This window comes from Misgurnus anguillicaudatus, chromosome 3 (assembly GCF_027580225.2).
Source record: "Misgurnus anguillicaudatus chromosome 3, ASM2758022v2, whole genome shotgun sequence".
Classification (NCBI taxonomy): Eukaryota; Metazoa; Chordata; class Actinopteri; order Cypriniformes; family Cobitidae; genus Misgurnus; species Misgurnus anguillicaudatus.
Window position 1 is genome coordinate 27447486 of NC_073339.2, and position 72089 is coordinate 27519574.

The window sequence follows — 72089 nt, forward strand, 5'->3', positions numbered from 1 at the left end:
AGTGTGTGTTACCAAGTTTGACTGATATTATAGCATCTTGCATTGTAATGTAAATAATGAACACGTGAACGCAGCATCTGAATACAGGGAAATGCTGTATATGCAAGTGGATCGCCGTCATTTAAAATGAAGATCACATTTATGTATGAATTGAGATCGTGATTCTTTTTCAATTAATCGTGCAGCCCTAGTAGTAACTGCAGGAGGTTTGGCTTTATACTGTGTTTTCACAACAATGTTAGTGAGTAAATTTACTGAAATGGCCACCATAGGAGTGTGATGTGTAAAGCACGTAGAGGTTTGTCCTAGTTGTAAAAAAAACAATGACTTCTGAACTTCTTTGCCAAGCGCAAACTAGTACAGAAATCAATAAAATATCGGGGAGGGTCATGCATTTTCACAATCATTTTGGAGGGTCACAGAAAATTTTATTACATGCGAGGGAGGGTCATGTCTTTTTGTCAACAGATCTCAAAACTCTCAAATAAATAACGAACAGTCCCTTAGCAGAACAAGCAGATAGTGTTGTGGATACACAAATGCCAGTGCTAGATGGGCCATTTAATGATAACGGATACACAAAGGTCTCAGAATTGCAACAAACACAGACTACTGTACTGCAGCAAGAGGGTCAGCATGGGTTTTATGCCACACCACCCAAGTCTCAATCTGTCAATGCAGAGGACAGGCAGTACCCTACCATTTCGCAATTCACAGATGTACACTTTACACCCTCAGTCCATCATGAGACATACACTAAGTTACCTCAAGATGTGTATCACTCAAGTTCTGCAGCGTTTCCATGTAATGAGGAAAGGAGCGGAGACAGGCGTGTGACATTCGACTATTCTCCAATTCAGTCAGCTACACCCTCAAAAGCTGGGAAAGACTTTAGGAAACATATGGCTCACCGGAAATGGTAGAGAGCGCTGTATTTGGGAAACTGGAGAGCTTCCCAAAAACATCAAACAGAGACAATCACAGATTGCACAAGCTGGGAGATCTGCTCATGGAGATCCAAGCAGGATGACGATTTGATGGGTCTTTCCTATCTAGACACATCGCGGGGAGTGAATCGGATAATACAAAAATTACAAGAAAAGTGGCTCACAGTGGTATCTAAGTACAAAGAGGACTACAGAGGTTACTTTTCACCATTCAAATTCCTAGTAGACTTTGTGTGCCAGGAATCTAAAAAACGGAACGATCCAAGTTTCTTTCTCACAGCTGTACAGGAAGAATTGCACAAACCAAACAGACAGTTAAACAAATCAGTTTTCTCTAGAACCGTCGCCACACACAAGACTCCGGTCTCTCCTGAAAGTTTGTTAGCTGCCTGTGAACTCACAGTTAACCCAGCAAAACAATGCTTTTTACACATTAAGCCTCACCATCTGTCCAGATGTAGAGGACTCAGGATGAAACCTATGGAGAAGAGAAAGTCATTTCTTAAAAGGAACACATGGCAAAGAATTGTGATCAGGTTTTTAAGTGTTCAGAATGTGGCAGCATTACCCACATGGCAGCACTCCATCAAGGTCCAGCATTATGGATCAGAGAGCCACAATCCCTTAAATCAGAAGTAAGTGAGGACATAGCTGTGGAATCTGAGGTTTCCTCGGCTTGTACTGAGGTATGCGGAGATGGTCAACTTCCGCGTTCATGCTCCAAAGTTTGTCTTGTGAAAGTATTTCCTGAAAGCCACCGTGAGAAAGCAGTCAAAATGTATGTGATCAGAATTCTTCTATCTGTTCGGCATTATAGAGTGCGATGTAGCCTATACTCTCAAAACATGTGCAGGCACAGTCGAAACAAAAGAGGCAGACAAGCATGAGGCTTTCAAGTGGAATCCTTTGATGGAAGCTTAGTCTTACCCCTACCAGTGCTTCTTAAAGTGTAACGAAATTCCGGACAATCGTTCTGAAATCCCCACTCCAGAAGTGGTTAGTAACCACAGGCACCTAAAACATCTCGCAAGGTACATTCCAGAGCCAGATCATCACATTCCCATTCTTCTCCTGTTAGGCAGAGATATGATCAGAGTCTACAAAGCCCATAAGCAAGTGAACAGCCAGAGGTGTCAAGTAACGAAGTACAAATACTTCGTTACAATACTTAAGTAGATATTTTGGGTATCTATACTTTACTTGAGTAATTATTTTTCAGACGACTTTTTACTTCTACTCCTTACATTTTCACGCAATTATCTGTACTTTCTACTCCTTACATTTTAAAAATCGCCTCGTTACTTTTAATTTCGGCTTGTTTTCTTTTTTTACATTCCGGCTTGTCATCGTTAAAAAAAACCAAAACCTATCTTGATAAATTGCATCATCCGGATGAATGCGATGTGGTTGGATGAGAAGTATAAACATACACCATTCCGACACTCTATTGGTTTGTACGCACTCCCCGCCGTACGCAATCCCCGCCCCCCAGCTGACTGCAGATGATCAAAAGTTTGTTCGATAGCGCTGCAAAGATAAACATAAAAGAACCGCGAGAGCGATTAGAAAGCATGCGGAGCAGTTGGAGCAGTTTGCTCTCGCGATGCTTTGATATCATCCGCCATCCGTTTTGTACAGTAACAGAACGCGGCATTCTGCCTTCAAATGGAAAAGGACGAAATAAAACTCGCGGATCACTTTCAGGTCAGTTCACATTCACAAGCCTGTAAATATATAGCTGGCTGCTGACACCAACTCATCTGTGTGATTTAAATAGTATAACAATGTACCAATTTAAATCATGTAACTTCAGTTGTTCAACTTAAATGACATTGTGCTGCGTTGCGTTTTGAAGCATGGCAAAGATATCTATGCTAAAGACATCTGTTGTTTTGTAATAACTGCCCTAAATTTTATTTGCATTAACAAAACCTACTTAGCTATATGCTTGAGTGTTAAATCAACCAAACACATACCCATACATACCAACTTTTGCTTTTGTTAATAGACATCAGCTGTTTCCTTAAACCTGACTTTTAATTTACTTACAAGAAAGACAGTCTTCAAAATTACTTGGATTTATACTGACATGTAAGATCAGCTTTGTCACATTAGATTAAGCTGAAGTCCATTAGCTACACTGGTACAGATGCAGAAATATAGGCTTTAATATATAATTGCATATGTGTGTAATTGTAGATTGTATTAACTAAAGAGGGCACCACTGTAAAAGTTTGGCCAGCAGCAACCCTGCTCTGAATTTTGACTTTTTGCAAAATTTAATATTTGAATATTTATATATAATGCTCAGTAGTACACATATAAGGTTCTTTAATGCAGTGGTTATGAAACCATTTTTTTTGCGGCCTCCCTTGTGTACAGTGGATTCCTTCACAGCCCCCCCCCCCAAAAAAAAATGTATGGCATAAATCATTCTAAAACATAAATTTTGAGTTAAACAAAACATGTTAAATTATACAAATGTATTGATTTTGTTTAGTAGCCTTATTGTTCTGAGGTTTAATTACACAGAATTTATAATAAAGTAATGTATTTCATGAAATATTATAAAACTGGGGCCCCTGGCACCATCTCGCGGCCCCCAGTTTGAGAACCACTGCTTTAATGTACTTGTTTGCATTGTACTAAAATGCGTTCATTTTTAATGGGCATATACCGTATGCAGTTGAAACAGATAGCCTAGTGCAGGGGTAGGCAACTTGGAGTGCTTATGTCCTGAAGAGTTTAGCTCCAGTTATAATCAAAAGCCCCTTAAAAAGTCACATTAAACTACAGGTAGCCAAGTTTTTATAAGGGTTGTAGATAAATTTTGCAGGACATCGGCACTCCAGGACTGACATTGCATACCCCTGGCCCTAGTGCATCCCACATTTTTTAACATTAACATTTTAATATAACACTATAGTTATTATGGCCTTTAGAAACATGTTTTAGAGGAGATAGGGTAGTGCACAAAAGGCCCCTGTGGTGCGGCCTAGGCTTTTTTCCGTAATGACATTTTTTTCCTTACATTACTTTTACTTTTATACTTTAAGTAGTTTTGAAACCAGTACTTTTTCACTTTTACTTGAGTAAAAAGCTTGAGTTGATACTTCAACTTCTACAAAAGTCTTTTTAAACTCTAGTATCTATACTTTTACTTGAGTAATGAATATGAGTACTTTTGACACCACTGTGAACAGCTCACCAAATGCTCCCTTTTCGCAAAAGTTGGACTTAGAATGCGTTATCATTGGAAATATGTGCCACGGGAAAGTTCATAAGCCTACCTTCATCCAAACTCACCACACCAACATTATGGAAAATGGCCAGCCTACATATTTTCACCCGTGTCCTAACAATTACACTGTAAAGAAAAGATTCCAAAGTGTGTCACTCACCAAGTCCCTTATCAAGGAGGAAACTACAGCTTGGGATGTATTTCAAAGGACAAGAGACAATGAGAAAACAGTTGTGTCAATTGAGGACAGACCGTTACTGCAGATCATGGACAGAGAAGTCTATAAAGACGATGAAAATTCATGGGTTGCGCCACTCCCTTTCAGACAGCCGTGGCAGTATATCCCAAACAATCGTCCACAAGCTGTGGAACGCTTCAATTCACTTTACGATCTTTCAGAAGGAAGTCCAAGATGAAAAAAGACTTTGTAGCCTTTATGGAAAGGTTATTTCAAAATGACCACGCAGAAATAGCTTCTTCAGTTAGTCCCAATGAACAGTGTTGGTATCTACCTTCTTCTGGCATATAATATCCAAAAAAGCCATCCCAGATCCGAGTGGTCTTCGACTCGAGTGCTCAATGCAAAGGTGCATCACTGAACTTGTTCTCTTGACGGGTCCCGACCTCAACAAACGTCTCGTTGGCGTCCTCATATGTTTCGCAGAGAGCCTGTTGCCCTCACAGAAGATGTACAACAAATGTTCCACTGCTTCAAAGTTAGATTCCTCTGGTTTCGAGAAATTAACCCAGAGAATGAGATCACGGAATGCCGTATGAAGGAACACGTATTTGGGAACAGTCCCTCTCCGGCACTGGCCATCTGCTGTCTGCGTCAATCAGCTCAAGAAGGAGAAAAGGAATTCGGTCAAGACGCCCGACAGTTCTTGGAGCAAGACTTTTTTATGGATGACGGATTAACTTCCTTACCCTCCTCATATATGGCAATTGGCCTTCTAAAAAGGACACAGGACATGTTGGCTGGGTCTAATTTGAAGTGGCATAAATAAGCTTCAAACTGCAAGGAGGTTATGAGAGCTTTCCCATCCGAGGATTACGCAAACTTATTGAAAGAACTGGATTTAGGTGTCACCTCACTTCCTATGCAACAAAGTCTTGGCCTGCTTCTGAACCTGGACACAGACTGCTTCAACGTCCAATTCCAACAGGATAGAAGGCATTACATTAGGTGTGGACTACTGTCTGTAATTAACAGTTTGTACGATCCACTAGGATTTGTGGCCCCTCACAATTTAAAGCAAAGTACTGCTGAGAGAGCTAACTGAGAATGTCGCTGAGTGGGATGCAAGGTGTGAGAGGAATAGAAAGATTCTATGCAAGAACTGCAACATGTACAAGTCCCAAGAAGCTACGGGCCCACATAATTGTCAGGAGCTAAGTTCAAGGAGCTCTGTGTGTTTTCTGATGCTTCCTAGCAAGTAATCGCAGCAGTTGTTTACCTCAAAACAGTTGACTTGGATGGTAACTGTCACATGGGGTTCATTACAGGCAAATCAAGGCTAGCACCACAACCAGAGCTCACTATGCCTTGTCTGGAACTCTGCGCGGCTGTCTTAGCTGTGAACATAATGGAAAACATCACTGCGGAGATTGCTGTGAAATCTGATGAGATTACCTTCTTCACGGATAGTCAAGTTGTCCTTGGATATATCCATAATGAGAAACATAGATTTCATGTCTACGTAAGCAACCGTGTACAAAGAATCCGAAACAGCAGCAATCCAGAACAATGGCATTATGTGAGCTCTCGTCCAATACTGTGTTATGTGCCGCAGACTCAGGAGGGGCTGCGAGACTCAAAAGATGGCAGATTTGCCCACATGTGGGCTTAGATTTGTTTGGCCACTGGCCTGTATCTCACATTAAAAGAGGTGGAAACTCCTGTATACACCACTGATTTTCGGAAGTATCTACTAGTTCCACTCAGGGTAACACTGCATGAAAAGAGGTGTATCCGTACTTGGAAACTTCTGTAAACACCACTGATTTTCGGAAGTATCTACTAGTTCCACTGAGGGTAAACTTCTAATTCCACCAAGTTAGGAAACTCCTGTAATGATACCAATTCGGATGTATCTTGCTGAGGGGATATCCCCGTGGTATATGTAGCCGTTTGTTGCCATGGCAAGTAATCCCATTGAAGATTTTGTCAGGGGCCACTTTCACACCTACAGAGGTACTGGAATTTCACACCTTTGCACAATCCTAGTCTCCCCATTGGTGTTTAATCTCAACACTGATTGGTTGCTTTTAAAAACCCCTCCCAAAACTCTTGGGACACTAATTTGAAACTTTCCAGTTGAGATGATTTCATTGGTTACACTTTGTATTAAGCCCAACCCAAGCCCTCATAGCGTAGTGACTTGATTGGTTATTTGCCTGCTATGCAGATAGACTACACCCCCCCCACTATATACTACTATACAACCCCCAAAACCCTTAAAAAATAAACTTGAATTGAGTTTGAAATGTTTATTTAATAAAAAACTGAACTGTCACAATCACAAAATAATATTATACACAAATATTAAAAGTTGCATACATAAACAATACTATTTAACTCAAATATACAGACAGATAAAGCAATATAAGAGTAAAATATAACAAAATGTAAGAAACAATGAAAACTACGTTTAAAGCAGTACAATGTAATGTAGCAGTGGCGGCTCATGACTGCTCATCTGAGGGGCGCAAATTCAAAATATGTGTTCAAAGTGTTGTGTGTTGCTTGTGTTTTCAAAATGTGTTTGTTGCTTCATGTAAACCATGTGCATCACGTGTTTAGTCAAAACAGGTGATGCACATACACGCACTCGACACACAGAACACATATTTTGAAATTGTGAACCACACAAGTGACGGGCTATATACACATGTTGTGACGAACTTCACATCGATTGCTCACAAAATAAAAGAAGTCCACAGCCGCCACTGTAATGTAGTAAATGATCTAAATAAAATGAACAACAAATATTGATCTTGCTTTAAGAAATCAGTCCTACACTGCAACAAATGACTCTTACTTAGTATTTTTGTCTTGTTTTTAATATAAATATTATTTAGATTAAAATGCTTTTCCTTGATTAACAGAAATTAAGAAAATAAGTCTAGTTTTTTATAAAAAAAATAATAATAATACATTTGTGAATTTGAATGCTTAAAACAAGCAAAAATATCTGCCAATGGTGTGAAAAAAGAAATCATAAAATAAGTTTTTATTTTTTCTTAAAAACTTAATTCAAGCTAAATTTTCTGACCCCATTGTCAGATATTTTTGTTTGTTTTAGGCATAAATCTACTTAAATTGTATATTTTTGTCTTAAAACTAGACATTTTACTTATGTAATTTTGCTCATCAAGAAACTACATCTTGATTTAAGAATTTTTAGTTTTTCTACTGAAAACAAGATGAAAATACTAAGTTAGAAAGTGATTTTTTGCAGTGTAGATTCAATTGCAGAGCTCTGTCTTGGAATTATTCAAACATTTCTCACTGTACAACCTAAAAGTTAACTCAACTCAAACCATTTAAGGAAACCGGTTGCATTAAACTAGTGCTTCCCAATCCTGGTCCTCGAAGCCCCCCTCCCAGACAGTTTTAGATGTCTCCTTATTTATTTAAAACACCTAATTTAACTTATCCGCCTCCTTCCAAATTGGTAAACATGTCTCCCTAACAAGCTGATGAGGTAAATCAGGTGTGTTTTAATAAGGGAGGGGGGCCTCGAGGACCAGGATTGGGAAACACTGTATTAAACCATTTCAGTTTTAAAACACATAGGGACTGTTTACACTTGGTATTAAGATGTGTTTTCATCGATTGGATCACAAGTGGACGAGAGAGACACATCACGTTTACACCTGGTATTTAAATTCATCTCTTCTGTCCACATTCGACCGCTTCTGTCCTGAATACTGTGAGATGGTGGTCTGTGAGACGGTGGGCGAATCCCTCTGCTGTCATTCAAATGCGAGCGGGAGTAATTATGAGTTATATGGACGCAAACTAATTATGTCGGAGTACACTGCTGGTTTAGCACTGCAAGTAAACATGCTGCAATGTGTTTTGTATGTTTATATGTTATAAATTTATCTGAATTTTCAGCGCAATTGATGTAATAGTATCACTTTCACACGCTTTCAAAACGAAACTACAGAGACCAGCAGCTTTAGTTTTATCATTGAAAGGCCAAAAATAGCGCTGTTCACGCCAGAAGTCAGAAAAGACGTAATACTTGTGTTTAGTACCTCAGATTAGATAAATGGGGGCGAAGAAAAGGCGGTCACGTGTGGCTGTTCAAACACATTCAACCACATGTGCGTTTACACTACAAAAGCAATCCGATCGAAAGGGGTTTCGACTATCTCTGAATGTGGTTGAAAGTGGACGAGCTCAAAGCGTTTTGAACACCGTTTACACCTGGCATTAATGTCGTCCACTTGTGATCCGATCAATGAAAATGCATGTTAATGCCAAGTGTTAACAGCCTCATACATTTGAGTACTGTGAAACAAATTGAGTCATATGCAGATATGCAGTTCACACTACTTGAATATAAGTGCATAATTGCATATGACTCAAGTTCACAGCACTCAAACCCGAGTAGCAACGAACGCTAATGGGGATCACTGAACTCCACAAAATCATTTAAAGATGTGCAGAGTCGCGTTACTCATGTACATAAATACTTCAGATTTAAAGGGATAGTTCACCCAAAAATGAAAATAATGACTCACCCTCAGCTTTTTGTGTGTACCGTAAGCTTCATTTACAGTCCGAGGGAAACGCACGCTGTACGTTTGAAAAAAAAAACCACTTTGCAAACATGTCTGAGGATAACACGTCAGCCATGTCACTGCAGTCACAACAGAACCGGAAGAGAAGACAATGCTGAATAAAGTCACACATTCTAACTGACCCACTGATGTTGCATGGACTACTTTGATGATGTTTTTATTACCTTTCTGGACATTGATAGTAAACCGTACATAGATTTTCAATGAAGGGTCAGCAAGCTCTCGGACTAAATATAAAACATCTTAAACTGTGTTCCGAAGATGAACGGAGGTCTTACAAGTTTGGAACGACATGAGGGTGAGTCATTAATGACATCATTTTCATTTTTGGGCGAACTAAGGTGCTAATCACACCAAACGCGTTTTAAACGCTTGGAAACGCAAGGCGCGACGCACTGCCTTTTTTAAAAAGAGCAGCGCGACGCAAACACATTCAACCACATGTGCGTTTACACTACAAAAGCAATCCGATCGAAAGGGGTTTCGACTACCTCTGAATGTGGTTGAAAGTGGACGAGCTCAAAGCGTTTTAAACACCGTTTACACCTGGCATTAATGTCGTCCACTTGTGATCCGATCTATGAAAACGCATGTTAATGCCAAGTGTAAACAGCCTCATACATTTGAGTACTGTGAAACAAATTGAGTCATATGCAGATATGCAGTTCACACTACTTGAATATAAGTGCATAATTGCATATGACTCAAGCTCACAGCACCCAAATGCATGTGCCTCAAAACCCAAATGGCTCAAGGCAACCAGTTTCCTTAAATGGTTTGAGTTAAGTAACTGTTAGGTTTTACATTGTAAAGCATATACTTGTCAGCAAAGGTAACGTTGATGCACCCTCATCTGGACAGACATCTCTTTGGAGCCCTTTGGAAATATAAAAGTACATATAAATATTTGGCATAATACTAATACACATAAACATACACACAGACGACAAATCAAATGACATATAATTAAAGTTGTACATTTTAGAAAGTTTACATTAAACTGTACAAAGATACAACAACATATATGATCAAAGAACTTCATAAATGTACAGAATCTTACTTCATTTTCTGTGTTGATGTCCTCAGAGTCTCTGTGTCGTTCTGCAGCTCTATAATAGTAGGTTACTTCATTATAGTTGTCTATAAAACACAGAATAAAAAAATATAATCACATAAATCATAACACATCTATTTATTTTTTAACCTGTATAATTTAATAATTTCATTATTAAACTTACATCATTTTGGCCAGATTGCAGTCACACCAATTTCTTCAGTGTGTGGATCAGTCTGATGTTTTAGCTTTCACTGTTAAGTCATTATATTTCCTGTGAAACACAGAATTAAAAATCAAACTCACGTAAATCATAACACATCTATTTAATTTTTAACCTGTATAATTTAATAATTTAATTATTAAACTTACATCATTTTGGCCAGATTGCAGTCAGACCAATTTCTTCAGTGTTTGGATCAGTCTGATGTTTTAGCTTTCACTGTACATCATTATATTTCTCTGGCAAACACAGAATTAAAAATCAAATCACATACATCATAACACATCTATTTACTATTTAACTACTAATTAGTTAAAATATATTATGACTCCAAGCTTCTTTACAATAGCATATAGGTTATGTCAAAGTGAAGCTGGCTTTGTTACAAATCAAAAACCGGCTTGCAAAATAAGCAGCATCTACCAGAACTAAAGCAATGAGCTTTTAGTTTTAAACAACAGAAGATATAATTTAAAATAGCAGAGAAACACTTTCTAGCTGCTTACATTTACAACACATGAGTTACTGGTGTTTTGCTTTTAAGCAAATCACATCTCATCTTGGCTTCTTTAAAGTTTTGTTTTAAAAAATGTAAACATCGAATTAATTATTTTAACAGCCCGTTATGCATGTAACGTTTACTTCGCGTATTGTTAACCCTCGTGTTTACTGTTGTGTAAGTTACCGCGTATACTCTTAATGTTTTACTGTGTGTGATTTAAATTCAAACACTTTAAAGACAAAAATGACCTAGGTGAAAAAAAATCTATTAAAAATATACTTTAAAAAAGTGTACTAAGTATATTTTCTATATTTTGTACTATGTTCGTCAAATCCAAGTATAGTTAAGTGTACTCAATTATGTATTAACTTCAACTTAACATCTATTTGAGTGTACTTTAAAGAGTAACTAAACCCTTAACCAATTTTTTTTAGGTAATGATCTGTAAGAATGATGCTTTATTAGTGCTGTTCATTGATTTTAGAAAGTTTTTTGACATTTGGATATAAAGTGTTTCAATACTGCAATATATGGTGTAAAAACGTCTGAGTGCTGCCCTCTTCAGGTTAAACGGTGGCTACTGCAGTTGAATTTTCCTATTGGATGTTGAGTCCAAAAAATGACTCGTGACGTCAGCAGATTCAAGCTCACCACGCCCTTGTTACGATCTCACCACACACTTGGTACGAGCTTAGTTCGTCCCCTCTATCTCTGTTGGGATCTGCCCACTTTTCTTGCATTTTTCAAATATTGCCAGTGGGCGGAGTCAGGCTCTGATCAGGGGTTTAGTTACGCTTTAAGTGTAAATTGTATACTAAAATGGAACAACTTTTTTAAACTTCAAGTGTACTAAAATACACTACTGAAAATCAAGATAAATCAGCAATTAAGCAAACTTACAGTACAATTGCATTGTATCACCATTCTAATGGAAATACACTTAAAAAGCCATTGCAGCACAAATTATAGTTGCGTTTAAGTACATTTTGTGCACACTGCTATCATACTTATAATTACTGTAAACCATGTCAATTTAGTATGCCTCTGTAATATTTCAAGCGATCTACAAATGCACTTTCTAACTATTTTTAGTGCTTTTAAAGTGTCCCACTATGAGAATAATAATGTTTTTGAAGTGAAGTTCAATTACAACCTAAACATCATAGACACGTACTTTCTGTACTGTTCTCATTGCAACTACCAATGCAATTTAACAGCCAGCCAAACTCCATCCATAAAGTACAGACGAGTCAGGATTCATCTTAGTCTTTGACGTTTAATAAGATGCCAGGTACATTATGAATTAAGAGTAAAACTGCAAAAACAGCAAATAAACAACAATCAGAGAAATTAACCAATGACTAAAGAGCATTCATGTAAGTATGTCTGAAAATAGCCCAAATTAAATCAATGTCATCAATTTACTTAAATGGGATTATCAGATGACCAAGAAATTGATAAAACATACAAATATTGACTCATACAGAAGTTATCTTATCAAAATAGATTGAGATTAACACATTGAATGCTGTCAAACAAAGCTAAGCTAATAGCTAAAGGCTGTCATCACAAAAATGACATTAAATCAAAGCCCTGAATAAACTTATCACAAATATATGAAAATATGTATCAAGTATTATGTAAAGAAGAATTAACTTACAGATGATGCTTTTACAAACACAAAACAAAGGATGGCATCTGAAGATTCAGGAGCTGACTGCATGAGAAATGTGATCACTTATTTTATCTGGAGAACTGCCACTAGGGGGCACCAAACCAAACAACTATACATACAATACAAGTGACAAGTAAACTTGGAGCAGAACACTCCCCGCCAGACATCCTAAGGATGTCTCATTTAAGTATTAATTGTCATTAGACAACAGAAGAATAACCTCTGTAATTGGTCTAAGATACTTTACATCCTTTCCAGATCCACTTTTTGTAACTTTCAACTGAACTTTGCGTACTCTCCCATCAGCGCTAGGAAAAACTTTGGACACAAGAGCCATAGGCCACTCATTACGAGGGCTCTGATTGTCTTTAAGAAGGACAAGATCACCTTCTTTAATGCCAGGTTGAGTACTAGTCCACTTGCAACGACTTTGTAGTGTTGGGAGATACTCGCGTCTCCAGCGATACCAAAAGTTGTCAGCGAGGCTCTGCACCTGCTTCCACTGTTGCCTGAACATGTCACTACCTGAGAAGTTGCCAGGAGATGGTGGAACACCGACCTTCTGAGTCAGAAGCATTGCAGGAGTTAGAATGAGAGGAGAGTCAGGGTCTGAGGAGATTGGAACTAAGGGCCTTGCATTAATTATTGCTGAAATTTCAGCCATGAAAGTGCATAGGACTTCGTGTGAAAGGGGACGAGATTTGTACTGCAGCAACATTGAGTCCAGAATCCTCTTTACTACACCTATCAAACGCTCCCAAGCTCCCCCCATGTGTGAAGCATGGGGCGGTTTGAATTCCCATGAGCAAGAGCAGTTTGTGAGGTATTCTTGGATCTTTGGGTCCTTCATGATTTTGGAGAATCCCAGTTCTTTGCTTGCAGCTACAAAGTTAGTTCCACAATCGGACCGAAATTGTTTCACTGGCCCTCTAATGGCAAAAAATCTCCGTAGTGCGTTTATACAGCTGGAGGTGTCAAGGGATTCAATTATCTCTATGTGAACAGCACGTGTGGACATACAAGTGAAGAGAATGGCCCAGCGCTTGCTCTCTGCGTGACCTCCTCTTGTACAACGAGCTGATACTGAAAAAGGACCAAACACATCCAAGCCAACATAAGTTAAAGGTGGGGATGTAATAAGACGTTCCTCTGGAAGGTCAGACATTTTCTGAATTTCTGTACTCCCACGTAACTTCCTGCACACAACACACTTATGTATGACACTACTAATAGATCTCTTTCCATTAATCAGCCAGTATCCTCCAGTGCGCAAAGCTCCTTCAGTGAAAAGACGTCCCTGATGCTTCACTTGATCGTGGAAATGACGAATTAGTAGGGTGGAGATATGATGACGTCCAGGTAAGACAATGGGGTTTCTCTCATTACTGACCACAGGTGCATGTGTTAGACGACCCCCGACTCTGATTAGTCCATCTTCACCCAGAACAGGATTCAACTTGATCAGAGGACTGTTCTGAGAGATTTCAACATTTTTCTTAAAAGCACTGTACTCTTCAGGAAAAACAGACTTTTGGACAGATAGAAGAATGACCTTTTTAGCTTGGGCTAACTCACTCTGGCAGTAAGGCTGATGACACTTCTGCCAGCCTCTATGTGTGCATGTCTGTCCTTTAGACTCAGAGTGAAAGGAACTGGCAACGTGGATCAAGCATGTCACTCCTCTCAACCGTGACTTCCATGTTGAAAAGCGTTCAAAACGTTCTGGGTTAAGTGAGTTCTCAGTTATACTAGTGGCGGCAGTGCTTGCTTAAGGTAAAGGACGAACCTCTGAATCTGTCTCTGGGTTCACCAGCTCAAAGTTCTCTTGCAAGGTTAGCTCACTTTCCGTAGGTTTAGAAAGAAAGTCTGGTCCTGTCAACCACATGGAGTGTGTAAGAAGAGAAGCTGGAACAGACCTGGACGCACAGTCGGCTGGATTGTGCTCGGTAGGCACATAATGCCATTGCTCAGCCTTTGAGGATTGCCTGATTCTTTGAACACGATTGTGCACATACACGTAAAACCTCCTACTTTCATTGTGTATGTAACCCAATACGACTTTGCTGTCACAGAAGAACTTTACAGAGTCTGGTTCGAAATCAATCTCGTCCAAGATTAGATCTGATATCTCAACAGCTAATACAGCTGCGCAAAGTTCTAATCTAGGAATTGTAGGTTCGTCTGGAGGTGTCAATTTAGCTTTACCCAAGACAAAACCAATGTTGATCTGTCCATCTTCATGGATTATCCTAAGATATGCTACTGCTCCAATAGCCTTGAAGGAGGCATCTGAAAATATGCACAGCTCCTTAAATTTTGCCTTTGAGAGTGACTTCAAGCTATATGTCCTTTGAACATGAACTCTTTCCAGGTCTTGCAATGAATTTCTCCACATTTCCCACTCCCTGCATTTCTCTTCAGGGAGAGGCTCGTCCCAGTTTTCTATTCCTTTTGACAGCTCTCTTAACAAGAATCTACCATGAATTGTTACAGGCGCTGCAAAGCCCAAAGGGTCATACAAGCTATTAACAGTGGAGAGAATGCCACGGCGTGTCAGAGGTTTGCTGTTATCTGGTGAGTGGAATGTAAAGGTGTCTGTTGATATTTCCCAGTTCAGGCCGAGACTACGTTGAGCTGGTATGGTTTCATCTCCAAAATCAAGATCTTTGACACCTTTAGCGCAGTCTTCAGGTGGAAAGGCTGCCAGCACTAATGGGCTGTTTGACATTATCTTGTGGAGCCTTAAGTTCGATTCTGCCAGGGATGCTTGTGTCCTGCGAAGTAAGTCGACAGCTTCAGCAGCAGTCGGAAATGACCTCAAACCATCATCCACATAAAAATCTCTCTTCACAAAGTTGTAGGTGTCAGTTCCATGCATAAGCTCTCCTTCTTTGGCAGCCCGATGAAGTCCGTAAATCGCCACTGCAGGGGAGGGACTATTTCCGAACACATGGACTTTCATCCTACATTCAATCACATCCTTTTCGAGATCATGATCACGGAACCACAGGAACCTCAAATAATATCTGTGATCTTCTCTCACTGTGAAACAGTGGAACATTTGCTGTATATCGGCAGTCACAGCAACAAGCTCCTTTCTGAACCGAATCAGCACACCTAACAAACTGTTGTTTAAGTCTGGTCCTGTCAAAAGGATGCTATTTAGTGAGAGACCCTGATATTGAGAGCTGGAATCAAACACCACTCTAATTTGGTTGGGCTTTTTTGGGTGATAAACCCCAAAGTATGGTAAATACCAGCGTTCCTGATCAATGCTTAGGGGAGCAGCATACTCTGCATGATCGTTTTCAAACAACCTTTGCATGAAGTCTGTGAACTGCTGATTCATCTCTGGTCTTTTCAGCAAAGTCCAACGAAGAGAATAGAGACGAGTAAGAGCATGCTCTCTGTTATTGGGAAGAAGAGGTCTAGGGTGTCTGAAGGGAAGAGGACCCACCCAGCTATTGTCGCTGTCTCTGAAAAACTCATTGTCCATTATCTCCAGGAAGATATGATCCTCAACAGACAGAGCAGGTTTGTCGTCATCTCTTGTGCGTTTAAACACGGAACAGCCAAGGAGATTTTCTCTGCTTGCACATGCACCCTTGTAGATATGAGGGATACCTTGTGCTTCAGCTGTGAGACATAAGCTATCCTTCAAGTTGATGTGACTTTGACATGGGGGAAAGTATGAGGTTCTACCATTGTCCAGCACATGTGTCTTGCAACTTAACACACTTGGCTTGTGAGAATTACCCAAGCACACATCTCCTATTATAAGCCAGCCTAAATCTGTCTTAATGGCAAAGGGATCATTGTGAGGCCCATTTATCTGGCGTCTCACCTTATGAACTCTCAGAGCGTCACGACCCAACAGCATGAGGATCTGGGCACTATCATCCATTTCTGGAATCTCAGAGGCTATTCTTCTTAGATGAGGATGATTTTGAGCAACCTCTGGAGTAGGTATTTCTGCCCTGTTATCTGGAATATTGTTGCACTCGATTCGAGTAGGTAGTGTCAGGCTAATATTACCACTAACAGGCTCTATCTGAAATCCATTGGCTCTCCGTCCAGAAGCTTCAATAGTTCCGGCACAGGTTTTGAGGAGATATGGAGAAGTCTGACTATTTATGCTGAAAAACTCGAAAAACTCTGATCTTACTAGTGACCTATTGCTCTGGTCATCGAGCATTGCATACATTTTTACAGCGGCTTCTGGACGGCCCTTGGGATACACTCTAACTAAGCATATCTTAGAACAAGATTTAGCTGGCAATCCTTCCCCACAGACTTTAGTACAGGCACTGTTCACAGGAGGCGTTGAACGTTCTTTTTCCTCCCCGCCATGATCTGAAGAGCTTTTGGAGACCCATGGTGCGGGTCCTGGATGGAGAGCAGTGTTGTGGTCTTCACTGTCACATTCCATACACTTTACTGCAACTTTACAATTGCGTGCGATGTGGGAAGAAGATGCACAACATCGAAAACAGATACCATGTTCCTTCAAATAGGCCTTTCGTTCCTCCATTGGCTTCATTCGAAAACCACGACACTTTTTCAGTGGATGTGGTTTATTATGTATCGGGCAGAGCTTGGGGTTTTCATCACTGGTGCTCGAGTCCTTGCTGGGGTAGGCCTTTTGAGAGACGTCAATTTTATGAACAGAAATGGGCATCCTCTGTGCTTGTTTGCTCAAGAATTTCTCACTTTTAGGAGGACCAGCAGTCATGAAACTTGGATCATTTCTGGCCTTTGCCTCGTAACAGACGAAGTTAACAAAATACCAGAAAGGAGGAAAGGTGGCATTATACTGTTCTTTATATTTCATGCCATGAGAGAGCCATTTCTCTTGAAGGAAGTATGGTAGCTTTTCCACTATGGGATTTAGTCCTCTAGCAGTATCCAGATATGTAAGGCCAGGCAGATAGCCATCTTGCTTGGCCGCCTGTAGTTCAGTCAGGAGATCGCCTAACTCTCTCAACTTGATAAAGTCCTTATTAAGAACTCTGGGAAAATTTTCCAGCCTTTGCAGAAGTGCATTTTCAATTATCTCAGGTGCACCGTAGCATTCTGTTAATCTTTCCCAGGCATCGTGTAGCGCTGCCTTGGGATCACTGACATAAACTGACCGTAACCTTTTCACGTGATCAGATGATTCTTTGCCGAGCCATCTAATAAGCAGGTCCAGCTCTTTACCGGCTGTCAGGCCCAAACCATCTGTGGCTCCAACAAAGGCTGATTTCCATGCTCTAAAACTCTCAGGTCTGTCATCAAACTTGACGAGACTTGTATTTACAAGCTCACGACGTGCTAAATATTTTGCTAAGTCTAGCATACCTGAGGATTCTGGCTGGTGAAACGGAGCTGAATGTGACCATCCTGGGATAGGTGTCCTCTGAGAGAAACATGATGCATGAGGATTATATATTTCCTGTTTAACTTCATCTCTAAATGACAGATCAAGCGGCTGAGATGGCAGTTCAGTGAAGGCATCCTGTTCAGAATTCATTTTAATGAGACTATGAGCAGAACAGTTGGGGTCTGAGGTCTCAGGAAACAGTTTGTTGCTGCAATTTGAATTCTGAATGTCTGTTTCTTTTGGCTTATTTAGTTCCACCCCGTTTTGCATTTCAACATAGTCTTTGGTGCGCTCCACTTTGCTATGTGAAGACACAGAGAAGCTAGCACTTGAAATACTATCCTCAATTGCTGCTACAGCTGCTTCTAACACTTCTGCCTGGGCCAGAGCAGCAGCTTGTTCTTTTTCATGTTGGAGGACCTCCAAATCTGCCTCCATTTTGGCTTTGTCCAGTTTATGGGACATTTCTAATTTAATCTTGTCCAGTTTGATTGCATTTTCTTTCTTTACAAACGATACACGAGTTCGTGCCGCTTCCGCTTGAGCCTGTGCAGGCTGACATTCTTGATGACCGCGATGAGCGTGAGAATTGTGATTTTTGTGATGATCGTAATGAATGGGAGCGTTTTGAGCCCGCCTCAGAAGCTCGGTCTACTACGCTCATGGTTTCCTCTGCTTTTTCCTCTGCAGAGGCTGTAGGCTTCTTGTCGTGGTTCATGGTACAAATGTGACTGCAATCTTCTGCCATGTAACTTGATTTGCTTGTAGGATTAACATCTTTTTACTGTACTGTTCTCATTGCAACTATCAATGCAATTTAACAGCCAGCCAAACTCCATCCATAAAGTACAGACGAGTCAGGATTCATCTTAGTCTTTGACGTTTAATAAGATGCCAGGTACATTATGAATTAAGAGTAAAACTGCAAAAACAGCAAATAAACAACAATCAGAGAAATTAACCAATGACTAAAGAGCATTCATGTAAGTATGTCTGAAAATAGCCCAAATTAAATCAATGTCATCAATTTACTTAAATGGGATTATCAGATGACCAAGAAATTGATAAAACATACAAATATTGACTCATACAGAAGTTATCTTATCAAAATAGATTGAGATTAACACATTGAATGCTGTCAAACAAAGCTAAGCTAATAGCTAAAGGCTGTCATCACAAAAATGACATTAAATCAAAGCCCTGAATAAACTTATCACAAATATATGAAAATATGTATCAAGTATTATGTAAAGAAGAATTAACTTACAGATGATGCTTTTACAAACACAAAACAAAGGATGGCATCTGAAGATTCAGGAGCTGACTGCATGAGAAATGTGATCACTTATTTTATCTGGAGAACTGCCACAAGGGGGCACCAAACCAAACAACTATACATACAATACAAGTGACAAGTAAACTTGGAGCAGAACACTTTCAGTGCAATTTTATTATAGTGTATTTTTATATTTTACAGTGTTTCCCACAGATCTGAAATTTACTTGTGGTGGTAGCTCGTGAAAAGGGCAATCATTATATCCACCGACAAAAAATGGTCTACTATACATGTGACAAAGAACTAATTATGTGTGACACAACACAATACTTTGATTTATTAAACATTAATATTAATTTCACATTATAGTTCATTAATCTAACCACCCCAAACTTTCTTTGCCATAAACAAAGCTGACACTGTTTGTTAAAGCACCACGAAAACACTTTGTTTTTGCACTGATATATGAAGCAATTTGATGACCCCTTTTATCAAACTCAATTATATACAATACTATGTACAGTATATTAATAGACAGTGCAGGTCTATAGATTATAAATGTGACTGATTTTATAATGTTAATAATTTCTATTAGTTAGGCACTTTTACTGCTTCTGCTTTCTATTTCTCTTTTGCCAATTAAATCACTTAAACGTCGCACACCTGTGTGCGATAGGTGCGTAGGAAAAAAGGACTCGAAAGTCCAAATAGACAGATAAAAAAGAGAGGTCCCGCACACTATCCACTTGCAAAAAATTGAAAAGATTTATTGCAACGTTTCGATCTTTCGATCTTCTTCAGGCATCAAAACATCTATTACATACATTTGTCACTTCCGTGTATTTGAAAGGATTATCTTGACCAATCACATTGTCAAGGTCAAAACTAAACCAATCACAATGAGCAATAAAAAATCATCATAAGCTCATCACAACCAATCACAGTGAATGGAAAAATACATCATCATAAACTCATCACATTACAATAAATGGTAGAACTAATAAACTCATCATATTACAATGAATAATAGAATGTAATCTCATAAACTCGTCATATCACAATAGATAGTAGAACACATCCTCACAATAAAGGTCAATGAATGGTAGAATACATCTTCATACAGTCACCATCATAATAAATAATGTTTCCTCATACATTTAAGATTATAACATTACATTATAGATTGCCTCATCATTCATCCCGAAAGGAGATAACGTGTTTAAAGTAAAAATCCAAAAGAGTTCTCGTCTCTGTAAGAGCAATTCAATGTTTCCGCCTCTAGGTGGCATTCTGACTACCTCTATACCACAAAACCGTAAGGTTGACACATCATGATTATGAGATAGAAAGTGTGCCGTGACTGGATAATTTAAATTTTTTTCTCCTGATGGTGCTTTTATGTTCACTGATTCTTTGCTTTAGTTGACGTGAAGTTTTGCCAACATACCCCAGTCCGCAAGGACAACGAATCAAATATACAACATGTGTAGAGACACAGGTAATCACAGACTTAATCATGAATTTTTTTCCCGTTCTGGGATGACAAAAGAATGATGTTTTTGTGGTGTTGTAACATTGAGCGCAACTACCACACCGATAATTGCCACTTGGTAAAGGACTCAATAATCTTTGTGATGGAATGGGAGTATCACCTTGAAATCGTGCATGAACTAATAGATCTTTTAAATTCTTCGCCCGTTTATATACAATCAGTGGAGGATGTTGAAAAACCGTACTGAGTTCAGGATCTGAAGATAACAAATGCCAATATTTTTTGAAAACAGATCTCATGACAAAAGAATTTGAAGAGTAGGTCGTAATGAATGAAAAAGAATGTTTCTTTACTTTTTTTGTTCTCTTTTTTAATAATTCAGCACGTGTCTTATTTAATGTAATATTAAAAGGCTCCTCGATCCATTCAACCGGATACCCTCTTTCTAAGAATCTCTTCCTCATAATTGTCGATTTTTCAATAAAATCTGTGTCTGAATGACAGATTTTTCTCAATCTGAAAAATTGACTCTTAGGTAGGCCTTTTTTGAGAGGGGTAGGATGAAAGCTAGTCGCTAATAACAGCGTGTTCCGATCGGTATCTTTAGTGTATAAAGTAGTGCTCAAATGTCCATCATTCTTTTGGATCCACATATCTAGAAAATTGACTTTTTCATCATCAACCTCTAGAGTGAATTCCAAACTGTCAACAAAACCATTCAAAATAGACACAAAATCACAAACCTCATCTTTTTCTCCCACAAAAATACAAAATATGTCATCAATATACCTGTACCATTTAATGATACGAGAATAGAAAGGATTGGTTACAGAATTAAAGACATAACATTTCTCAAAAAAAAACAATATACAGATTGGCATAATTCGGGGCAAAAATCGAGCCCATTGCCGTACCACTTATCTGGAGATAGAAGTCTTTGTCAAAATTGAAATAATTGTATTTCAGCACATATGAGGCCATCTCGATCAAAAAATCCGTAGGCGGTGTAGTTTCCCACGTCTAGAAAGATAATATCTTAGGGCATCAAGACCCCTCTCATGTGAGATGTTAGTATATAAACTTGTAATGTCCAGAGTCAATAATAGGGCGTTATCAGGTAGATCGCAGATTTCAGAAATTTTGTTCACAAAATCCGTAGAATCCCTAATGTAAGTGGGTAAATCCTGTACAAACGGTTTAATAAAAAAATCCACATAGTGGGACAAAGGAGATAAAAGAGAGTTTGTCTGTGCCACAATTGGTCGGCCAGGTGGATCGACCAGTTTTTTATGTATCTTAGAAAGAGTGTAGAATACAGGTTTAATGGGATATTGACAGTATAGAAATTGAAATTCTCTTTGTGATATCCAACCCCGTGCTTTTGCATTCTCTAAAAAAGCAAGGATATCAGTTTGGTACACATTGGTCGGATCATTTGGCAGTTTTTTATAAAATCTCGGGTTTTGTAGTTGCGAAAGGATTTCTTGCTGATATTTGCTCTTATCCTGTACTACAATAGCCCCTCCTTTGTCTGCTGGTTTTATAATAATGTCTGGATCATTAATTAACACCCGTCAAGGCTTTTTTCTCATTTAATGAGAGGTTCTGCGGACTATAGTTAGTCAAAGTGCAAGTCTTCATAACGTCTTGCTCGACCAAACGACAGAATGTATGTATCGTATGGTTAGACACTTGTGGACAAAAAGTACTTTGTGGTCTAAAAGGGGAGCAAGTGGAAACTGACACAGATTTTGAAAAGAAATATCGTAATTTCATTTGTCTAAAGCACTTGAATAAATCCACCTTTAGCCCAAAAGCATTGACGCCACTACAAGGAACAAATGACAATCCTTTTGACAACACACTTGTTTGTTCATCAGTAAGTTCTTTCGCAGAAATGTTAATTACCGTTTTTTTGAGAAGCTCCGTGTCGATGGGCGTGAGTTTCTTGGAGGCTCTGGACCCTCGTCGGCATTTCTTTTTCTGTAACGACTGCGTGTCGGAATGTGCTTGCCCAAAAAAGCCATAGAGCCATGAGCACTCGAGTCGCTGTCCATCATCAGTTCACTTTCCGTGGAATCACTAGTTCCCTGGTGTGGGTCTCTTCCTCTCGTGAATCTCTGAGCGCGAGACATACCTCCAGTGCGTCCCCGGGTTGCCCGGACAGTTGGATAAGAAACTCTCTGTTGAGATTCATTGGTGGCTGCTGGTGACGTTAGACCGATATCCCAAGAATAAACCTCATTCCGGAGATAGTCCTCTATATCCCGCTTGTATTTCTTGAGTTTTATCTCCTTCAGATACTCTCTATATTTATCAGTCGAAGACTTGATGAAAGAAAGAGTAACGTCGAAATCAATTTGCGGGGTCGATTTAATCTTATCCTCCAATTCCACAATATTTGCATGAGTCTCATTCACATCAGCAGACACTTGCTCAATAATTAAGAGCATCAAGTCCATAGAGCACTTGTTAAGAATCTCGCTCCATCTCGTTAAAAATACCTTGTTCTCTTTACACAATGTGGGGGGCTTTTGAATTCTCAACCCTCGTGGAATTTTCTTGTTCCTCCAGTATTCACTTAAAGTGGAGCCATGCATTTTCAGGCGTGTTTCCTTGTGATATAGTTTTTCAAGTTGTACTGTATGTTCGTCCTGTGAAAGGTTGAAATCAGAGTCTGAAGCTGGAAAAAGAATCTTTTCCGCATCTTCTCACGAAAATGCCAATGTATTGGCGCAATTTTCAGTCAAACTATTAATTTCTTGAAACGAAGACATGATCTCTTGGTAGCAAGCAAGAGGGTGCGTTAACGTGTAGTTCTCTCAATCAGCAAACCAATGAGTGAACAAAATTCAATCACTTAAACGTCGCACACCTGTGTGCGATAGGTGCGTAGGAAAAAAGGACTCGAAAGTCCAAATAGACAGATAAAAAAGAGAGGTCCCGCACACTATCCACCTGCAAAAAACTGAAAAGATTTATTGCAACGTTTCGATCTTTCGATCTTCTTCAGGCATCAAAACATCTATTACATACATTTGTCACTTCCGTGTATTTAAAAAGATTATCTTGACCAATCACATTGTCAAGGTCAAAACTAAACCAATCACAATGAGCAATAAAAAATCATCATAAGCTCATCACAACCAATCACAGTGAATGGAAAAATACATCATCATAAACTCATCACATTACAATAAATGGTAGAACTAATAAACTCATCATATTACAATGAATAATAGAATATAATCTCATAAACTGGTCATATCACAATAGATAGTAGAACACATCCTCACAATAAAGGTCAATGAATGGTAGAATATTGGCATTTGTTATCTTCAGATTCTTAACTCAGTACGGTTTTTCAACATCCTCCACTGATTGTATATAAACGGGCGAAGAATTTAAAAGATCTATTAGTTCATGCACGATTTCAAGGTGATACTCCCATTCCATCACAAAGATTATTGAGTCCTTTACCAAGTGGCAATTATCGGTGTGGTAATTGCGCTCGATGTAACAACACCACAAAAACATCATTCTTTTGTCATCCCAGAACGGGAAAAAAATTCATGATTAAGTCTGTGATTACCTGTGTCTCTACACATGTTGTATATTTGATTCGTTGTCCTTGCGGACTGGGGTATGTTGGCAAAACTTCACGTCAACTAAAGCAAAGAATCAGTGAACATAAAAGCACCATCAGGAGAAAAGATTTAAATTATCCAGTCGCGGCACACTTTCTATCTCATAATCATGATGTGTCAACCTTACGGTTTTGTGGGATAGAGGTAGTCAGAATGCCACCTAGAGGCGGAAACATTGAATTGCTCTTACAGAGACGAGAACTCTTTTGGATTTTTACTTTAAACACGTTATCTCCTTTCGGGATGAATGATGAGGCAATTTATAATGTAATGTTATAATCTTAAATGTATGAGGAAACATTATTTATTATGATGGTGACTGTATGAAGATGTATTCTACCATTCATTGACACTTATTGTGAGGATGTGTTCTACTATCTATTGTGATATGACGAGTTTATGAGATTATATTCTATTATTCATTGTAATATGATGAGTTTATTAGTTCTACCATTTATTGTAATGTGATGAGTTTATGATGATGTATTTTTCCATTCACTGTGATTGGTTGTGATGAGCTTATGATGATTTTTTATTGCTCATTGTGATTGGTTTAGTTTTGACCTTGACAATGTGATTGGTCAAGATAATCTTTTTAAATACACGGAAGTGACAAATGTATGTAATAGATGTTTTGATGCCTGAAGAAGATCGAAACGTTGCAATAAATCTTTTCAATTTTTTGCAAGTGGATAGTGTGCGGGACCTCTCTTTTTTATCTGTCTTTTGCCGATTAAAAAAGCTTAATCCACTCATTATTTCAGATTTAAAAGTCTACTTGCTGTCCGGATGACAGACTTTACATTACAGCTTTGCGTTTTTTATATCCTGAGTCAGGTAGAGCTTTGCTCATTCAGTATTAGCACTGCTTTTTGCTACAATCTCTGTGCAAACTGTTTAGATTTTTGTAAAGATATGGTCTATTAATTGTAAGATTATAAAAAAATGGGATAAAGAAAAAATGAAGCGGCGCCTGGTCGTGACAATAGCCAGCTGTTATCGCCAAAGAAACCGGAGGCACGCTGAAACAGCACTCGAGCTTTGCGCTAGCGGCCGTTTTTCGATCGACTCGGGTTTTACACACAATATTAATCAGACTTGGGACCCGAAGTAATGAACTAGGACCGACCCGGACCCGACTGACCATTTAAAATATAAAACCGGAACCGTACGGGTCCAGCGTCCTCAGTGAAGAAAGACCTCTAATGGTAAAACTCTGCTCAAGTTCAGAAACATGAAAGGATACAATGTGACACTGAGGTTGCTTCGCGTCGCACCCAATTCATTGAGAAACAGAGAGCACGTGAACGGACACTCAACGGGAGAGACACAACGTGCTTGCACGCAAAATGAAGCCAACTTGGATGCTATAAACACATATGCACATAAGCATATGCGATCATTTTGGTCGCAGTGTAGTTCCCTGGCTGCTCAGTTACCTCAGTATGTGCTGCAGTTGATCCAGTTTGCCGCGCTGGATGATGAGTTTATGACGCGTGCATCATCTTCACGGTCACCCGGCCCCCACCTTTCTCTCGCTCGCGCTCTCTCTCTCTCTCGCTCTCTCCAAAACACGGGTCATCCAGTCGAGTTCAGAAAATACGGAAATTCGTAAAGTGATTTTTTTTACCTGGGCGGGTCGCAATTTACCTGGGCGCACCGCCCAAGTAGAGCCTATGTATGGGAAACACTGTTTTAAGTATATTTCATCGGTACTTTTATCCCCATTATGTTATACTAAAACATGATTGCTGCTATTACACTACAAGTATATTATATTACAATTCAGTTCAAGTGCAGTTCAAAGGATCTTTATTTTTAACACAAAATTACAAACAAAAACAGATACTGGCAAAGTAGGAATCTTGAACAGTCCACTTTTTTTTAAATGCCAAGAAGAGAACAATGGCAAAATGTACTATAAAAAACTAGTCTAGCTTTGACTTGAGCTACTTGAGGCCTTGTAGCTCTCGTTGTTACACTTCCTCCGTAGAAGGGCCCGGATCTCTGCCACCTCAGTGTTGGGGAATCGCTCCCTCACTGCATCTGTGAAAACAGGAAAAGAGACATGGGCATGAATTAAAACAAGATAGACATCTATAACATTGAAAAACAATCACTCATGACAATGGATTTGGATTCATAACTATGACATTACTGTACCTATAATTGCATTGTTTTTTTCTGGCTCAAGCTGCTCCTTCAGCTCGCCTTTTTTTCCTTTCCCTGTGAGGGTTGCTTTGGCCAAAGTTTCCCTGCCAAACACCAATGTGGCCAGTTCCTGTGTGAAGAGGGACATCCTCCTCCCACTCAGCCTCTGATAGAGGCGTTTTGAGAATTGCACTGATGAGTTGCCCAATGACACCTGTAAAACACACAAGCAGATTAAGACAAAAGGTAATTTACAAACGCTTCTCTATAGGGCAGGTTGGGCTGTGTCTTGGCTTAAAGGGGCAATACGTAGGATTTACCCCCAATCTAGTGGTGGAATTGTGCTCTCTAGCGCCTCCCCTTTCCAAATGCGTGTTGCAACTACAGTAACCGTTATGTAATCACTGATCTCCTTGTCTGTTGCAGCTGGTTCACGTGTTCTGAATGAAAACGCGTTGTGGAAACGCGTTGGTAGGCTAGTGCTTTTTGTCCCTCTCTGCTATTATAGTTTATCAATACGGCGGAACGATATGAATGCCTCCTTGGACTTACCCGTTCAATGTAAGTAAAGAGGAGAAATTCTAAGCTTATAAAGAAAAGTCAGATTACTGGCAGAGGTCATTCGACACCAACGACGACATATTTATGATTAAAACTTGATAACCTGCGCGAGGGCGTGGATGTACTGAAGAGCTATTTATTTACATAATTTAAATTACTGTTAGTTTAAATGTACTTACATTAAACAACTATACATCATTAAAAAGTGTTTTGATTTAAGATTTAGTTTTTGACCTTTATTTTAATCTGAGAATCCTAGTAACAGTAATTTCTTCATTTTTGTCAGGCGTTATGAAAATGAAAAACGGTACATACCTTTAATTTGAAATATAACCCTCAGCCGCACTCATTGATAAAAATACTCCTCCGTGATCGTCATGAAAGCACTCGATAAAACAACATCCATCGGGGCTTTTAATTCAAAGTCTGCATATTTGGAGAAATATTACTTCAATTTTATATGTTTACTTCAAATTTCTGCAGGGGGGGTAATATTTCACCCATTTTTATACCAAACATGGCGATATGAGTAAGTTTGAGTCTGCAGTCATTCACACTCAGTTTGTTTCATTCATACGTGAAGCCGGAGGGCGCTAAAGTCTGAAAGTGTCAATATGAAACTTTTATAAAAAGAATAAGACGTCAGAGCTCAGCAGCAGCTGTCAGTCAGACGTGAACTTGAACAGTGACCTGCAACGAGCGATCGCTGTTTTTATAATAACATGCAAATAAAGATGTTTTGATGTTTTGAAACATGGAGACAATAAACACGATTAAGATTATATATGGTTTGTCTGTATTTTTAACGCTATATCTGGTATTTTCATAACAGTACTATATATTATAATGCTATGCTAAGCTAACAGCATAAATAGCATACAATTGTTTATTTTCGGTCTTATTTTATGATCCAAAGCCACATCAGATCACGCATGATTGTTTAAGCACTCGACTTTTGATGTTATAAAGTGAGTTTTATTATAAATGCTTTTATTTGTCGTGTTTTGATGGTATGCTAAGCTAACGTACTAGCTGTTCTGTAAACATCTGCTGTCTGGAGATATGAGATATATGTTTCTAGGAATAATTTCGACTGGTAAAGCTTCTTTAAGGTAAGTTTATTTTTGTAAGAAAGGAATTTAATAAAAAGAAAGTGAATTGAGACAAAAGGAGGAAATAAAACACTAAATAGAATGTATGAGTAATTATTCATAATAATAATAAAATAAACATTTAGACAGCCATATCCAGGATTAAAAGTTGTTAATGACTCATTCGGATGCTTATTTAATGAGTCTGTTTAAAACCCGGAGCAATAGGACAATAAACTGAAAGGATGTTGTGAGATATAAATAAACAAACATTAGCTTAGCATTTTTGCTGTTTTCTCTAAATAAATTTACATGACATGGGTCTAAAAAACATTTAATAAAATACAGAGTTTTAGAGGTATCATCTTCAGATTTAAAACAGAACATGGTCAGTCCTGTGGCTTTAACTGCAGAGCATTTCTAGATTGTTCCAAGGCCATTTTTCATTTAGTTTTTCATAACAATATTTCATATATGTTTTGTGGAGTTAATAAACAAGTATAATTTAAGCTCTCTATAACAACTTTTTCATTATGACAGTAACTAATGTTCACCTCTTAATAAACTTCCAAGTGTCTGCTTTCAAATGAGACCAAACTTATGCTTTTAGTGCAAAGACTTCATAAACTGTATCTATTTTAGTTTGGCTATGACAGTTTTTGTGGGGGGGTTCGGAAAATGGAATGAGGGCTAACAGGTTAAAGACATTGATTTTGATTAATAAAACACTTAAAATCCTACTTACAGTCCCTTTAAAGTGTTTTAACACAAACAGTACCTGCACGATCTTGTAAGTAGGGATGCTTAACGATCAATCTATAGCAGAATAAAAGTTTTTGTTTACATCATATATGTGTGTGAACTGTGTATAATACCTTTGTATAAATAAATCCACAAACATGCATGTATATATTTAAGAAATGTTTACATGTTTATATTTATTTGTATGTTCATGTATAATTTATATTATATATAAATACTTAATATATATAAAAAATGTTCTTAAAATTATACATGCATGTGTGCATATTTATATATACATATTTATTATACACAGTTTACACACATATATGATGTAAACAAAAACTTTTATTCTGCTATAGATTAATCGCGATTAATTGTTAAGCATCCCTACTTGTACGTTTTTTTTATGTATGCTTATTGTACGCAATCATAACAAGGACAAAACAAGGATTGGTTTAAGGTCCTTCAGTCATACCATGTCTTCTTCACTGCCAGTGTGACTGCCAGTGTGTGGTGAGTCGCTTTGGCTGGCATAGCATGCATGTCTGACTGACATGAATGTTCCACTCACTCAAAGCCACAGGGCAGTACCGTATTAAGTTGCACTTTTTTCATAGTTTGGCAGGTCCTGCGACATATAGTCAGGTGCGACTTATGCCGAGTTCAGACTGCACGATTTTAGCCCTGATTTTGACTCGCCGACAGGTTTTGAGAAATCGCCGACAAATGGCCGAAATCACAGCAAATCGATGCTCGTGCATGCGAGTGACAATCACACAGTATGAATTATAAAAGACGCGTTCTGAGAGAATCGCAGACGAGTCGCCGACACCCGTGAGATATTTGGCATGCTAAATGTCTGGACCGGTCGGCGATTCAAAATCATTCCATGTGAAATGTGTTTTGACTGACAATAACATTGGCGATGACCTACATCCAATGAGAGAGCAACATACAGGACAGCTGGAAGTTCGGGGAGGAGTCTCTCCAAACATTTCCTCATTCATAATTTTTATATCTTCTTCTTTCTGCTGCAAATGCGCGCACATGCAATTTGTATGGTAAACTTCTTGCAGGTGACCATTTTCAATAATAATCCCAGTCTTACGTGAGAACTCCGGTCTTGCACGCGTGACCTCGCGCTGTTTCCTTCGCGTCACTTCTCGCGTTCATTTGGTTGTGAGACGTAGTTTGCAGACCGGGAAAAAAGTTATTGGCGATTCTTCTTACGGTAAAGTCATGCAGTATGAAAACCCCTGTCGCCAATCCATCATGCAGTCTGAAACAGCAGCGACTGAATGCTTTCCCAGATAATCACGCAGTGTGAAACCACAGGTGACCCGACTAGTTTGAAAATCATACAGTCTGAACTCAGCATTATATGTCAAAATTAAATCATACTGACTAACATGAACCAAAGGAAAACATTACCCTCTACAGCCAAGAGAGGGCACTATATGTTGCTCCTGTAGCCTACCCCTGAAAAAAACTGTTTACTAAAACAAGCTCTAAGCGAATATGTGCGAAGTCACTTCTTGTTGATGTTTGAACTGTTTTCAAACAAACGGAGCATAGCTAACGCCTCCCCCTCCCTCTCGTGCTTTCATTAAACACCCAACCCCCACCCCCAAATCCTTCTTGTCGTTTATTGGCTGGAACACTTTGTTATGTTTCGTGGTGCTAGGTTTGGCCACTGTGTTGTTATTGCCGTTTGTGGAGCCTGAGCTGTCTACAAAGATCGCGTTTTTTACAGTTTGATCAGCAGTCAGGTAGCAAGTGTTGTGGCAAAAAGTCTTAGCTTGAATCTTCATAAGAAAAAATACTCAGGAGACAAAGGTTTCAGGTGCCAAACAAAAAATTACTTTATTTGCTTAGCCAACAAAGTTCAGATGATCAAAGAATTACATTAGCATGCATTCAAAAACCATCCCCAGCCTTCTAATTCGTACCTCTCTGACTCCATATTTTATACAGTAAGATCAAACACTTTTTATCTAAGATGACGTATACTCTTCTAATTGGTCTTGGTTTGCCATAATTAATTTATTTGTTTGATGTGCAGCTGAACTCTTCTTCATATCTAAAATGATATATACAGCTGAGCTTCTCAAATCTTAAAATGACGTAGTCTGTTTGTCGGTTATTTCGACCTTGTTTCTCAAAATAATTGTAGCGAAAATAATCAGGGTATAGTCACATGATTGCACCTGGTCTCTTTTAATTAGGAAACTGAGAAAACGAAAGTTAACTAATCTAAAATGACGTCCTCTTGTTTATCGGTTATGTCGACCTTTTCTCATAATAATCGTGGCGAGAACAATCGGGGTATAGTCGTAGGATCGCACCTGGTCTCTTTTAATTAGGAAACTGAGAAAACGAAAGTTAACTAATCTAAAATGACGTCCTCTTGTTTATCGGTTATGTCGACCTTTTCTCATGGCATAATGTAGAAACAACAGGCCTTAGGCCTAATATAATATTAATATAGTATATGATCAATAATATACCCAACAAAAACCACTATATATCTCCCCCCTCATGGACGTCCAAGTCCATCAAACATGAGGGGGTACTCTTAAGAAACCCATCACATAATGAGAGTGCTGCAGCAGAACGTCGTCGCACATGATGTTATACTAGCTAAGAGCTTTCATGGATAAAAGTTCCATGTACAGTAGATCCTAACACAGACGCAGTTAAGATGCAGCACTCACGCCCTTAAGAGAACAAGAACCAAAAACCTTCCCAAAAATGGCACCATTCTTATTTGTTTAAGTGAATATATTAGCTTAAAGGAAGGAAAAAAAAGATTCTTGGACCCTGTACATACTAATGGAACGCAAATATGAAAATGTCCAAACAATTAATATCTCATTATTTGTAATCAAGAAAAAGAAAAACACCTGTGACATCAACTTCAGTAACTTTAAAAGGTGTAAAACTTATCATTATTAAAGAATGCAAAAAGAAATTATATCAATCAAAATAAGCCAGTAATCATGATCAGTAGTAAATATATTGATTAATTAAAGATGTGCTCAGTGCAGGTAAAGAGATACAACAGTAATGTAATACAGCAGTGACAATTCAGTAGTGTAATATATCAGTAATCAAAACATCTAGACAATCTACTTTTAATAATATAATGGTGATGTGTGTGACTTTAGTGCAACGATTATATTTCCAGCGACTGCACAATGATGGACTTTCGTTCTCAGAGGAACCCCTAGCTTTTCCGGTCACCAGGGGCGCTATCTGAGACACTCTTTAGTGTAGTCGTTGAGGTGAAGTTGTGCTCCGATATCTGTGTTTCGTAATACAGTCTATGTGTATTATATGGTATATTTCACATCTTTACATTGTCCCCCGTTGTGCGACCGAGCTAGACAATTTGTCCCCTGGATTTTATATATCTAAAAATGACACCAGGACCTACAGTCACCACACAAGAGTGGAAATCAAAGATGAAAACAAAGATTAAAAACAAAATTTCTCTAACTTCCTGCCTACTCAGGACTAATGATATGTAACTAATACTGAAAAACAATAAAAGAAATACAATTACAATCTAGCTCCCTCACTAACCAAACGTATCACAAAAAGATGGAAAACAAAGAAACAAAAGAATGTAACATTTTAATATATAGTTTCATAAGTATTGTCAGCTGGTGGTGTGGTGTCAACTAACGATGTAGTATGTATGTTTAGCATTAGGCCGTCAGGATTTTGGTATAGACTTAGTCCTGTTTGTACTGCCATCTGCTTGGCAGTTGCCTTAGCCACCACAGACCTGAAGATAGGTAGAACACAACAGAAGAGCAAGAAAAAAAACAACAATTGCAATACCACATGAAATAGCAAGTTTGGTCAGCCAAGCTTTCCATGAACCAAAGACCGAAGCAAACCAGTTATCAATTTTCTCATCAGTGCCCGCATTAATTTTTACTTCTTCTCGCAACTTTTTCAGTTTACCCATTATATTCGTAAAGGTGCTATTTGGCGCTGTATGGTTTGGAATGAAGGTACAACAGTCTTGCGAAAACATCACGCAGACTCCACCCTTCTTCGCTAATAGCCAATTAAGTGCCTGTCTGTTTTGCCAGGCCATTTTGCTAGTAGGGGCTAATTGTTCCCCTATAGCTGCCAATGCATCATCAGTGTAGTTAATGAATCTCTGCTGGTTGTAGTATAGATAATTAATCCATTCAACATTTTTGTTGGGCGTTATCCATATTCAGTGATGGGCAGTAACGCGTTAGAAGTAACGCGTTACTGTAATCCGATTACTTTTTTCAAGTAACGAGTAAAGTAAGGGATTACAATTGCAAAACCAGTAATTAGATTACTGTTACTTTCCCATTAGCAGGCTGCGTTACTGCGTTATTTTTTAATCTTGATTTTGTTTCGTGAGACTCTCTCGTGTCGTGACGCGAGTCGAGTGACAATGACGTATGAGCGCCGCGCCGTCAGTCAGTGTATTGTTGAACGTGAGAAGACAACATGGAGCGCGGAAGAGAACAAGACTATGCAGCGTTCAATGCTTGGAAGTACAGACATTACTTTGAGTTTAACCCAGTTAACGGTGACAAAAACATCAGCGTCCGCTGTACACTCTGCGTGGGAATAAAACTTTTATCTACAGCGAAAGATTCCACCTCAAATCTAAGCAAACACCTAGCAAGCCGGCACAGGAAAGTGAAACTTACTGAAAATATCCCCGAACCCCCAGCTGACATGACCGCTGCGGCTCCATCTCATACACGTTCACGGGAAATCTGATGTAACTTAAAACAACAGACTATATATCTGTATTTCATGGATTATACGCATTTGTGGACAAGCTGACGTGACCGCTGCGGCTCCATCTCATACACGTTCACGCGAAATCTGATGTAAACAACAGACTACTATATTTCATGGATTATACGCATTTGTGGACAAAAATTGTCATTTGATGAATTTTATATTTCATGTGTTATTCATCTGAAACAGACCGGATTCGACTCGCGGTCGTTATAAGGTAAGAAGTCCCGTTTATATTTTGCATGTTGTCATCTGGACTTCTGTAACAAAATAACTTACTACATTTATGATGCTATATAGCATATAACGTTAGCCTATGATATGTATCTCAAAACAGAGACCATACTCTGATGCTAAACCCGTAGACCTTTTAAACGATGTATAGTAATGTTGATATTAATATTATTAATGTTAGCAGGCTTAAAAAACGAATTAGTGCGCGTCGAGAGGTTAAAACAGAGAATGTTTCATTTGATTCAATTTCAGATGATGGATGCAGAAAGAATAGAATTAGGCAGAAAGGTCTTGGACCGGTTGCATAAAGCACCTTAAGTTTTTCCCTTAAGTATGACACTAACCCACAGTAAGAGAATAATTTAAAGGTGTTGCTTACAGTATAATCCCTGAAATGGTTCTCTTAGGTAAGGGTAATCGTTAAATGTTTCACGACAGCGACCCAGGTTTATAAAATACTATTGTTGCCATGGAGATGCAACAAAAAAAGCAAGGGTGTTTTTTCAACACCCTTAAGTTTAAATGAAACATAATGGTGAATTTAAGGGAACATTACACTTAAGGTACTTTATGCAACCGGGCCCTGTTGCTTTATACTGTGTAGCATATTCAGGTCGTGCATCATGTTTTTGAAAAGTAATTAGTAAAGTAACTAGTAAAGTAACTAATTACTTTTGAAAATAAGTAATCAGTAAAGTAACGGGATTACTTTCATTGGGAAGTAATCAGTAATCAGTAACTAATTACTTTTTCCAAGTAACTTGACCAACACTGTCCATATTATAATGGATTCAAATCCTGATTTAATTTCGCTTCTGGCTTTAAATTCATTTGGTATTCCCCTTGGCTGACCAATAGCATCTATCCAAACATTAGGATCATTCTGATATGCTCTCTTAACTCTGCGGGTGGGAGGTACAGGTTCAATAGGGTCATCAAAATTCCAAGTGTGGCAAAGTGGTCTTTTTACAGCAATATTCAACACTCAAAAGATATACAATAGACTACGCCACCCTGGGACTATACCAGGGAATCACAGTTCACTTAAAAATGTTATAAGGAACACAGGTTCATTCTACTGAACAAAGTGAGCAAGAGACGTGGGTAGCAAAATAGAATTTGTTTATTTGTACAAAAGTTTAAAATGCAGAAATAAAAGTAGTCACCCAGCCAATTACTAAAGCTGGAAATCACAATCCACAATAAGGATTCACATTTAATTCAGAGCTGTAGCCTATTGGCATCAGATAGGCTAAAAGAGGGAGCAAAAGAGGAGAATCACACTAAGTGCACACACGCACACACACACTCACTCCAATACCCGTGATTTTATCAGTGGTGCTCACACAGCATAACACAGCACACGGTGAAGGAAAGCCTCACTGCCGTCGGACACACAGCTCCTGTAATTGTGATACAAAACAAAATAAATCAAATCAATAGAAATTAATCAATGAAAACTTATTAAATGCAGGGGAGCAAAAGAAACCCTTCCAACATAAAGAAAAGAAATAAATTCTAGCTTAAACAGCTAGATAATAACACAAAAGGAAAAGGAAAAGAAATTTAAAGACAACAATGTCCAAGAGAAAATCTCAGCATTCTGAATCAGTCCAAAATGAGAAACACCACAAAGGGAAAATGAAGAAATAAATAATCTGAATGAGCGCGGCCCTCGAACTCGTTATTTCCCAACGTACGAGGAAAAGATCTTTAAATACAGTCACAGTAGGAGCAGGTTTCAACCAACAACTCCAAAATCGGGCCGCGCTAAATCACCCAGGACAAAATGATGAAAACACACAGCAAAAATATAAAGAAAAAGAAACGAAAGCAAATCCAGCAGGAACAAAACAGCAGCGTGCTTCTATGTAGTAGGGGAATGCAGCACGCACAGTCTTAGCCCTAACAGATAATATAAGATGATTAGTAAACTAGTTATGGTTTATGAACAGCAATCGGAAATATAAACGCACATACCAAATAACGCAGCCGCTTGCCACACCAAAAAGCAGAGCTGACGTCAGTATCCACGAGATAGAGATGAAGGAGATGCCAAACAGCATATATTAGGTGTCCCAACTCAAACGGTAAACACACGGGAATGCTGCAGTAAAGATAAACATAGCTGACCCCCACACCACATCACCTAAAACCCTCTGGCATTATATATTAAATCTTACATACCTGGAACTAGGCAGTGTAACGAGCCAGACCGCGCGTAATGGTTGTTTACCATAGGCTATAAATGACACAAGCACTAGTGTTACCATACTATAATCCGGTATCAGATAGAGCCGAACGCTAAAGCTAAAAAATGCTTACCTCTACAGTGTACACAGAGTTCCCACAATGACACAAGCGGTGCTAGAATAGACACACAGCTGTGTGTTAACCACAGACCTCTGTTGAATGCCGGTAAACGGGAAGAGCGCAGGCACAGAACAAATGACGCACATCCGGCCTGCACCAAACAGCCATTTATACACACCTCCCCTGCGGGACGATAGGCTACCAATGACATGACGTCACTACAGGGAGGATCTAACTACCCTGCCACACAAGGAAACATAGTTACACCTTGCAGTAGTTTAACTCTAGCACATAAGCCATGCCAATTAATGGGAAGTGTAGATCTTAATTTTGTTCCCCCGCATATCCAAAAATAGTCAGCTACAGCAGTTAATTGTTCAGTGTATAGATATGCTAAAGGGAAAGTGAGTGTTTGAGTTTCACAGGTCTGTATAGTTGTGTGCACATAGGTAGTACTTTCATTAATCACTGCTGTTACTGCAAGGGAAACTGTAAAATTGTCGGTTATGGTTGCTGATGCCCAATCACTAGTCCATGATTTAATTACATCTTTTTGTTTGTGCATACGGGGGTCAAGGTGCCAAATTGTTACACAATTTCCTTCAAAATGTCCTACATTTATTCCCCCATTGTCATGTTATTGATTGAAACTAGGGCCGGGACTCGATTAAAAAAATTAATCTAATTAATTAGAGGCTTTGTAATTAATTAATCTAAATTAATCGCATTTTAATCTCATATAAATATTTGACCTGAGAACATTAAGAAGTATTTTTACATGGATTTTTATGAATAATGACTGAATACATAAGCTTAACAAAATATTGTTTATTTTTGTTCAACCAAGTCGTTGTACCCGGAGTCGGGCTAATCCCAGCTAACAGAAAAAGTTCTAAGAACGTTCCCTGAAAGTTCTTTACGTTCCCAAAAACGTTCTGCCAACGTTAAAAGTGTCCAGTTTTCTTGACGTTCTAAGAACGTTTTTGTGTTGTCTCAACGTTAGAGGAATGTTACATTTTACCATTTTTAAACGTTATGACAATGTCATGTTTTAATGTTTAAAACAACAACTGTTTATTATATTGACTTGTTTAATTGTTATGTAAATGATAGAGAAACATTGCATTTTATTATATTTCTTTTTTATATTTATATTATTTTATTATATTTATTATATATTATATATTTATTATATATCTATTATATATATAAGTTTAGATGTTGATGTTTTGTTTCATTTTAACTTAAGTCACCATTATTGTGATTAGTGTTCGTTTTAGTTGGGCTCTTGAGCCTTGTCTTTTGCTTGCTAGTTTTTTCCCTGGTTGTGTTAACTTTTTGTTAATACACCACATTTGTTATGAACATGTTAAGTTAGTAGTGTAATTCTGTGGTGTGGTGGTTGGTACATAATGGTAAAAAATCATTCCTAATTAATTTACTAATCAAAAGTTTATTTTCTGTCAATAATGTAAATGAGATCCAGCTCTTTCACAGCAGTTTGTCATTAAAGAGTTTTAGAAACATTGGACAAAAAATATCCGCTATTTAATTGGGATGCACAAACATCAAGAATCAGACTATGAATCTCAATCATGGTGACAATTAAATGAAAAACTTCATGCTGCAATTCATGCTGGGTATTAACAAATTACAAATCTCATTCAGGACTCCCAGCATGCACTGCAGCATGGATAAATAATGATTTTTTTTTACAATTTTCTTTGTCGCCATGGTTGAGATTCGTGGTCTGGTTCTTGATGTTTGTGCGTCCCAGTTGTGCAGCGGATATTTTTTGTCCAAGGTTTCTTAAACTCCTTAATGACAAACTGCTCTGAAAGTGCTGGATCTCATTTACATTATTGACAGAAAATAAACTTTTGATTAGTAAATTAATTAGGGATGATTTTTTTCCATTATGTACCAACCACCACACCACAGAATTACACTACTAACTTAAAGCTGCGGTCGGCAACTCTGGAGGATTGAGCCGTTTCCAAATGTTTACAATTTCATGTCCCTCCCCCACTACCGCAGAGCCACCTCCCTTCGTGCTCGTTCTCGTCATTGCGTGTGAACCAGTATTATTGTGAACGCGCCCGGCCCGTCTCATCAGCATCGATGAACACTATGGAGTACTCGGAGGTAAACTGCTCTGGCTAATACACACATAGATATCAGTTGCTAACATTATTTATATTCTAAATAAGCTTATGCGATTTGATAGAGTTTTGAAAGCGAGGCACAAGTCTCGGATGAAGAGTATGTCCCCGCGGCCGTTTCTACACTCCAGTGTACGGATCAAGGCAATAGCCATAGCCGCAGAGGTGCTGCTGGAGGTAGCGCTGGACCAGGCAGACGGCGACGATTGAGATATAACCAAGCAAACCTGGACAAGGAGGACGTGGCTCGGGTCAATCTTTTGCGATCGCAAAGAATAGAATTTTAACATGTAAGTATATAGTAAAAGCCTTTGACTAATTACTACTATGTGTGTTTTAGAGGTAAATGTCACCTCTATGGGTTTCCCCATAAAGTATTTTTGACTATGCCAAAATGGTATAATTTATTTATATATATATATATAAAATACCATTTTGGCATGGTCAAAAATACTTTATGGGGAAACCCATAGAGGTGACATTTACCTCTAAAACACACATAGTAGTAATTAGTCAAAGACTGACAACTTATATGGTTTAACCCACCCACTCAAGTGAAACACATAAGCATTTATGTTTTCTCTAAACACATAGCAACATCATACACCGTTTACATTGTCACTTCTCCCTCCATACTGTTATTTTTAGGCTCAAATTCAACGACTGACCCCAGGGCAGGCACAACAAGTGTTGGAGAGGTGCTTGACACGGTACCCCAGCCTCATATTTGATGTGATGGGCCAATTACCTGCTGCCCCTCACCCTTTTCCTCCAGTCTCTGGGCAACCAACTTGGTGCATCTGCAGCAGGTGCAGAGCAATGGCCACGCTTGTAGAGATGAAATGCTGCAACCAACAGCCCGACATGTGTGTCTCCACATTACCTCAAATGGAGCAATATATTTTGCAGGAGGGGGTGTTGCGCCTGGCCCGAACCATTTGGAATGACCTCCGTGCAGTTGCAGATGTCCCAGAGGAGGGCGAAGATAACCGTCAGTTCCGCCATGCTGCTTACAGGCAGTATGTTGCTTGGCAGTGTGGGACTCTGGGTGCTGGGAATAGGGTGGTGATTCCAAGCTGCGTTGTGTGGGCCATAAGGGATCGTTTCCCAGACCCTAATGGCCAGTACAGGGGATTTATTCCTAGACAGGCCTAGCTGCTCAAACTTTTTTTAATTGGGATATGTGCAGTTATGTATATAGTTCTTCTGTGTGACCAAATAAAGTTTTACTTTAGGAAATGTTATCTGTGTAAATGATTACTAATGAAAATGACACCTTAGTATGTAATATGTAAAGACACCTTTAGGACTTATGGAATAAACAAATATAACAAAAGAAACACATTAAGCTGGGTAGTAATTGAGTTCTAACAAGAGTGAAATATAATGATACTTTATTATTTGACAAAGTGCATAAGTATGCAAGAAACCTTCAAAAAAAATTCTCATTTCTTCTATTTCTGGGGCAATGCATGACCTGTGAAAAAAAAACATACAACTTTAGGAATTAATGTATAATTTAAAAAAAATGTTACTGTTAAAGGGATAGTTCACCCCAAAATGAAAATTCTGTCATCATTTACTACCATAACCCTTCACACAGGCCTTTGAGCCCAGAAAATGTTTATAACCAAACCGGTTGTGGACCCCATTTAATTCCATTGTATTCTTTTATCCTACTATGTAAGTGAATGCGGGTCCACGAACGGTTTGGTTATAAAAATGACTCAAAATATCTTCCTTTGTGTTCATCAAAAAATTTAACTTTATACAGGTTTGAAACATGAGATTGAGTAAATGACAGAATTTTCATTTTTGCGTGCACTATCCCTTTAAAACTGATATTTCTTTGAGAAGTCATGCCAGAAATCATGCCAGATGAGGGCTACTAATATACTTAAAGCATTACTACCATCCCTATCCACTCACACCCACTGATCCGAACTGAGTGCCATATAAAACATCAACCACTTACAACACAACACAACACAACCAGACACCATCATTACGATGTGGTCCTTACCATGCACCCGGCTGACTTGAGTGTTCAAGAGTTCCTCTGTTGTTGGAGCAGGCACATCAGGCAACAATCCATATTTTCGGGGATCATCTGGTCTCTTGCTCGACAGCCGTGGCATCCCATGTGCTGATGACACCCGCTTCTTCACGATGGCCCTTTGAATGTCTTCAATGTAACTGTAACAACACAATGTAGTTTATATATAAAAGTCTTGCATTCGCACATGCAACACATATGTACAATTATACCAAACCCATCCTGACAATCAATCAAAGTGCTTTTACACTAACAAACCACCTATATGCAGCACCAACCTGTAGTCCTTCTTCTCCTTGACAGCGTACAAACTCCACTTCCTGGACTTCTTATTGAATTGTTTTTTTGTACCTGGTGTTATGTAAATGTAAGGCAAAAAGATTGATTAAATGGAATAAAGTAGGCTTTACTCTAGGCTGTGAATTCTTAGATTACAGACCATTATCTGTTACTGCATGCAGTTTACAATACCTTAACTAGGCATCCTCAAACACACTTACATCACTTATACTTACTGTATTGAACCATCAGGTCTTCTCCTCGGCTGCCTGCTGCAATGGCTGTTGTAGTCCAGGGCGGCCAGAAAGATACGGGCTTCATATACTGGAAATGTGAAGCTGTTTCTTTTACTAGCATACATTAACAGGTGATTGTGGAAGGACTCTAACTCTGATGTGGATCTGGAAAAACAATAGCATAAAAAAGCTCAATTATCCTTTACTTGCTTGTAATGAACAACCATCACGCAGTATTATGTCGTCACATCTATGATGCCTGACTGTGGGGATTCTAAGTTGGCTGCAAGACCTTAGACTATGCATGTCTTATCTGACTCATAAATATCATGACTATATTTCAACAATACCTGAAGCGCAAGTACTTGTGGACCTGTTTAAGCCATCGGCCATTGAGAACAATGTCTGACAAAGCATCATGAGCCACAGATCCCTTCGGAATCCATTCCTTTTCTCGTTCATCTGCCAAGGGACCATGTTGGCAAGCATCAAGAGCCCACACGTGCTCACCGGTGACATGGTGCAAAACACCGATCCACATAGACTAATAAAGAAAACACTACTGCATGAATGTAGGATGAATAAAATAATCTTGTAATGAAATATTGAATTTGCAAACACATGAATGACAGAATGTCTGAGCCCAAATTTTGAGATACAGTCACCTTACTCCATATGTAAATAACTACTCACAAAGAAGTCATCGTAGTTATCATTGACCTTGCAGCAGTACCAGAAATGGTTGCAGATGTCCCTCTTCCAATGTAAAAGAATAGAGCAACCCTTTTTCAGACCTACCTTTATAAAAAAAAAAATTTTTATTAAAAACCTTCAGTGGTTTTCATTAAATATGAATAATAATTTATACAGAATGCACTCACTGACTGGATCTTCTTCCCAAGGCTCTTTGATCCATGCCACATGTCTAGCGTGTGATGAACTCCACTATCCTTATATTTCCCTCTGCTTGGATCTATAACACAAAATATTAAAGTCAAACAGCAATGCCAATAATTCAATTATTAGATGAGCACAGCTAAATGAGGGTTTACAAGTAGTATTTAAGTGCCTATTACGGTAAGCACAGACACATTTATGTATATAACACATTACACACTGTGGCAGAACAATACCCTTATCAAATGATAACTATGTGGTTGTCATTGATTAAAGTGTTGGAGCAATAGCTATACCACTGAATAAAAATTCAAACTTCCGCTTAGTGAAGTCAATAAGTAAAGGAACATAAATAGACTTACTGAAGAGAGCCGATATCTGAATATGAGCATCCGTGCAGATTTCGGTCAGTTTCACCTCCTGTCGAAGCTTGTCAAAACTTCTTATGAAGCCTTCCTTCTCCATATTCACGGAAATTCTTTTGGTCTCTCGCTTGTCAATGTTTACTACAGAAATGATTTGTTTTGTGTCATTTTCCATTACTGTGTATGTGCAAAATTGAGCACAGAAGCCAGGGCTGTCCATGCGACCATCGGCTGTAAAAATATTAATCACTTATTTAGACATTCTGTAACACAAAGACATCATTGTGAGCAAAGATTACCAAATCATTTAACACAGAGACACTCACCCAGAGCTACAACACTGTCCTTTGACTTAAGCCCTGAGATTATGGTACTTCTGCAGTCATGCCAAAATTCTCTTATAGTGTCAACGCAGTACGCATCCTGCACTCTGAAGAAGGTGGCGCGATCAACAATCTTCATGTTCATGAATTGGAACAGTAGGGAAATTTTGGCAAAATTGTTTCCTGACAATAAAATGTTGGTTGCCAGCATAAAGTCCCCTGCCTGCATTCCAAACTTGAACGTAGGCTGCGAATTCCATTGCCAGACACAGTGCTCATTGGGACATACCTCCAATTAGAAAATTGAAAAGACAGAACATTATTTTTTTTACACTAAATAACAAAAAAGATATAGTTATGGTACTAAAATTAATTAATAATAGTAATATGTAATCTTAATTATCATATTCTGGTGTTACTCACCCATTGAAGAATGACAGCTGTACCTCTCACTTTACAATCAATCCTGAAAGGTCCAGGAGCCCGACACTCAACAGAAGTCAGTGGGTCCTTGGCTGTGCACAGTGGAATTGGTAATAAGAGGTACTCCGCAAGACGTTTTAAACAAATTAAATAGGTTATGGCTGCAGGTTCGCCAACAATGTCCCCTTCCTCCACAATCTGAACTTTTTCAAACAATGTGGTCGGTTCTGGTGGTTCGTTATCAGGACAATCGTGGACAGTCTCATCCATGCCTATGGCCTCAAGGTCCTCCAGGTGTATTCCAGTTGTAACGACCCCACTGTTTCTGTAGGAATACAGAAATAATGAGATGGAGTCATTATCATAAAATGCCATTTTGTGGAGGGGGTGGGTTGGGTTTATTACCTTATGCATAATGGAGGCATATAATCCTCATCGTCACTATCATCAGAAAAGCTGTCCTCTATTGTCTCCTCTTCCTCAGAGGGTGTAATGTTTTCTGGATCTTCAAACACTGCCCAGTCAATGCTATGAAGAACACCACATAAGTCATTGGAAAACACACTTAAAATGTTTTACGAAATTAAGAATAGCACACTTACACAGAATTCCTGATGTCATTGAAGACATCTTCATCAATGTCATCTTGAATGTCTAGTGATGACATGCTTAAAAAAAACAGAAACAAAATTGTAACACATTTATGTAAGGTCAACGAATGGTATGAGGTAAAAATGCTAAAAATACAAACAGTTGTCAGTCATGTCACAAGCCAGTATCATTTGCATAAATAACAAAATTACCTTGCTTCTAAAACTGGAATGGTTTCTGTTGTTTCACCATCACCACTAAAACACTGGGCTTCCTCTACAAAGTCATTTTCTCTGCAGACAAACAGAAAGTGTTTTTTCAACATTCAATCCACATTTATTATGAAGGCATGTAAATATTTTACTTCAACTTTCTAACAAAATGTTTGTAGTAACTGTGTTTGAAGAGGTAACAGACATATTCAAAAAATTATTTTCATGAATACCACTCCACTTTCTTTACCTATCAGAGAATGACTCGCCAGCTATGGTTGAAATAGCAGGCCCGGGATACCGCAGACGTTTTAATGGAGTTGATGTTACCAACGAATCGGCCTGGAAACTTAAAAAGAAAAAAAAATACAAATTGATGTGTTTGTTCTGATATGACTCACCAACTTGAAAGTAAATTGCACAACAAAATTATTTCTGACTCATTGAATAAGATAGGACAAGGAAACGGACAGGATTTTAATTGGATCTAAGTTAGCTTATTCAAATTGCATACTGTTACGAAATGCTATTTGGTATATGCAGCAGACATGGTCATTCCACATATACTACTAACAGAACTATACACATTAACAGTAACTATATAGTACATATCGTAAAAAAGGTAACATTGCTTCTTGCAAAGAGCCTCCAATAATCGCTGCATCTGAACATACAAAGATAACGACGAACCCGAACCCGACCCACCCCCCAACCAACGCATTTAGAAAAGCATACTTAGATTACTTACATAACACTCAGAAATAACATAAATGATTGATAAAGCGCATTTACCTGTCGAGAAGAAATGTGGCAAGCTCTGCATCCAGCTTGAACCCTTTCAAATCTCGTAGATTCCTCCACCTTTCAAATGCTGGTCCGATATTTATCCTCGTTTTATTACGCGCACGGTCGCTTTCTATCTTTGTTGTCTTCTTCTCCTTGGTTTTTTGCTTAGCTCTGGTTGGTAACCGAGGAATCGGAAGTTTGTTAGAGAGCGTTCTATCCGCCATCACGCTGAATTTCATCCAATACACCTGTGTGTGAACTTTAGGCGGGTGCATGTGATAATGAGCACGAGGGGGGAGGGTGCAGGAACTGTGATTGACAGGCAGAGTATACACAGCCCTGCGCTGATTGGACCAGATGAACCGGTCTGCGATGATTGGACCAAATTAAGCGGGAGCGGTGCATTTTTGCAAAACAAATAACAGGCTCTAGGTGGAGGTAGAGGCGCGGGTTTTTTTCTTAAACAGTCTAAATTATGTTGTTCTATTGAAGCATAGTGTTGGTTTCAGTGAATATGATCAAAAAATATGTTAAAAAAAGCTGCCGACCGCAGCTTTAACATGTTCATAACAAATGTGGTGTATTAACAAAAAGTTAACACAACCAGGGAAAAAACTAGCAAGCAAAAGACAAGGCTCAAGAGCCCAACTAAAATGAACTAATCACAATAATGGTAACTTAAAATGAAACAAAACATCAACATCTAAACTTATATATAATAGATATATAATATATAATAAATATATAATATATAATAAATATAATAAAATAATATAAATATAAAAAATAAATATAATAAAATGCAATGTTTCTCTATCATTTACATAACAATCATATAAGTCAATATAATAAACAGTTGTTGTTTTAAACATTAAAACATGACATTGTCATAACGTTTAAAAATGGTAAAATGTAACATTACTCTAACGTTGAGACAACACAAAAACGTTCTTAGAACGTCAAGAAAACTGGACACTATTAACGTTGGCAGAACGTTTTTGGGAACGTAAAGAACTTTCAGGGAACGTTCTTAGAACTTTTTTCTGTAAGCTGGGATGTCCACGCTAGCTGCTGTATGTTTTGCATTGAGATGATACTTGAGGCTCGATGTGCTGCGGTGATATGTGAATTCCTTGTTGCATATCTTACACACAACCATGCTCTTATCGACGCTTACCAGTGATGCGCGGGTCAATGTATAAACAACCCGCCCGCAACTCGGACCGCAAAGAAAAAAATATATATTATACCCGACCCGCTTCCTGGCCCGCATTTCTTAAAGTAGTCATTTGTTTAATAATTGCAGGGTTCGGGACTTCTCAGGTTTTGACTGTCTGTGTTCTGGTACCTATGTGCGCGGATGCCCCACCTCGCGCAATAAAAACAACAAAACATAATATACTATATAGCCTATATTAAATTTAAAATATATAAAAATGTGCATAATATATTTTTTAAGTTGCACATCGTTTATAGGTTTCTTAAGTGGAATTCGGATGTGAAAAGCGCTGCATAATGTACGCGCCTTTAGTGTTACCATTGAAACTTAACTTAATTAAAAAAATAAGAGGTGATATATAGCTTTAGCCTACATAAATGCTTATTGCTTTAATGTTGCGAGTTCCTCTTCAGCTTTTCTTGCTGTTATGTTTATAACAGTTAATTGTTCAGAGTTCATATTGATGATCTTATAGTCAGTTTAAAAATGTTCTTACAAACTGACTCTATTCGTTTAACTTTTTTCCTTTACCTGCCGTCGCTGTTCTCTGTGCGTGTCCTCCGTCAAAGTAGCCTATTAAAATGAAGTTGATTTTTAAAAGTCCTAAGCACACCGCAAATCAAACGTGCTGCTACATTATGCTCTAAATGCGCGTGTAAATTTAACTTCTGGGCACTGCCAGGCTGATTTTTTGAAAAGTAAGTGATATAGGCTACTCACTGCATGTTTTGGCATTCGGTATATGCATCAATGAGATGCACGGTGTTGCTTTTAATGTTCTTTTTAATCTATATTCACAAAACCTAACAACAAAACATTGTTTATAATTACGAGACAAATTATTTGAAACGAAATTCGTTTTAAAGTAGACAACAAAACTTAAATTAAACTCGTAATAAACTAATTAAATTGAAACAAAACAACATTACAACAATACTCCCAACAATACTCAAACATTAACATATAACAGACATTAGGATACATGTTAAAATAATCTGTAGTTTGTTGGTAGATGTTTATTTGGCAAAACCTCCGTTGCAAACCTCCATTTACCAGAATAAATCATTTTTTACTTTGAAATGGATGCGTTGTCACGTTAAAATCAGCTGTTCGTTTAGGTTCCGTCTACTTTTATTTACACTGCATCACAACCCCGGAGTTCTCGAACTAAAACAGGGTCTGCAGAATTTACGAATGACTCTATTAATAAGTGCGATTAAAATGCGTTAAAATGTTTAACGCGTTATTTTTTGTGTAATTAATTAATCTTAATTAACGCGTTAAAGTCCCGGCCCTAATTTAAACATTTATATTGTAGTGAGTAATCAATGCTATATACTTCTGGAATTTCAACATATTCAGGGGCTATTTTTACACCTATGTGTTTACATTCTGTTCCCCACCTCTCATCTTGATAAATTGTGGAAGTGTTACTTCCTGCAAACGCAATGCATTCAGCTGGGCAAAAGGATACGTTCATCTTGTCGGGTAGGCAGTGGTCTGCATAGTGCTTAGCACAGTGTCTGTAATCATAAGGGTTAGGAACAACAACAAGCTTTGTCAAAGGAGATGGTGTGCAAAGCACACAGTCGGACATCTGTGACTCACCCACGGTAAACTGTGCCCACCTGTACCAGTCATTATGCAGGGCCATGTCGAGTAGTTGCTCGTATTGTTGTTCATCATCATCAGTGCACAAATCATTGGGTCCAGTCCAGCACTGAGAGGTCGATGGTGCTGAATTCTTCAGATAAGGGATGTCTACTGGATGGGCCTGGGTTAGTGATGCGCGGGTCGGCGTTTTTTCCAACCCGCGGGTCCCGCATTTATGAAATATTTGGCCCGCCCCAACCCGCACCGCAACACTGTATCTATTTTTACAACCCGCACCGCCCCGTGCCCGCGACCATTAAAATAGACATATTAGGCATTTGTAATGTAAATAAAAAGAGGCTTTATTTCAGCCTAAGAGTGCTTGGAAACAGCCATTAGATTACATCGCCCTGTAAACTGGCAACAACATACACCAATGAGCCATAGAAACCAGCATGGTCATATTAATATAGAGATAGGATAATGATAAACCAGGGGTGTCCAATACATCGATCGCAAAGGCAATGCCGGTAGATCGCACACAAGTCAACTGTGTATTCTCATGCTGCTCCATGCCTCCACGGGAAAATTGGCATTATGACTAATTGTGAAACACTTAAGTCTTTTTGAGTTGCTGTGCCTTTCTTCTCATATGTGTTTTTATAAATCTTATGCCTCCCCGCTGCAGCTCAGTCGTGTAAACTTCCGAAATTTACAAGCATGCAATTGCATCGCATTCTTCTTGCTTTCATGCACGAGCTGAAGCACGCGAGAGCGAGCGAACGAGGGAGAGAGAGAGAGAGGCAGCGTTGTGCTGATATATGCTTCTGATACTATTGTAATTTTCTTTCAAGTTTGTTTCACTAAATCTCCGCTATTTTAAACAGTACTCGACATGTGCTCCAGGATTTTTTTAAACTCCTCAAGAAAACAGAGTAATGGTGACATCCCTGAATCCAATGTAGAGATATATGCAGTATAGTCCACGCATTTAAAGTGTTTTTAGCATGTAGAACTTGTCGGCTTTATCATTTTAAAAGTAGATCACCACACAAAAAAGCAGCATTTGTATTATCTATTCACAAATTCCCTACCTTAATTTCTTCTGCAGATCGTCTTTCATCTTTTAATTCTCCGTTTGTTTTGTTGTTGTGGCTGGCAGCGGGAGCTATGTCTTGGTGCTTCCGTGACATGACGCCAAAGGTTTGGGGATATCAAGTTACGTTGCGCAAGTTACGTTGCGGAAGTTACGTTGCCACATAGGCCTACGTAATTTAACCTTATCAAAGAACGTAATTAAATGTAAAAATATATATTCCCAAATATTTAATATATATGCTACAGGGAATTAGACGCAACATATCAGTTTTTTAATTTTGTTTTTAATGACCCGCCCCAACCCGCCCCGCATTAAAGTTACACTTTCTTTACCCGCCCCAACCCGACCCGCGGGTTACCCGCGGGGCCCGCGGGTTACGAGACGACCCGCGCATCACTAGCCTGGGTCTGTTGGATGAACTGTATCAGGGTATTCAGGGTTATCACAATGAGTAGAAGATTCTGTAACGCCCTGCGGTCCGTCGCTCGCATGTCCTTCAGTTTCTGAGGTGGCCCCCTGCAGGTGTAGTTCTGGTTCCGTTTCATCTCCTCCATCCTCTGAGGAATCAGGTTCATGAGGTGTGTCAGGACGTAATTCAGCATCCAGATCAGGTTCTGCAATGGAAGCAGGACTCGGGGTTTCTTGGCATCTGTCTCGTCCTGCTGGGTCGGGGGGCGTTTCCGGTTCTCCATGTTGACCTTGCTGATCCTCCTCTGATGTCTCAGGTTGTCCCTCCTTCTCTCCTTCTGCGGCTTCTGCGTCTCTTGGCCTTAACCTGGGAACTCGAGTACAGTGATTTAAATGATACCAGGTTGTGCTACCTTCAACTTGTACTGCGGTGGGCGTTGCTCTGACAACCGTGTAAGGCCCCTTCCGTCTTGGCTGATTCCACTTTCGTCTGAAAACTCTCAGATATACTCGGTCCCCAGGCACAATCATGCACGGAGCTTCCTCCTCTTGCCGAGGTCCGCGTTTCTGCTCCTGTGTCAATTGTCTCATATAGGCTCTTAGTTCAACTTGCAACTGCTCCAAAGAGGGTCCCTCATATGGGCCCCTCAAAAAAGGTACTGGCATAGGTCTACCAGTAAGCATTTCATGTGGTGTCAAATTTGTAATCCTGTTTGTTTGCATTCGGTAACTCATTAATGCAAGAGGTAAAGCATCTACCCAGTTCAACTTTGTGTCAGCACAAATCTTATTGATTTTTGATTTCAAAACTCCATTTATGCGTTCCACTGCTCCCTGTGACTGTGGGTGGTATACACATCCAAGTCTTTGCTTTATTCTCAATTTCTGCAATACTGTCTTTACAGTCTTTTGAATAAATGCAGATCCATTGTCAGAACTAATCTGTGATGGTATACCAAATCTGGGAATCACTTCTTTTGTCAAGAACTTAATTACAGTTCCAGAAGGCTCCGCCTCCACCCAACGACTGAAGCGATCCACGAGGACTAGCATATAACGTTTTCCTCTCACTGATCTTATCATATCCACATAATCCATAACCAGATGTTTGAAAGGTCCCTCTGGTACAGGTATGTGTCCTATTGGAGCTGAAATACCTTTTCTGACATTATTTTTAGCACAGATATCACATCCTGTCAAAAACTCATCAACAGTAGCCTGCATGTAGGGAGACCAATAGCCTTGCTGCTTTATTCTTCTCAGTATCTCCCCCCTCCCACAGTGATCAAATCCATGTGCGTCAGAGATCAATATAGTCAATAAAGCAATTGGAGCAATCATTTGTCCTTCATGAGAGCGCCATATTCCATTAGCATCTCTGGTACAGCCTCTCTGTTGCCATATTGAAAGTTCATATGGGGTGGCCTGTTGTTGTATACGCACAAGATCATCAACCTGTGGCTGCGGCTGTATAAGTACCATAGGTGACATAACAGCAACATGACATCCTGAGGCCTTTCTTGCCTCCAAATCTGCAGCATTGTTTCCTCTTATCACAAAATCATTGCCTTTTTTGTGTGCTTGGCATTTTATTATTGCCAAACGTTTAGGCTGCATCATTGCTGATATAAGCTTTACTATTTGTTCAGCATGCTGTATGGGTGTACCATCACTCTTTCTAAATCCTCTCTGCCTCCATACTGCCCCCCAGAGGTGACAGATTCCATGTGCATAGGCACTGTCTGTAAAGACATTCACATTCTGTCCCTTTGCTAATTCACATGCAGCAGTCAGTGCCTTTAATTCAGCCAACTGGGCGGAGCATGGCTGAGAACAATGCTGTGAAATTACAGTAACAAAATCATCCCCCTGTCGTCTCACAACAGAGTATCCAGCATGATTGCCATCAAAGTCTTTAAAGCATGATCCATCAACGAAATAATCTACAGTAGCATCTTGTATGGGTGCTGACTCTAAATCTGGCCTAAGGCGTGTAAAGGCTAGTGATTCAGCAACACAGTCATGTGGGGTTCCCTCACAATCTAAAGGAACAAAGTTAGCAGGATTTACAGTTGTACACTTCTTGATTGTGATATCAGGATATGTCAAAAGAGCAGAATATGCAAGGGTTCTGGCCTGTGTGAGTACAAATTTCCCTTGCTCCAACAATTTTTCAACTTTATGATGTGTATATACAGTAACTGGATAGCCCATAGTAATAGTGGAAGCTTTTTCATAAGCGTAATATACAGCTGCGAGTCCTTGATAGCATGGAGGATAGCCTTGTGCTACACTATCAAGTCTTGTGCTATAAAAAGCAATGGGCTGCTTACTGCGGCCCTTACAGGTTTCTTGCATCAAAACTGCTGAGGCATAGCCTTCCCTTCTGTCAGCTACATACAAATGAAATGGTTTTGTGTAATCAGGGTGTGTCAGTGCTGGTGCATTCTGTAGCTCTCTTTTGATTGACTCAAATGCTATTATTGCATCAGTGTTCCATATGAGCGGGGCCCTCAGATCTTGTTGTCCCTGCTTCATTAGTTCTCTCAATGGAGCTGTTTTTAATGCATAGTCCTCAATCCAATCAGAACTAAACCCTGTCATTCCCAAGAAAGTCATAATTTGTTTAACAGTTTGTGGCAAAGGTGCCCTACTGATGCCCTCTAACTGACTTGGTGATATTGCCTTGGTCTTATATGCAATTAATCTCCCCAAGTATTCTACCTGTGTCTGACAGTATTGCATTTTTTGTTTAGAAGCTTTGTGACCCCCCTCTGCTAATTTAGTCAATACTTTAATTGAATCTCTATGACATTGCTCAAGTGTGGGCTTTGAATTTGGTAACTGAAACCATTTTTCAGTGAAATTACACTCATCCACTTGTAATGCTGCTCCCTGTTTCCCTACAATAATGCTTTGTGAGGTCAATGGGATTTTCTGTCCTTCTGTTTCCTGTAACCACTCCGTTTCTAAATCTACTCTCTGCAGGGGGTCATAAATCATTGTACAGTGAAACTCAAAACTGGGCAAGATGGGCTTCTCAATTTGTGCTCTTATGAACTTTTCCCATTTTGTAAGTGTTTGTTCTACCTCCTCTCCTAAATTCCCTAACCAATACACATTTGCTTGGGGTGTGATCATTGTCATCTGCCTAACTCCTGCACTGTCTATGTAGATACCGTCAGGTGAACAGGATATTTGCAATTTTAACCTACAAAGGGCATCTCTTCCTAACAAATTAACTGGTGTGTTTTCAGAGACTAAAATGGGCAAAGTTATTTGTTTATCTTTTGCTTTCAGAAAGACTGGAGCAGTTAATGGTGTCAGCTGCGATTGTCCCGAGAATCCTACTGTCTTTGCAAATTTTCCAGACATGGGGAGGTGTACACACGTGTAAGTTGCTCCAGTGTCAATCATCATGGGTACAGTTTTGCCTTCTACTTCAACCCGCAGCATAGGTTCTTGGTCAGCATTCTCAGTTATCATTGGAAGCTGGCCCCTCCCCATAGGATTCTCTGGGCATCCCTAGTAGCCTTGGTCTGGTCCTCGCCATGGGTTAACTGAACCAGTCTGGAGTTGTTGTTGTGGGTGCTTTTGCCAGTGCGGGCCTTGCTGTCTCTGGTTTGGCTGCCAATCTTGTTGTTTCATCTGTCCGCCTTGCTGATCTTGTTGCCAGTACTGTTAATCTTGTTTCTGCCATGGATTACTTTGACACTCACTTCTGAAGTGTCCAAATTCTCCACAGCCCCAGCATCCGATCTGTGTCTTGGTTGGGCTGCCCCTTCCTCTTCCTCTCTGTGTTCTCGGTCCACCTCTGTTCTGTTGCTGTGGTTTCGGATAGATGACAATGGGAGTGGCTGGTTGTTGTGCATTCCCTTGAGTGGGCTGGGCGGGTGCTGCATTCTGTGTTTGCTGGATGATGGGGGCTGCTACTCCAACTGGTGCCATCACTGCTGGTTGCTCCTCCTCTTTCTCCTTCACAACAGCTTGTGGTTTCTTCTTAGTTTTGCCCACAAGTTCATCCAGTTGTAACTGTGCCAGTCTCTTCTGCATTTCTTTCTCCACTGTCTTCGCCTTTAGCTCAATCTTTCTTTGCTGTTCGACTGCATGTGCGACATGGTCACAGAACTCCTTGTGTGTCTTGGAGTTCAGTCCCACCACATCTTCAAGCTTGGTTTTAACAGGTGGTGGCATAGCTTCCACTATCGCATTTCTGAATAGCGCAGCTAAAACAAAGTCTTTTTCTGGGTCTTTTTCCAGCTCTTCACGCCACCGTTTCAGCTGTTTCTGTACGTATGCGGTTGGATTCTCTGTTTCTCCAATCGGGTCACCTCTCAGCATCTTTGGATCGATCTGCATGGGGTATTCTTTGCGTAATGTTGTCCACATGCTTGTCCTGTAGGGGTCAAAGGCCATTCCATCTCTTCTGATGTTGTCGATTGCAATTTGCAGTCCAGCATCAGTTAAAAGTTCATTCAACTTTGTTCCACCGACACATTTTGCCAACAGGGCCTTGATGTCTCCTATGGCTAAGACACGCCCCGTCGTCTCCTCCTCAAAGATTCTAATCCACTTGCCCGCCCCTTCATGTATTTCCAGAAGTCGTGCAACTAGTCCATCAATATCCTGGGTGGCCCAAGGCACGTATTGTCCTCGCTGTCCCTTTATCAAAATGGGGCACATTGACACACTTCTTGGTCCTTCAGCACAGATGTTGTCCCCATGTGATAAATCCACTAAATCTGCACAGCTTGCTGCTCTTGTCAAACGTTTCCCAGGTGCTCGTTCCCATGCTTTGAATCCTTGTCCTCTTTCTTCATCTTCAAGATAAAGGCTACCGGTGACTCGCTTTAGTTTTCCTCTTGTGTAGGATTTTTTCTCTGGCCTGGTTTCCCCAGCCTGTCTGTTCCCTACTCTACACTTTCTGCTAGTGTTGTGTGGGGGTGTCTTTATCCATTCTTCCTCCCTAATCCAGTCTTCCTCCCTAGTGTGTCTTGTTGGTATCCAACCTCTTTCTCTCTCATCTTCCTCTCCTGATGATGTATCTGTCTCATAATCCTCTTCTAAAATATCATCACTGTATTTGTCCATCCTCAACCTAGGCCTCACTACTCTTTCTAAGTTTGGGGGTGCTATCTGATGTAAGGCTGCAGCTGCCCTGTCATATGTGTTGTGTATTTCTGGGGGTGTCATCATCTGTTCTAATGCTCTAGCAGCATCAGCATATGCGTTAAGCGCTAGGCTGTGACCTTTACTTGCAGTCTGGGTATTTCCTACTGAGCCACTGGGCGTTTCTCTAATATGGGTGAGTGTGGGAATGTGTGTTGAGGTATGCGCAGGGGCCAATGAGCTAGCTGGGTTATTTGCAGGGGTTTGTGATGGGGCCTGTTGCTGATCTGGCTCTATTTCTATTCTCCCTCCAAATTGAATGTCACCTGTAATTATTGGTAATAGATTTTTTGGTTCCTCATAGGGAGGTGGGCTGGAGATGGCCTCTTTCTCTTTTTCTGAAACCTTTTTCTCATCTTCTTTTAGAATTTCTCTGGTTACTTTGACACTCTTCAGGAAGTTTATCCCTTCTTTTTTGAATAAATTCAAAACATCCAGCTCTTTTTGTCTTTTTTCATTTCTCTTCTTACTTTTGTCTTTTGCCTTGTAATTTTTGATTAATGCCTCCATTTCCTCACACATTGTCACTTCAAAGGTGCCGCCCTCAGGCCACTTTGTGTTTAAATCTTTAGTGCGTTTTGTCCATTTGTTTGATATTTTCTCAATCAGTTCTCTACTGACAGGGTATCTGGACTTTAACGTCTCCAAAGATGTGGATGCCATGTCTGTAATTATATATATATATATATTTATTTCTTCTGAGTGAGCTAACTCCCTATTCTGATTTTTTAATTGTTCAGGTCAAAATGAAACGTCAGTTCTTTCAAGGTCTCTCCCAAAAATTGCCTTGGTGTAATCACCCCCTGTCTGTCACATGTGAACAAAAGTTTGCTTTCCCAATTTACTGTTCTGGTTTTTGCAGTGACTCTTATTTTTGGATTGCGTATATCTTTTCCTGTTCTCCCTGTCCCATTTATCAGGCCCAATTGGTTTCCAATTTCGAAATAGGAGCTTGTCAATGTATCGATTGGTAATGTAAGAGTCAATGCTATTGAATTCAAACTATCATGGGTTGTATTTGCTCTGCTCAACCTTAAATAGTTAAATGTACAAACTTGTTCTAAGAAGTTTCGCAGCACTGAGACCCTGCAACAACGTCTGATTATTCTCTGCCAAGCAATGTAAGGCCACTCTCTCACTATTTCTTCTAATCTTGGCACTTCCAGCAACTGGGTCAAATACCAATCTTTTCTGGCGTCTGACAGCTCGTGCTGTATGCCTGACAAATCTTTGTAAAATGTCTCTCTCCAGAAATGACTGTGAATTCCTTTGGTTTCAAACTGGATTCTAGCCTGTCTAATTCTTTCTTCAGCTATAAATTCACTTCTCTCATATCTTAAGCCATTATCATCCATAATAACTTCATTATACTTAAAAGAAAAAATATATATAATATAAAAAATAAAAAATAAAGATGAATAAAAGTATAGTACAGAACACTATTGTTGAAAAATTAAGTCAAAAATTCAAAACACAGTTATTAAAAGAGTAAAGTCAGCAAAAATGCATTATACAACATACATTCACAAAGGCCTTTTTCTCTCCTTATCTCTTCACTTACACACACACATAAGCACACACTGAATCTCTCATAGACACACAGCTTCTCACACACTCTCATCCAAAGTAATTTCTCACTCACAAAAATCTCTCTCACTCTCTTTCTCACACACACACAGCCCTGCCTTTCTCTCCTCTCTGAGGTCTTATCTTTTTACACACACAGTTCTAGCAGGCAAACATTTTCCCACGCTGAATAAGACACAGACATGCAAAACACTCTCTCATCGGCCCGGGCCTTCACACAGAACACTCAAACTTCCTAGATTACTTCTTTTTGGCAGTGATTGTTGTCTCAACACAATTCACCACAAATTATTACAACGATTGACAAAAGCAATGTACAAAGCAACAAAATAATAAGGACCGTACCTACAGGATTTATGAGCGCTCTTCGTTCTGGACGCCAACACGATTTATCTAAATCGTGGTCTCACTCACGCCCTGGAACCTAAAACGCAGTTTCACTCAGGTTCTGAAACCCCAAGACACCGTAACACTCAGATCTTTATCAAGACCCCAAGGTGCCGTCACACTCAGGTTTCTCGTGGGACCCCAAAATGCCGTAACACTCAGATCTTTTTTTAAGACCCCAAGGCACTGTAACACTCAGGTCCAACACTGGGTGCCAACACGCCTTGCCTAAGATGTGGTTACACTCACACCCTTGCAATTTCACTCAAGTTCTGAAACCCCAAGACACCGTTACACTCAGATCTTTATAAAGACCCCAAGGTGCCGTCACACTCAGGTTTCTCGTGGGACCCCAAAATGCCGTAACACTCAGGTCTTTTTTAAGACCCCAAGGCACTGTAACACTCAGGTCCAACACCAAAATACACCCGCACTCACACGCACACACTTGTTTGAAATCTGGAACCCTTTCTTGTTTTTGCAATTCAATATTTTATCTTTATCTTAATAGAAGCAAATTAATTAGTAGTATAAGCATCAAATCGCTGTGTTCAATTTGGAGAGGCCTAGAGTATCAACACCGCTCAGGGCTTACCTTCGGCAGACCACACAAGCACTATACAGAATAAGCAAGTAAATTTATGCTCACCTCTATAGTGGCGCGCCCTTGTGTGACCTGGCCAACCTCTGCCCGTCTGCAGCCCTCCACTCCGTAGCCTCTGTCCAATTACGTCGGGGTCACCAAGTTATGTTGTGGCAAAAAGTCTTAGCTTGAATCTTCATAAGAAAAAATACTCAGGAGACAAAGGTGCCAGGTGCCAAACAAAAAATTACTTTATTTGCTTAGCCAACAAAGTTCAGATGATCAAAGAATTACATTAGCATTAGCATGCATTCAAAAACCATCCCCAGCCTTCTAATTCGTACCTCTCTGACTCCATATTTTATACAGTAAGATCAAACACTTTTTATCTAAGATGACGTATACTCTTCTAATTGGTCTTGGTTTGCCATAATTAATTTTTTTGTTTGAAGTGCAGCTGAACTCTTCTTCATATCTAAAATGATATATACAGCTGAGCTTCTCAAATCTTAAAATGACGTAGTCTGTTTGTCGGTTATTTCGACCTTGTTTCTCAAAATAATTGTAGCGAAAATAATCAGGGTATAGTCACATGATTGCACCTGGTCTCTTTTAATTAGGAAACTGAGAAAACGAAAGTTAACTAATCTAAAATGACGTCCTCTTGTTTATCGGTTATGTCGACCTTTTCTCATAATAATCGTGGCGAGAACAATCGGGGTATAGTCGTAGGATCGCACCTGGTCTCTTTTAATTAGGAAACTGAGAAAACGAAAGTTAACTAATCTAAAATGACGTCCTCTTGTTTATCGGTTATGTCGACTTTTTCTGATAATAATCGTGGCGAGAACAATCGGGGTATAGTCGTAGGATCGCACCTGGTCTCTTTTAATTAGGAAACTAAGAAAACGAAAGTTAACTAATCTAAAATGACGTCATCTTGTTTATCGGTTATGTCGACCTTTTCTCTTGGCATAATGTAGAAACAACAGGCCTTAGGCCTAATATAATATTAATATAGTATATGATCAATAATATACCCAACAAAAACCACTATACAAGCAGATGGTGAGGAGATGTTTGCTGTACAGGGAGTGCAGAATTATTAGGCAAATTGTATTTTTGATGATTACTTTTGTTATTGTACAACTACAGAGCTCTTGGTCAATTTAAAATGTTACCAAACCCTCAAACCTGAACATTTAAGTAGTAAAACTGCATGTGATGAAGCGTTGTCCCGCACAAAAAAGTCTTCTTGAAAGATGCAGATCCCCTCCTGCACCACTGCTCGAAGAAAGCGTCCTCCAAAAATTGGCAGTAGGTCTGAGAGTTGTTTTTTATTTCCATTTTCAACCCAAAAAGGTCCAACAAGCTCATCTTTAACAATACCTGTCTGTGCCTGCCTGCCTGTAATGTAGAAGACACTTTCTTCAAGCAGTGGCACAGGAAAAAGTCTGCATCCCTCAAGAAGACTGATTATTCTGCAAGACAACGCTCCATCACATACACCAAAGCACTCCACCGCATGATTGGCATGTAAAGGCCTTAGAGACGAAAAACCAATGACATGGCCCCGTTCTTCACCTGACTTAAACCCTATTGAGACCTTTTAATCCCTTCTTAAGCAGGACATTTACAGTGAAGGTGAACTGTACACCTTTCTGAACAGTGTCTGGGAGGCTGTGGTTGTGGCTGCACAAAATGTTGGTTCAGGCCAGATCAAGAAACTGACTGAATCGGTGAATGGAAGGCTTGTGACTGTTATCGAAAAGAAGGGTGGCTATATTGGTCACTGAGTTTATATATATATTTATTTTTTATTGTTTTATTCATTTTTTTTTTTTGTAAATGTAGAGTTTGTTTGGTATTCTCACTTTAACAGGTGAAAAAAAACAAGTGAGATGGTAAAATCTTTGTTTTTCATTTAGTTGCCTAATAATTCTGCACACTAATAGTTGCCTAATAATGGTGTACATAGAAATATTCTCTTAAGAAAGCCAAAATTTCACTTTTACTACTTAAATGTTCAGGTTTGAGGGTTTGTTAACATTTTGAATTGACCAAGAGCACTGTAGTTGTACAATAACAAAAGTAATCCTCAAAAATACAACTTATTGTATAGCCTAATAATTCTGCACTCCCTGCATGTAACAAAAAATGTTTTATGGTCTAAAATGCGTGAATTCACTTAGAGTGCCTTTAACTTAAAGACAACGGAGAAAAACTTAAAGGTGACATAGAATGATTGAACAGATTATTTATCCTTGTTCTGTGATGTGACATGTAGACAATTTTTTTTTTGTTTGGGTCTGTAATGCCTTAGAACAGTGGTTCTCAAACTTTTTCACCGTGCGGCCCCCCTTTTGTATGGTGCATTCCTTCGCGCCCCCCCCCCCCCTTAAGAAAATTTATGACAAGAAACTGTTTTAAAACTCAACAAAACATATTATATGATACGAAGTAGTGCTGTTGGTTATTAGTCTTATTTTTTTTAGGTTTAATTGCACAGAATTAATGATAAATTAATTTATTTTATAAAATTTCATAAAACTGGGGCCCCCCTGGCACCATCTCGCGGCCCCCCTGCCTTAGAAGCTACCTAAAAACCTCTCTCAGATAGCTCTATTAGGGTGGTTTTTTTTAAACAAGTGGTTTTGCACCTATTTGGCTCCCCCTACTGGCTTAACTTGCAATCTCATTACTGATTGGCTGACTTTGCTGCCACTCAAAAAATTTAGCCAATTATTTTAAACTGAAGGGGGAGTTAGATGCCTGTGATGTCATAAGCATCAGTTTTTCAGATTGGGCTGTTTTCTGGCTGACATTTCTAAAAGAGGAATTTCTATGAGACTGAGATGTTTAGCATGTTTAGCACTTTTTGTATGCTTGTGAATGTGGGTAGACTACCATTATTCAACAAAGACAAGGTAACAATGGTTCTTCATTCTCTGTTACCTTTAACAAACAAAATGCCCCTAAAAAGAATAATAATTTTCAAAATAAATGTGAATTATAGTCCAGTGCGACTTATATATGTTTTTTCCTCTTAAAGATTCATTTTTTGACTGATGTAATTTATACTCCGGAGCGACTTATAGTCCGGAAAATACGGAGAATGTTCAGTTTAGCTTGTAAAGTATAGAGAAGCACAGGGTTCCCAAGTTAAGTAAAATGTGAAATTGCATGACTTTCCCAGACAAAAAAATTAACTTCAATGACCAACTATGAATGATGCAATAAACTAACTGACCAAAGACTTCAAAGCATCCTAGGAGTTTATACACTCTTGAATAGTAACTCATTTTCATGAAAATCTGGTTCTGCATATCACAAGTGTGACCCTGAGCACCAAGGGCATAGGTTTGTAGGTTGGGTTTGGACTGGTACATACTTCAATTCAAGCGCAAAGTGCATGCAGTTACATTTTTAAACTTACCATTTTTCATTTTTTGGGTGGATCAAAAATATCGCAGCATGTGTCGTCGGAATCAGACTCAAATCGAGCAGAACTGAGTTCTTTTGTAGGTTGCCGTTTGAGGTCCCTCTTGAGCTGTTCGCCCATCTTGGCCATCTGCGAACCAGACTGACAACATACATCTTGTTTAAAAGAATGATTTTGAAAATGTCCACACCACTACTTTAAGTAACTGCAGAGACTCTAACCCTTTTTTTAATATGCATTTCTTCATTGTGACTATGTCACACTATACAAGAAACCACCTCCATCCATCACTCACATGATAGTATTGGTAACAGGAAACTGAATCTTGACATGCCTGGCATTACAGAATAGCTAACTGGATTTGGATTTCAGTCTTTTAAATAATATTTATAATTTCAAATAGATATTGCTAAATCTGCTAAATGCTTGTGCACCCAGCTTGGAGAAGTCTGCAAAAATTCACAATGTAACTCCCATGGCAAACATACAGGGAGTGCAGAATTATTAGGCAAGTTGTGTTTTTGGGGATTACTTTTGTTGTTGTACGGCTGCAGTGCTCTTGGTCAATTCAAAATGTTAACAAACCCTCAAACCTGAACATTTAAGTAGTAAAAGTGAAATTTTGGCTTTATTAAGAGAATATTTCTATGAACATCATTATTAGGCAACTATTAGTGTGCAGAATTATTAGGCAACTAAATGAAAAACAAAGATTTTGCCATCTCGCTTGTTTTTTTTTCGACTGTTGAAGTGAGAGTGGTAAACAAGCTCTACATTTGCAAAGAAAATTAATAAAACAATAAAAAATAAAACAATATATAGACTCAGTGACCAATATAGCCACCCTTCTTTTCGATAACAGTCACAAGCCTTCCATTCACGGATTCAGTCAGTTTCTTGATCTGGTCTGAACCAACATTTTGTGCAGCCACAACCACAGCCCCCCAGACACTGCCCAGAGAGGTGCACCGTCCACCCTCACTGCAAACGTCCTGCCCAAGAAGGGATCAAAAGGTCCCAATAGGGTTCAAGTCAGGTGAAGAAGGGGGCCATGGCATCAGCCCCTCATCTCCAAGGCCCTTACTAGCCAGTCATGCAGTGGAGTACTTGTGATGTATGTGATGGAGCGTTGTCTTACAAAATAATCAGTCTTCTTGAAAAATGCAAACTTTTTCCTGTACCACTGCTTGAAGAAAGTGTCTTCTACATTACAGGCAGGCAGGCACAGACAGGTATTATTAAACATGAGCTTGTTGGACCTTTTTGGGTTGAAAATGGAAATAAAAAACAACTCTCAGACCTACTGTCAATTTTTAGAAGACACTTTCTTCAAGCAGTGGTACAGGAAAAAATCTGCATCTTTCAATAAGACTTTTTTATGCAAGACAACGCTTCAGCACATGCATCAAAGTACTCAACTGAGTAGCTGGCCAGTAAAGGCCTTAAAGGTGAAAAACTAATGACATGGCCCCCTTCTTCACCTGACTTAAACCCTATTGAGACCTTTTGATCCCTTCTTAAGCAGGACATTTACAGTGAAGGTAAACCGTACACCTCTCTGAACAGTGTCTGGGAGGCTGTGGTTGTGGCTGCACAAAATGTTGGTTCAGACCAGATCAAGAAACTGACTGAATCCGTCAATGGAAGGCTTGTGACTGTTATCGAAAAGAAGGGTGGATATATTGGTCACTGAGTTTATATTTTTTTTAATTTTTTATTGTTTTATTAATTTTTTTGTAAATGTAGAGTTTGTTTGTTATTCTCACTTTATTAACAGGTGAAAAAAACAAGTGAGATGGTAAAATCTTTGTTTTTCATTTAGTTGCCTAATAATTCTGCACACTAATAGTTGCCAAATAATGATGTACATAGAAAGATTCTCTTAAGAAAGCCAAAATTTCACTTTTACTACTTAAATGTTCAGGTTTGAGGGTTTGTTAACATTTTGAATTGACCAAGAGCACTGTAGTTGTACAATAACAAAAGTAATCCTCAAAAATACAACTTGCCTAATAATTCTGCACTCCCTGTATTGATGACATAGCATTATTTCTAAACTGAACTCACAATGTTCCATAAATGTTAAGTCATAAATTAAGCTTGCGGTCATTACTTGCTTCACCACCCCTTTCTCCTGGCCAGACTGATCAAAGGAAGACCATATATCTCCCGTCTTAACACTTTCCCTGCCAGCGTTTTTAAAAAAAAGTTGCCAGCCAGCGCCAGCATTTTTCATGATTTTCACAAAAGTTTAATGCCTTCCAGAAAATGTTCTTCTTTAAATATATAAACAAACAATATATCAGATGAAAGTACAGACCCTCTGCTTTCAAAAAAAAAAAAAAAAAACGTTTCATCCTACCTTCATTAGTTTTTTTATCACCTCTCAAACATGGGTACACTCTAAAAAATCCAGGGGCCTCATTTATCAACATTGCGTAGAAAATGTTCTATATTTGTACCTACGAATGAAATTTAGAATGTGCCTAAGTACAAAATAATTGGGATTTATCAAACGTGCGCACGTGGTTCGTACGCACATCAGTAAGTAATCCTTGATGATAAATCCCACTTGTTCTTAAGCACCATGCTCGTGCATGTTCATAGTCATTTGCATTCCGAAACGCCTCCAATGAGCCATATATGGTGACAACACCTCCCGTTATATGTCACATGGTTGTGCTTTTTCCCTCATCGCAATGACGACAAAGAGAGCGTAAAAGAGGAATTTTACAGACACAGAAATTGAGTTACTGGTTGGTGAGGTTAAATTCTAATAACACATCCTGTTTGGTTTACTTAGTGCGGGAGGAAGACTAACAAAAGAAAACAAATCTGCATGGGAACATGTTACCAGTGAGTTTAATTCCGTTGAATATGAGGAGAGAACACTTCCAGAAATAAAAAAAGTGGTTTGACATTAAATTATCAGCAAAAAAACGCGTCACAGCACACCGACGTGAAACGAGTGCAACTGGAGGAGGACAGACAAGTTTCCACCTTGGACAGCAGCATATATAACCAGCATCATTGGCGCGATCTTTGAAAACGCGCTACCGGCGGAATGGATTCTTTGCCAAGTCTTCCAATAACGCAAGATAAGCCATTGCACTGTGTCAAGCATTTGACGGAGACTTCATTAATACAATCACTTGTGCTTTCACAGATACAGATACATATCACAAATAAATCATTATACTTATTTGCTGTTACCATACTGACATTAATCATTTTTAACACCTGCTTGTGGATAATAAATAGACACTTCTTTATACTCACTGGAACATGGTCCTGTGTAGTATCGCTATTCTACCACTAGATGCTCTGCATACGCATACTCCGAGGTGTGCGTATATTTACACACATTTCTAAGTATAAGTGCAATTTGATAAATTCCACACTTTGCGTAAAACTGTTCCTACGCACACTTTACGCACACTTCTGTGCGTACGCACGCTTGATAAATGAGGCCCCAGGGTTATTTTTTCTACCCAAATGTTGGGTTAAGCCATTTGGGTAATTTTTTGGGGGTTATTTTCGCAGTCTTGGGTAGTTTTTTTGGGTAGTTTTATGTAACCTCACCACTGGGTTATTTTCTGGGTAATTTTCACTGAGAATGGAATCAATACACCCCCTTCCCCACCCGGACTCAACAACCCAGCTCATTGGGTCAAATCAACTCGGCGCAGATTCAGGTGCAGCACACGGGCTGACTGAATTTGAGGTGGATGCAACGCACGCCAATATTTGGAGAAATAAGGTTCGTATCAACATATTTATTCATAATATAGCATATATTTTTAAACCTATTTATACACGTATCATAATACCGAGGGCTATATAAAGACGTAAGTGCCATTACATTCAGTTTTACATGGCATTAAATACGCCGCCAGCTTCGTTCGTTTAGGTTGGCTTGTTTGATATGCCCGTTGGATAGTAAATACGTTTTCTACTGTTTTTGTTTAATGTTTTAAACGTCCCCTTTGGACAAAGCCTTAAAGGCGGAGTCCATGATGTTTGAAAGCCAATGTTGATATTTGAAATCACCTAAACAAACACGCCCCTACCCCAATAGAATCTGGACCTTCTGTTGATAGACCCGCCCCACACATACGCAACCCGGCATTTGATTTGATTGGCTATAAGTGTGTTTTGATAGTCGGCCCGTATTCTTTTCCAAAGCGTTTTTCAAACATCGTGGACTCCGCCTTTAAGTGTTTTTCTTAACTAACAATATATGACGACATTTACGTTACTTCAAAGCCAAGTTAACTGTTAACTTAAAACGAGATTAATTTAACTTAAGTTAAAGTAAATGCATTCTTTGATTTTTCAGATTATTAAAATGAGATTTTTGACAATTACAGCCCGTAACAAATCTCTGGTAATTAATTTCTGAAAACCATTTCTTGTACACGAACAGTTAAGCAGCCCATCCCCGGCTGTACAGCAGTGCTGCTGGGTCAAAACAACCCAATTGCTGGATCATCTGTCGCGGGGATTTTGGATTGTCAGCAGGACTTTACAAGCAGACATTCTTCAGCGGTTCTTTTCTGGTGAAATAAAGGTCTGTATTTGTCTTTGTATCATTTAATCGATACCTATTGGCAAAAGTGTTGTCCAACATCGAGGGCATTTCATTACGTTTAGTCAACAACATCAGTCGAGTGCTTGAAATAACTTTTTGTGAGCAGACGTACGCGTCTGGTCTTTACTTCCGGTTTAATGGTCTGACTAGTGCCTCAAATGAATTCTGGAACAAATTACCTCATCAAAAATAACAAATGTTTTGGTTTCCTAAAGGCAGGGGGAGACGGCGATAGCCGATTTGTACTTAACATTGTATACATTATAATACACATTTTACTTAGCAACGTTAGCTCAGTGTAGTTTTTATACGCTTTAGCTATGAAATAAGAACTGAGGTAATTTACTTGTTGTTTATTTTGCTTGGTATCAGAAATTAACTACTCTAAAAAAGACTTTGTTGTTATTTATTCTTAGCCGAGTTTACCGGAAGTTGTTTATAAATGACAAGATTCAACTAACTTTAATATGTCCATTAAAGCCTAAGTTAAACACACTCTGTGACATTCAAATCTGCGTCCGTGCTTATCCAGCGATAGCAGTTTGCGTGTATGAAAAAACATTCAGATATATGTTATTCCAGTACTTATTTCAGAAGTACTGGATTAAATCTTTATAGTTCAGATATAAACACTGCTGTCTACGAAAACGATCAAAAGAGATTAAATCGTCTTTTCGACAGTGACAATGCTTCAAATATAGTTTCTCTTTAGTACAACATTAATGCCAGCAGGTGGTGACAAGTGAATTAAAGGCGGGGTGCATGATCTCTGAAAGCCAATGTTGACATTTAAAATCACCTAAACAAATGAATGAGTATGAATGGTCTATTAAAGGGGTGGCGAACGTCGGCCCCGGAGAGCCGCAGCCCCGCAGAGTCCAGCTCCAGCTCTAATCAAACACACCTGAACAGGAAATCAAGGTCTAAAGAGTTACTAGAAAACTTCAGACAGGTGAGGTTTAATCAGGGTTGGAGCTAAAAACTGCAGGGCTGCGGCTCTCCAGGACCGACGTTTGCCACCCCTGGTCTATTATCTATATTTGATAGAAAAAAATGCATCACCTACAGCTAAAAGTTTGTGTTTCTCTGTTTTAGGTGGTCCAAGTATCCATGAGTTTCCTAGGCTAACTACCTCAGGCATGGTATGTTAATATACTGTCTTTATCATATGGTAACAAGAGTTTTATTTAGTCTTTTTTTAGAAGTTGTCGAGAAATGGCTCCCTTGATATACCGATAGGATCTTGCATTTTTCTAAACCAGAAGCAAAGCTTCCATGTTCAGTTGAGGAGATGTCACAAGGTAAAGTTTCTCCACTATTTTGATATTATGGGCCAGATTTACTAATAGCAATTTAATAAAGACACCCACTGATAAATTAATGAAGAAAATTTTTGGCAATAATTGCTGTTGGGAGATTTAGCACTTTCTCCACTCATCTTCATATATTTAAAATGCCAGACAGTTAACCGACATTATCTGAACATATTGCTTTTCAATTTCTGCTGCTACAGATGCAAAGGGATATCTTGCATTAAAGCTGCTCCCTGTTTTGCTTCCACCTCCACCCTTCAAAACTGCCAGAAAAAGTCCGGCCCAGCATTGATGATGACAAAAATGCTTTCGTCGACATTCAGCCTGTAAGTACAAATCAAGAAATTTACTTTAATACTTTATTTACCAGGTATTTAAATAAACTACCATTCAAAAGTTTGGGACATTATGTTAGTGGCTGTCTTAAAGTGGGCAAGATCAAGGTGTAATAACTCCCAAACCCTTCACCCATACCCACACCCTGACACCCCCCAGGTTTCACCTTAACTCATTTGCATTGTGTGTCCTTTAGGTTGGAACAAATATGATGGAGTACCTCCAGCACGCTGAAGCATCAGGACTTTACCCTTATTTCCTGTCACTTGAAAATGGACACATGAGTCCCAGGCATTCGTCATCCTTGGAGGAGAAACATTCTTGCAAGTAAATGACAAGAGGTTTTTTGAATAGACTGGGTTTCAGGTACAAGAGTTATCTTTTTTTTACAGACTTAAAGGTGCTCTAAGCAAATCTGTGTGACGTTACTTTTTGTTGATGTTTGAACTGTTTTCAAACAAATGTAGCGTGGCTAACTCCTCCCCTCCCTTCCGTGCTTTCATGAATGCGCCCAACCCTCACCCCCAAATCCTTCTTGTCGTTAATTGGCTGGAACACTTTGTTATCCTTTCTGATGGTAGCAGTGGCGGTTCTACACGGAGGCCAAGGGTGGCCCGTGCCTCTGTAGACATGTCACTGGCCACCCCTGTGGCCACCCCGTGCTGACCAAATAAAAAAGTATACATTTATTTTCATTTTACACGCGAGCACCAAAAGCGGAACTAATGCGGCGCAACGTTCTACACTGGCAAATTAGAGCGACGCACCCAACCACTGCATTGTTGCTGGCTGCGGGTGCTGCTCGGCGAGTGTCTCAATTTGTTCCCAATCTCCCGATGTTGTAAATGTGTATGCAGGTTCGGGCACTGGTAAGGACTCTAGCTCACTTGACATTGGGACACTACTTATACTCCTGTGACGTGGCTGCGCGTTGTGATCATTCACAGCTGTTACTCATCAACAACCGGAAACACTAACATCTCGCTAACTTTTTAAAGTTTACACATTGTAAAAAGCGCTGTAATTATGTTCTTACATATACGTGCATAAAATTGGAGGAATATTATTAAATGTTACATATAAAAATCTTTACAATTTAAAAAAAATATTATTTTAAATATTGAGTAGATTGTGGTCCCTAACTGTCTAGCAATGTGTGTTTATATATATTTAAACTAAAACAAACGTTTGTCTTTATAAAAGTTTGCATTTCATAAAGTTTATTGAGTAGGCTCGCGTGATTTTTGGTTGGAGGGCTTTAGAAAAGATCACGTGATTTCCAGTAAGGGAACATAGGGACCATCGATGCTCACTGGTTTTTGCGTTGCATGGAATTTTTAGGTAACTAAGGTTTGGCATAATGGCAGACTACCTAACCACAGTGCCCTGACTACTGAACAAGGGAGCTGATGAGACCCCAGCTCCTCTTTTGCACCTGCACTCACTCTTGTATTAAATAAATATGTATATGATTGTAAAGTAAAATAAAGTTTAAGGGGTGGTTTCCCGTACAGGGATTAGACTAGTCCTAGACTAAAATAAATGTAAGAGCTGTCCAACCTCAAAAAAACTAGCAATGCCATATCTTAAAATACATCAGTGTCCTTTGTTTTGTTTCAAAATGCACACAAGTAATGTTTTTAGTAAGGCATGTTTGTTAACTAGTTATATTTCCTAATTAAACTAAGGCATAGTCCTGGCTTAAACTAATTCCTGTAATCATCCCTATAATCTTTAAATATTATTTCTTGCCATTTTTTAATGTGCCCCTCTGGTAAAACACTGGCCCCTCCTTGGCCCCCCTAGTGAAATTTGTCTAGAACCGCCACTGTATGGTAGGTTTGGCCACTTTGTTTTTATTGCAGTTTGTGGAGCCTAGGCTGTCTACAGAGATCACGTTTTTACAGTTTGATCAGCGGACAGGCAGCAAGCAGATAGTGAGGAGATGTTTGCTGTATGTAACAAAAAATGTTTTATGGTCTAAAACGCGTGAATTCGCTTGGAGCACCTTTAAGGAAGAGTATTACTTGATGAATATTAATGACATGTTTATGAAATGTTACACTGGCAAAATGCTGTATTTCATAGCTTTTTTTGTGTGTTCATAATGTAGACTAAAACAATACTGCTTTGTAACAAACAGTTGTTCTTAAAGGTATTTTATGAATTTCATGAATTTTTTTTAAAAGTTAAAACATATAGGGGCGGTTTCACAGACAAGGATAAGACTAGTCCTAGATTAAAGTAAATGTAAGAGCTGTCCAAACTGAAAACTACTTGCACTGACATATCTTAAAATTCACCAGTGCCCTTTGTTTTCCCTCAAAATGCACACAAATAATATTTTTATTAAGACATGTTTGTTCAAACTTGTTATTTTTCCTTATTAATAACTAAGGACTAGACCTGTTTGAGTCGCGACTCACTCAGATCTTTAACCCGGATCTTTAAATTAACTCATGAGTCGCGAGTCTCTAGTGTCATTTACCCGGATCAGTTGAGTCCTACTACAATTCAATGTAAAACCATAAACAGCGCCACCACACACACAAACCTCTTTCAACATTATTGATGAGACTTCGCTCGCACTACAGATCCACTCGTAACCGGCTGATCTGCGCGAGAACTGACCCGAGATTCTCACTCAGAGCCGGAAACATCGCAAACTCGAGAGACCCGCGGATTTGCGCGAGCCGCGAATTGACCCGAGATTCTCACTCAGAGCCGGAAACATTGCAAACTCGAGAGATCTGCTCTGACTCGAGAATCTTTCAACTCGTAACCGGCTGATCCGTAACCGGCTGATCAGCGCGAACTGTTTCTCCGCCTCTGGGGGCTGCATAAGCAGGACACAGTTTTTTCTATATTATTATGCTATTATTAGGCCTATTTTTTTTAAATGGTCGACCATACACACACCAAACCTAAAACCTATAAGCATATTATCTCAGAAGTGAAAGGCTTTTGTTGTTGATTTGCTTTTGAGGAGACTTCAGTCGCCCTATAGATCCACTAACCGGCTCCGGCTGATCCACGCAAATCAGCCGGTTAGTGTGGATCTGTAGAGCGAGTCCCATGGTCTGCGAGTCTGCAATGTTTCCGGCTCTGAGAATCTCGAGTCGCGTGGATCAGCCAAGTGGGTCTGTACTGAGTTTCCTTGGCAATTTTGCAATACTGACTCAAGTGATTCAAGTGACTCACACAACCCGGATCATTTTAGTGAGTGACTCACAATAACCCGGATCCTTAAAAGGAGTCGGGTTTGCCAGGCCTACTAAGGACTAGTCAATCCCTGTCCGGGAAACCACCCCTTACACTTTTGCAATTAGAGGCAAGTGAAGAAATTGTTTAAAATTATTTAAAAATGGAATTTTATTATTTATTGTATTTATAGTTTTGTATGATCTCCTGAATTTTTGATTGAGCTATTGTGTACAAAGTGTACGTTACACACATTGTATTTGTTACATTACACAAAGTGTAATATGCTAAAAAAAATTAATGAAAAAAAAAAGTTAATACAATGTTGACCTGTTTGTTTATCTTGTGGTTTTTAATGTTAAATGATAATCTTAAAAGGAATAAAAATAACCCTATATACATTTTTAACCCATTTATGAAGTCAAATTAACCCATCATTTTAGTAAAAAATAACCCAAGTTTTGGGTAGAAAAAACAACCCATTGGCTGGGTTAAAATTATTAACCCAACTTCTTGGGTTAATTTAACCCCATATGGGTTCTGTCCTATATTTACCCAGCCGTTAGGTTAAAAACAACCCAATTTGGGTTGTTTTTAACCCATTGTTTTTTAGAGTGTAGGTTTCTTCAAAAACACCCAATTTTGAGCAAAAAGCTGAGATAATTCCATTTTTGCGAAGGACTTTTGATAGAGATCAGATGCAGAGCGATCTTTAAAACATACACAGAGTTCTTTCTCTTTCGCATGAGGCGCTACTTCCAGGTTGTATAAGTTGCGGAAGTGCGCCACCTGGTGGATAATAGCGGTATTGCGGAAAGATGTAAAATCTCGTCATTGGCGGGGAAGCGTTTTCTCTTAATTGAGGAGATATCTTGTCAATGGCGGCGAAAGAGTTAAGAAAAGCTTCACGCTTTTGGACTACTACTTTGTAGTTCTCTGTGAAGAAGACACAAAATACAAATTCAATGTGGCCTTTTATTATTAAACAATAATAATTTCAAGACAGGAATGTCAGTGTCATTTAATTTATTTGTACTTTACTTTCATCAGTATTGGGCACTTGTAATGTCCATACCATGTTACAGCAGGAGTCCATCCCCTCTGTACATCAAAAATGTCTACTGGACACAACTGCATTTGTTCTATATTTTCGCCTATTGAACCTTCGTGATTAATATGTGGTCCCTAACAACCAAATGACTTTATTAACTTTGACTTAACCAATTATCTGAATTTGTATTAAATGGACATGATGCTGCATAGCAACAACAAATTCCATAATACTACTAGCTGAACCTTCATTAGAACCTAAGCCAAACACTTCAAATATAAGCTATGGGTCTGTAAACACTGTTGGAGCGTTCTCTACAGGAGGACTTATTAATTATGGCGTTTCTCCATTACATGGTACCTGTGTGACTCGCCTCAACACACTGTTCGTCCGTTATCCATTGCAGATTTTAATACAACCTCAGCGTGGCTGGTCGTCTTATATGCCGGCTTGACGCACACACCAGCAGCGCACAAGTATAAACATCAGCCCTTTTGAGCTTTTTTTACAGATCGGCATAGGCTCCACGCAGAGCTTTGCTTTCTTTTAGTATCGGCTCGCTTGGAATTAGACTGAGGTGGTACTAAAAAAAGTAGCTGTTATCAGGCCAGGTACTTTTTTCGTAATGAAAAACCAAAAAAGGCGAGGCGAGTCGACTGGTACCATTCCATTGCAGGCATGTGATTGGCCAGAGACAGAAAAGAAGGAAGGAACCCAAACAACACCCCCAACCCCCGCACGGAAACAAGATGCACACCATAATAACATACACAAAAATACATTATAACCATTATAATTATTTAATTCTGACGGACAATTTAGATTATAAAATGTTACAACTATTTAATTTGACAAAATATTATTGATTAAATTAATTACATTATGGTTTTTGAGTCATGGGTTGAATAATTTTCAGATCAGCAAAAAAAAGTGCTATGGGAAAATAAAATTAGAACAAATCAAGAAATTACAAGCATATAAATTAGAAAAGAACAAAGTAACAAATAAAGTAAGGTATAACAGTAGTAATTAGGTCCAGAAATAGAATCAAATAAATAATAACACTGTTTTCATTCCATAAATTAAATATCATTCATCTTTTTAAAGCCATAAAAGTGTTTTTCCTTTTGTCTTCTGTAGTTTGATTAACATAGTGACACAAGGATGAGCATTTTTTATAAGAGGAACTGCGCTGATCCATACACTGACACATCTGATTTCTTTCTGAACTCGTTCACTTATAAACACATGCAAATGATAAACTTTTTACATAAATAGGTATGTCGATTTATGATTACATGACTGATTATTATTAACGAGATTAGTTTCATGTATGCCTGATGTATTTTCTGACTGCGTGGACCAGTCTTCAATCTGTCAAACATGTTTAAATGTTGTTTTAACTTTTATATTTTTATATATATATATATATATATATACGCATACCCCTCCCCCACCATCGCAAAATAAAACTCATCCCAAAGTCATCCCACCAACCAAGGCCAGAAAATACAGAAATCCGTATTCGGAAAAAAAATGGAAAAGCGCCAGAAGCACGTTATCTGATTTTAACTGCATCACATTAATCAATCATCTTATTAATGCATAACATTAATGCGTTGAAATTATATGTCAAGCACTTCATCACG

At 38.9% G+C, this 72089-nt stretch overlaps 3 protein-coding genes and 2 long non-coding RNA genes across 6 annotated transcripts; 1 reads left to right on the plus strand and 4 right to left on the minus strand.

Moving 5' to 3' along the window:
* Positions 1 to 6862: 6862 nt before the first annotated feature.
* On the minus strand, positions 6863 to 14058 carry LOC129444553 (uncharacterized). Its single transcript, XM_073863745.1, has 4 exons — positions 10430 to 14058; positions 10242 to 10331; positions 10064 to 10143; positions 6863 to 9880 (listed from the first exon to the last, which is right to left on the minus strand). The coding sequence occupies exon 1, from the start codon at positions 13620 to 13622 to the stop codon at positions 12648 to 12650; it is 975 nt and encodes a 324-aa protein (XP_073719846.1). The 5' UTR covers positions 13623 to 14058; the 3' UTR covers positions 6863 to 9880; positions 10064 to 10143; positions 10242 to 10331; positions 10430 to 12647.
* A 115-nt stretch (positions 14059 to 14173) lies between these two features.
* LOC129444548 (uncharacterized) lies at positions 14174 to 19437 on the minus strand. Its single transcript, XM_055205279.2, has 2 exons — positions 19087 to 19437; positions 14174 to 18741 (listed from the first exon to the last, which is right to left on the minus strand). The coding sequence occupies exon 2, from the start codon at positions 18282 to 18284 to the stop codon at positions 14226 to 14228; it is 4059 nt and encodes a 1352-aa protein (XP_055061254.2). The 5' UTR covers positions 18285 to 18741; positions 19087 to 19437; the 3' UTR covers positions 14174 to 14225.
* A 14879-nt stretch (positions 19438 to 34316) lies between these two features.
* On the minus strand, positions 34317 to 36993 carry LOC141362048 (uncharacterized). The gene is made up of 4 exons (XR_012368015.1): positions 36144 to 36993; positions 36006 to 36060; positions 35799 to 35925; positions 34317 to 35221 (listed from the first exon to the last, which is right to left on the minus strand). It is a non-coding gene; the product is annotated as an uncharacterized lncRNA (long non-coding RNA).
* A 1059-nt stretch (positions 36994 to 38052) lies between these two features.
* LOC129444552 (uncharacterized) lies at positions 38053 to 39456 on the plus strand. Its single transcript, XR_008644531.2, has 3 exons — positions 38053 to 38276; positions 38359 to 38583; positions 38942 to 39456. It is a non-coding gene; the product is annotated as an uncharacterized lncRNA (long non-coding RNA).
* A 214-nt stretch (positions 39457 to 39670) lies between these two features.
* LOC129444549 (uncharacterized) lies at positions 39671 to 44329 on the minus strand. Of its 2 annotated transcripts, XM_055205280.2 has the most exons (14): positions 43926 to 44329; positions 43676 to 43756; positions 43475 to 43540; positions 43278 to 43400; positions 42873 to 43197; positions 42453 to 42738; positions 42124 to 42357; positions 41746 to 41837; positions 41558 to 41662; positions 41215 to 41408; positions 40865 to 41029; positions 40628 to 40700; positions 40317 to 40489; positions 39671 to 39770 (listed from the first exon to the last, which is right to left on the minus strand). In XM_055205280.2, the coding sequence occupies exons 3-12, from the start codon at positions 43537 to 43539 to the stop codon at positions 40679 to 40681; spliced, it is 1611 nt and encodes a 536-aa protein (XP_055061255.2). In that variant the 5' UTR covers position 43540; positions 43676 to 43756; positions 43926 to 44329; the 3' UTR covers positions 39671 to 39770; positions 40317 to 40489; positions 40628 to 40678. The 2 variants fall into 2 exon arrangements, with proteins under 2 accessions (XP_055061255.2, XP_073716032.1); XM_073859931.1 differs by lacking the exon at positions 43926 to 44329 and having other exon boundaries at positions 43676 to 43883.
* Between the last annotated feature and the right edge of the window lie 27760 nt (positions 44330 to 72089).

Excerpts from the sequence above, each read along its gene's own strand:
- LOC129444553 (XM_073863745.1), bottom strand. The coding sequence starts at position 13,622 with ATGTCTGACCTTCCAGAGGAACGTCTTATTACATCCCCACCTTTAACT.
- LOC129444548 (XM_055205279.2), bottom strand. The coding sequence starts at position 18,284 with ATGTCCCATAAACTGGACAAAGCCAAAATGGAGGCAGATTTGGAGGTC.
- LOC129444549 (XM_073859931.1), bottom strand. The coding sequence starts at position 43,788 with ATGTTGAAAAAACACTTTCTGTTTGTCTGCAGAGAAAATGACTTTGTA. Across the intron at positions 43,541-43,675 it reads ATTCCAGTTTTAGAAGCAAG|CATGTCATCACTAGACATTC; the intron begins GTAATTTTGTTA and ends GTTTTTTTTAAG. Across the intron at positions 43,198-43,277 it reads ATGCCTCCATTATGCATAAG|AAACAGTGGGGTCGTTACAA; the intron begins GTAATAAACCCA and ends GTATTCCTACAG.